Source organism: Triticum aestivum, chromosome 2D (assembly GCF_018294505.1).
Source record: "Triticum aestivum cultivar Chinese Spring chromosome 2D, IWGSC CS RefSeq v2.1, whole genome shotgun sequence".
NCBI lineage: Eukaryota > Viridiplantae > Streptophyta > Magnoliopsida > Poales > Poaceae > Triticum > Triticum aestivum.
Genome location: NC_057799.1, coordinates 332,944,155 through 333,016,243, shown reverse-complemented (window position 1 = coordinate 333,016,243; position 72,089 = coordinate 332,944,155). Strand labels below are relative to the sequence as shown.

At 47.6% G+C, this 72,089-nt stretch overlaps 2 protein-coding genes across 2 annotated transcripts; one reads left to right on the top strand and one right to left on the bottom strand.

Moving 5' to 3' along the window:
* Nucleotides 1-22,500: 22,500 nt before the first annotated feature.
* LOC123053016 (proline-rich receptor-like protein kinase PERK2) lies at nt 22,501-33,417 on the top strand. The gene is made up of 3 exons (XM_044476387.1): nt 22,501-23,029; nt 23,118-23,215; nt 32,955-33,417. The coding sequence occupies exons 1-3, from the start codon at nt 22,642-22,644 to the stop codon at nt 33,015-33,017; spliced, it is 549 nt and encodes a 182-aa protein (XP_044332322.1). The 5' UTR covers nt 22,501-22,641; the 3' UTR covers nt 33,018-33,417.
* A 14,680-nt stretch (nt 33,418-48,097) lies between these two features.
* Nucleotides 48,098-49,731, bottom strand: LOC123049297 (uncharacterized). The gene is made up of 2 exons (XM_044472236.1): nt 48,315-49,731; nt 48,098-48,232 (listed from the first exon to the last, which is right to left on the bottom strand). The coding sequence occupies exon 1, from the start codon at nt 49,171-49,173 to the stop codon at nt 48,403-48,405; it is 771 nt and encodes a 256-aa protein (XP_044328171.1). The 5' UTR covers nt 49,174-49,731; the 3' UTR covers nt 48,098-48,232; nt 48,315-48,402.
* Nucleotides 49,732-72,089: the final 22,358 nt, after the last annotated feature.

The following is a 72,089-nucleotide window of genomic DNA, read 5'->3' as shown; positions in this document are numbered from 1 at the left end:
GATGCGACGAAGCAGGAAGTCTGCTCCCACATGCCCGATAGTCAGCCCGGTAGCCTTTAGGCGGGTGATCCTGTTTATTGTCGGGCGGAGCCTATCGTCAGAGAGGCCGACTTCCATCCAATCGTTTCCGCACTCAGCGGACTCTGTCCGCGCTTGGCAGAAATCTGGGGCCTTCTCGTCTTGGATCCAGCACCAATCTGCTCTCCATTCCTCTCATCTGCTGCGCTGCTGACCTGGGAGGTAACCCCAGCTTTCCCTCGCCACCCGTGGCATCCAACTTATGTTCCCAGAACGGTGGGCTTTATTCTCCACCCTCGGGACAAAATAGTGCATGAACAAGTCGACATTGGGGGCGACTCAAACGAAGTTCTCGCACAAGTGGGCAAAAATGGCCATGCACACCATTGCATTTGGCGTGAAATCCAGAAGATGGAATCCATAGATCACCATCATTGCTTCAAAGAAATCCGAAAAAGGAGGGCAGAGGCTGCAAATGAAGTATGCGCAAAGGAATTGATACGAATCTAGTGGTTCTTGTTTCCCTTCTGCCAGAACCTTGGGAGCACCATGCCCTTTCGGAACTTCCCTCCCCCACAGGTATCCGTACCTTGCTTCCAGCACTTCACCGTCCAGATTAGATGGGAAGAAGACAACATCTCCCCTTCGCCTCCTGCCCAGCTCCGTTGCTCTCTTGCTCCCCTCAGCGGCCGCCTCCTTCGCGGTGGTCGTCCGCTTCCCCTTGGCGGCGGCTTTCTTCCCCATTTCTTCAAGCTGCGGCGGGGATGGGGGAAGAAAGTTGGGTCGGGGATCGACAACATGGGCGAGGAGGAAGAACGGTTGTTTGGCCTGCGGAAGAACATGGTGGAGGGGCGAAGCGGGCAACGAATGAGCAGCGCCCTTCCACATTTTCCTCTCTTAAGGAAATGACGTGGGGTGATGTCTACTACGCAACTTTATTCTCGTAGACTCGTGTTGGGCCTCTAAGCACATAGTTTTGTAGGACAGTAGCAATTTTTCCTCAAGTGGATGACCTAAGGTTTATCAATCCGTGGGAGCTGTAGGATGAAGATGGTCTCTCTCAAACAACCCTGCAACCAAATAATTAAAAGTCTCTTGTGTCCCCAACACACCCAATACAATGGCAAATTGTATAGGTGCACTAGTTCGGCGAAGAGATGGTGACCAAAGTGTAATATTGATGGCAGAAATATATTTTTATAATCTGAATAAATAAATAAAACAAGGTAACAAATAGTAAACGGGCACAAAAACGGCATTTCAAATGCTTAAAAATGAGGCCTAGGGTCCGTACTTTCGCTAGTGCAATATCTCAACAGTGCTAATGTAATTGGATCATATAACCACCCCTCAAAGTGCGACGAAGAAATCACTCCAAAGTTCCTATCTAGCGGAGAACATAAGACATAATTGTTTGTAGGGTACGAAACCACCTCAAAGCTATTCTTTCCGATCAATCTATCCTAGAGTTCGTACTAAAATAACACCAAGCTATTATTTCCGATCGATCTAACCAAGAGTTCATACTAAAATAACACCAAAGCAAATTAAGATTCATAATATTCAATCCAACACAAAGAACTTCAAAGAGTGCCCCAAGATTTCTACCGGAGAAACAAAGACAAGAACGTGCATCAACCCCTATGCATAGATTACCCCAATGTCACCTCGGGAATCCGTGAGTTGAGTGCCAAAACATATACCAAGTGAATCAATATGATACCCCATTTTCACCACGAGTATTCATTTGCAAGACACATATCAAGTGCTCTCAAATCTATAAAAGTATTTAATCCGATAAAACGAAATCTCAAAGGAAAAAACTCAATTCATCACAACAAGATAGAGAGGGGAAAACACCATATGATCTGACTATATTAACAAAGCCCGCGATAAGATCGTGACATCTCAAGAACACGAGAGAGAGAGAGAGAGAGAGAGAGAGAGAGAGTAAACACATAGCTACATATACAAACCCTCAACCCCGAGGGTGGACTACTCCCTCCTCATCATGGTGGCCACCGGGATGATGAAGATGGCCACCAGAGATGATTCCCCCCTCCGGAAGGGTGCCGGAATGGGGTCTAGATTGGTTTTCGGTGGCTACAGAGCCTTGCGGCGGCGGAACTTCTGATCTAGGAGGTTAACCCCGAAGGGTTTTGGAATATTTGTGAATTTATAGGGTAAAGAGGGGGTGCGGGAGGCCACCGAGGTGGGCACAACCCACCAGGGCGCGCCTGGGGCCCCCAGGCGCGCCCTAGTGGGTTGTGCCCCCTTGGGGCACCCCCCAGGTGCTGCTCTAGCCCATTGGTGGTCTTCTGGTCCATAAAAGATCCACAAAAAGTTTCACGGTGTTTGGACTCTGTTTGATATTGATTTCCTGCAATGTAAAAAACATGCAAAAAACAGCAACTGACACTTGGCACTATGTCAATAGGTTAGTCCCAAAAAAATGATATAAAATGACTATAAAATGATTATAAAACATCCAAGAATGATAATATAACAACATGGAACAATCAAAAATTATAGATACGTTGGAGATGTATCAACATCCCCAAGCTTAATTCCTGCTCATCCTCGGGTAGGTAAATGATAAAAACAGAATTTTTGATGTGGAATGTTGCCTAGCATGTCATCTGATATTATTTTCTTTGTAGCATGGACATTTGGACTTTTATATGGTTCAACGCAATAGTCTAGTTTTGACATGAGACTTAAATACTCAAGCTTATCAACAAGCAACCATGTCTTTCAAAATATCAACGCTAAAATAAGTTGTCTCTAGCCCATCATGCTCAATCATTGATCCATTCATGAAACACACTCGCATATTAGCTACACCCAATGCTCAAGTACGATCATAGTGCCTCCTAGTTGGTGCTTTATAAGAGAAGATTGAGACCCAAATTAAAAATAAAAATTGCATAAAGTAAAAGAAAGCCCCTTCGCAGAGGGAAGTTGGGATTTGTAGAGGTGCCAGAGCTCAAAGCGAAAATTCAGAGATAAAAACATTTTGAGAGGCATACCAACAAAAACGACTTAGAGCTCCCAACACTTTCCATGCTAGATATATCATAGGCGGTTCCCAAACAGAAAATAAAGTTTATTCCTTTTTCCACCATACTTTCACTTTCCATGGCTAGTCGTATCCACGGGTGCCCTCCATACCAACACTTTCCAAGGAATTTATTATTTGACAACATAAATTAAATCCATTTTTCATTTCGAGACTGGGCATCCCTAATACCTTTGCCTTACTCTCGTGCAATGACAAGTGAATAAACACTCATTGCGAGAATAACACATCTAGCATGGAAAATATTGGCCACCCCTCACCGCCTCACGAGCGGTATGAGCACACAAAAGAGAAATTTATTTTGAAAATTAGAGATGGCACATACAAACTTGCTTAGAACGGCAAAAGAATACCGCATATAGGTAGGTATAGTGGACTCATTTGGCAAAACTAGTTTAAAGGATTTTGGATGCACAAGTAGTGATCATACTTAGTGCAAAATGAAGGCTAGCAAAAGATTGAGAAGCAACCAACCAATAAACGAATAATCTCATAAGCGAGCATTGAGCATAATTAACACCGAATAATGCACCACAAGTAGGATGTAATTTCATTGCATAACTATTGACTTTCGTGCTTGCATAGGGAATCACAAACCTTAACACCAATATTCTTACTAAAGCATAATTACTGTAAACATGACTCACATATCACATCATCATATCTCAAAACTATTACAAGGAACCAAGTTTATTTTGTCCAATGATCTTCATGAAAGTTTATATTATATCCTTCTTGGATATATATCACTTTGGAACTAATTTTCATGTGTTGCTTTTGATAAGCTCAAACAAATATAAGTGAAGATCATGAGCATAACATTTCTTTCTCTCAAATTAATTTAGGTGAAGCAAGAGAGAATTTCTTCAAAAATAACTAAAGTACACCGTGCTCAAAAAGATATAAGTGAAGCACTAGGGCAATTCCATAGAAAAGAGCTTCGTTGACGGGATGTGTGTGCCGCTTACCTAGCCTCCCTGGCAACTATTTGAAGACTCTATTTTATTTAAAAACTTTCAGATCTAAGTATTTTATTAAAACAACAAGCAAAAAAAATAAAATGACATTCTAAGAATAGCACAACTCATGTGAAGAAGCAAAAACTTAGGCTCAACCGATACTAACCGATAGTTGTTGAAGAAGAAAGGTGGGATGCCTAGCGGGGCATCCCCAAGATTAGATGCTTGAGACTTCTTGAAATATTATCTTGGGATGCCTTGGGCATCCCCAAGCTTGAGCTTTTGTGTCTCCTTAATTCTTCTCATATCACGGTTTTCCTAAATCTCAAAAGTTTCATCCACACAAAACTCAACAACAACTCGTGAGATAAGTTAGTATAAACAAATGCAAAAACCTTATCGTTCTCTACTGTAGCAAATAACTAAAATTATTATTCAACATTGCATACTAAATGCCTCTGCATATTTAATACTCCTATCCTCAAATAGAATCATTAAACAAGCAAACATATGCAAACAATGCAAACATAACAGCAATCTGCCAAAACAGTACAGTCTATAAAGAATGCAAGAGTATCAATACTTCCCTAACTCCAAAAGTTATGAAAATTTACCACACTGTAGAAAATTTATCAGAGCTTATTTTGCAAAAACTTTCAACATCTTATCACATTCTGACTTTTCTAGGGAATTTTTGCAACAGTGGTAAACTTTCTGTTTTCAAACAGCAACATGTAGACTTGCAAAATAAGCATGGCAAAGGCTATCAATGCCACTTTTATTGAAATAAAAGATGCAAAACATTATTATAAATAACAACAAGCAAATCCTAACAAGATAAATTGACGCTCCAAGCAAAAACATATCATGTGTCGAATGAAAACATAGCTCCAAGTGAGGTTACCAATAATGTTGGAGACAAAAGAGGGGATGCCTTCCGGGGCATCCCCAAGCTTAGTTGCTTGGATATTCCTTGGATATTAACTTGGGGTGCCTTAGGCATCCCCAAGTTTAGGGTCCTGTCACTCCTTATTCTCCTCATATCGACATCTCACCCAAAACTTGAAAACTTCAATCACACAAAACTTAACGGAACTTTATGAGATATGTTAGTATGATATGGAGCAAACCATTTCACTTTTGGTACTGTCAAAGACAAGATTCATAATTGTTCTCACACAATGCCTACTGTATCATATAATTTCCACAATTTATATTGAGCAATATAAGCCATAGAAACTAGAAAGCAAGCAAACTATGAATTGAAAACAGAATCTGTCAAAAACAGAACAGTCTGTAATGATCTGGATAACTACCATACTTCTGCTACTCCAAAAATTAAGAAAACCTTAGGACCAGTGAGCAATTTGTATATTAAACTTCTGCAAAAATAATCAACTCAAAATCACTCTTCTGTTAAAAATGAGACTTATTTTCATGAGCGTAAAAGTTCCTGTTTTTCAGCAAGGTCAAATCAACTATCACCCAACATGATCCCAAAGGCTTTACTTGGCACTTGATTGAAACAAAAGCAATAAAACATGATTACTACAGTATCTTAATCATGTTAACACATAAAAACAGTAGGCAAAAGTGTTGGGTTGTCTCCCAACAAGCGCTTTTCTTTAATGCCTTTTTAGCTAGGCATGATGATTTCAATGACGCTCGCATAAAAGATAAGAATTGAAACATGAAGAGAGCATCATGAAGCATATGACTAGCACATTTAGGTCTAACCCACTTACTACGCATAGGGATTTTATGAGCAAACAACTTATGGAACAAGAATCAACTAGCATAGGAAGGCAAAACAAGTGGAACTTCAAAACAATCAACACATAGAGAAGAAACTTGATATCATTGAGACATGTAAGAGCATAAGTTCCTTCCTCATAGTAATTTTCAGAAACATCATGAATGGATTCAACAATATAACTATCACATACATCACTCTTTTCATGATGCACGAGCATATAAGATTTATCACTCTTTATGGCATAGATGTCATCATAATAATCATCATAGATAGCAACTTCATTGTCATAGTCAATTGAAACCTCTTCCAAAATAGTGGATGTATCACTAAATAAAGTCATGACCTCTCCAAATCCACTTTCATCAATATTGTAATAAGATTCAACACCCTCCAAAATAGTGGGATCACTACTACCTAGAGTTGACACTCTTCCAAACCCACTTTTATCAATGTAATCATCATAAAAAGGAGGCATGCTATCATCATAATAAATTTTCTCATCGAAAGTAGAAGGAATCAAAGGATCATATTCATTAAGCAAAGCATCCCCAAGCTTAGGACAAGCATTATTTCCAGCAAATAAATCTTCAAACATGTCATACTCATTAAACATAACATCCCCAAGCTTGTGGTTTTGCATATCATCACAACCATTCTTATCAATAGCATGAATGGCACCAATAGTATAGCAAACATTATTATCATATTCTTCCAAGCAAGTGCTAAAAAGATTTTCAAGATCATAATGGATATCGTTGTCTTCCCAATCATAATCATTACAATAAGTAGTAGGTGTCACAAAATCATACTCAATATCATCATCCTCCATCGACATATTTGATTCACTTTCATGAGACACAATGGTGATAGGAGCAACATTATTTGGGAGATATACCCTTTTACCTTTATTCTTTCTTCTTTTCTTCTTCTTCACCACATCATGTGTGGGTTTAATCAATTTTTTCAAGCTTCTTGTTGAAGAGATTGATTGGATAGGAAGCTCCTCCTTGTTACCTGATTCATCATAATAAACACTAGGAGGGTATTGGGAAACATTTTCCCTTTGATTAGTACTCTCTTCATATTCCATTTGTTTTCTTGTCTTTAGGTAGTTGGCAATATAAGGATTCTCAATGTAATTTATCGCACAAAACATATAAATTTCCTCTAGATCAAAACCAAGAAATCTCTCGGGATTTTGAAAACCCTTAGTTACACGTTTCATTTCTTCATACCCCAAAAGAAGACTAAGCTCTTTATGATGCTCAAGGGTAATCAAGTTATCACAATTTTTGGACACGATTTGATCATGAAAGAATTCGCATTGGAGATTTAAATGACCACGTTCATTGCAAAGTTCACAAGGATGGCAAAAAAAATTACATCTTTCAGCAAAATCATCTAGCCTCTCTTACAACTTTTCATTTCTAAATATTTATGCTTCTTACAAAATCTATCTTCCCTTTTTGATGTGCAATTGCACTCCCAATTCACTCCGCGAAAATTGACATGCTTATAAGAAACATTTTTGTCATGACTTGTGCAATCATCATTAGCATTTTGGAGATTCAAATAATTCATACTAACAACATTGCAATCATGCTCATCATTCAAATATCTTGTACCAAACATTTTATTAACTTCTTCTTCTAACAATTGAGCACAATTTTCTGATCCATCATTTTCAAGAAAGATATTATAAAGATGATCAATAATATGATGCAACCTCAATTCCATTTTTTATGTAGTTTTCTTTTATAAACCAAACTAGTGATAAAACAAGAAACTAAAAGATTCAATTGCAAGATATAAAGATATACCTTCATGCACTCACCTCCCCGGCAACGGCGCCAGAAAAGAGCTTGATGTCTACTATGCAACTTTATTCTCGTAGACTCGTGTTGGGCCTCCAAGCGCAGAGTTTTGTAGGACAGTAGCAATTTTCCCTCAAGTGGATGACCTAAGGTTTATCAATCCGTGGGAGCTGTAGGATGAAGATGGTCTCTCTCAAACAACCCTGCAACCAAATAATAAAAAGCCTCTTGTGTCCCCAACACACCCAATACAATGGCAAATTGTATAGGTGCACTAGTTCGGCGAAGAGATGGTGATAAAAGTGTAATATTGATGGTAGAAATATATTTTTATAATCTGAATAAATAAAAATAGCAAGGTAGCAAATAGTAAACAGGCACAAAAACGGTATTGGAATGCTTAAAAATGAGGCCTAGGGTCCATACTTTCGCTAGTGCAATCTCTCAACAGTGCTAATATAATTGGATCATATAACCACCCCTCAAAGTGCGACGAAGAAATCATTCCAAAGTCCCTATCTAGCGGAGAACATAAGATGGAATTGTTTGTAGGGTACGAAACCACCTCAAAGCTATTCTTTCCGATCAATCTATTCTAGAGTTCGTACTAAAATAACACCAAGCTATTCTTTCCGATCGATCTAACCAAGAGTTCGTACTAAAATAACACCAAAGCAAATTCAGATTCGTAATATTCAATCCAACACAAAGAACTTCAAAGAGTGCCCCAATATTTCTATCGGAGAAACAAAGACAAGAACATGCATCAAACCCTATGCATAGATTACCCCAATGTCACCTAGGGAATCCGCGAGTTGAGTGCCAAAACATATATCAAGTGAATCAATATGATACCCATTGTCACCACGAGTATTCATTTGCAAGACATATATAAGTGCTCTCAGATCCATAAAAGTATTCAATCCGACAAAATGAAATCTCAAAGGGAAAAACTCAATTCATCACAACAAGATAGAGAGGGGAAAACACCATATGATCCGACTATATTAACAAAGCCCGCGATACATCAAGATCGTGACATCTCAAGAACACGAGAGAGAGAGAGAGACTAACACATAGCTACTAGTACAAACCCTCAGCCCCGAGGGTGGACTACTCCCTCCTCATCGTGGTGGTCTCCGGGATGATGAAGATGGCCACTGGAGATGGTTCCCCCCTCCGGCAGGGTGCCGGAACGGGGTCTAGATTGGTTTTCGGTGGCTACAGAGCCTTGCGGTGCCGGAACTTCTGATCTAGGTTAACTCTGAAGGGTTTTGGAATATTTGTGAATTTATAGGGTAAAGAGGGGGTGCGGGAGGCCACCGAGATGGGCACAACCCACTTGGGCGTGCCTGGGCCCCCAGGCGTGCCCTGGTGGGTTGTGCCCCCCTCGGGGCACCCCCCAGGTGCTGCTCTGGCCCATTGGTGGTCTTCTGGTCCATAAAAAATCCACAAAAAATTCGTGGTATTTGGACTCCGTTTGATATTGATTTCCTGCGATGTAAAAAAAATGCAAAAAACAGCAACTGGCACTTGGCACTATGTCAATACGTTAGTCTCAAAAAATGATATAAAATGACTATAAAATGATTATAAAACATCCAAGAATGATAATATAACAACATGGAACAATAAAAAATTATAGATACGTCGGAGACGTATCATGGGGGAGGGGGCGACTCTTCAGAAAGTTACCATTTCACATTAACTCCTGCAGTCCCACTACCCCACGACCCTTGATGATTACGCTAAGTGGACGTTGGATTGACTGGTTATCATGACAAACCGCTGCACGCGCAGCATTTTCTCGCCACGTGTTCGTGCACTGTTTGGGGCCTAACTCAACATGCCCAGCGACACGTATGGCTCAGGCCCAGGGGCTTCTATCGGGGTACACAAACATGGGTGTATGTTTCCCCCTGACTCGTGCACGGACAGCAAACCACCGACCTGGCAAGGTTGCAAAATCCAAGACGAGATCAAGTTGAAGAGATAGCTCTTTGAGAAATCAGAGGGCGTATCAAGAAGACCAAGTCAAGCCAAGGGAAGCAAAAGACCACTAAGGGAAAGCCTCCCTTGCCGAGCAGGCGGCCCTGGAGAGGTCGAGGTTGCTTTGGAGATAAGTCACAAGACTGCCCCGACAAGCTTGCCGGGGACACCAAGGGCGAACCACCCCGCCAAGGCTCCACCGCTCCCTCATAGCTACGCAAGTCTTCGATCGGTGCGGTGTCAAGCCCCGAAGTGACTAAGTGGCTGTTTCTTGACACATGGCAGCCACTTCCTATGGAAATCGCCTCCAAATGACACCCGTCCAGAGACGTGTCACGCAGACAGGTGAGAAGGTGGCCTTGCCGGGCACGCCATGATGTGACACTAAGTGGCGCATTTAATGCGCTCTGCCCTGTCTGCAGAGTTAGGTATGATAGCACTATTTCCTATCTAATCAGTACACAATGACTGATTTGCCCTTGTGGTGACCCCTTGATCTATAAAAGGAGGGCCATGGCGACCGTAGAAAAGATTCGGATCCTTGTACACTCATACGCACGTAGCCGCCCTCGCCCTGAGGCAACCCTGCCGGACTAGAGCGTTGCGTCTCTTCCACGGTCCTCTTATTAATCCACCAAAGCAGTAGTAGGGTTTTACGCCTCGCGGCGGCCCGAACCTAGGTAAAACTACCCGTGTGATCTCTGTCTTGTTGTGCTATGTTCTCCGCTCTTTGTGCAATGTGCTCATCCCCCCCTGCCGAACCACAAGGGGCAGATGGCCCCATAGGTGGCGGTGGTTTCCCACGACACTCGTTTTTACCATCGCGCACACTTCTTTTAATTAGAATGTGTGCCCATCTAGCACACACACGTTGATCTGTCTAACTGTTTCTGTTTGTTGTGGTTAATCGCAAACAGTTCATCCGTGTGAAGTGTATGCCGTCAAGCGCAAACACCTTGATCTGGCTAACCGTTTCTTTTGTGTTGCCTAATCGCAAACAGTTTATCCGTCTGAAGTGTATGCCCTCAATCGCACACACCTTCATCTGGCTGCCCGTTTATGTTGTTCCGCCTCATCACAAACAGTTCATTGGGGTGAACTGTATGCCGCATATCGCACACACCTTGATCTGGCTGCCCATTTTTGTTGTTCTGTCTCGTCGCAAACAATTCGTATGGATCAACCGTATGCCCCGCATCGCACACGCCACTAAACTCTGAACCGTGTCTGATGTATCCTTCATCGCAAATGTTTTGCATCCTTTTTGACGTTTTTTACATCACCGTTTTGCGATTAATCCATCACACACAGTTTTCCTCAAAGGGTCTCTGATCGTAGTGTCACGTTAGCAGCATCCTACAGTAGTGGAAGTTTCATCGCGTTTCATGATACAGAGCCACCGCCATTTCCTGATCTTCATCGGGAGGCCAGATCTGGAGCCCGTTCGGGACTCCGGAGAGGGGAATCTTCGGTCTTCATCATCACCGACCCCCTTCCATCACCAATTCCATGATGCTCCCCACCGGGAGTGAGTAATTCCTTCGTAGGCTCGCTGGTCGGTGAGGAGTTGGATGAGATTCATCATGTAATCGAGTTAATTTTGTTAGAGCTTGATCCCTAGTATCCACTATGTTCTGAGATTGATGTTGCTATGACTTTGCCATGCTTAATGCTTGTCACTAGGGCCCGAGTGCCATGATTTCAAATCTAAACCGTTTATGTTTTCACCATTATATCTATGTTCTAGATCCGATCTTGCAAGTCATATGCACCTATTACGTGTTATGATCCGTAAACCCTAGGGTGACAGTAATTGGGATACTTTCCGGTGACGACCGTGGTTTGAGGAGTTCATGTATTCACTATGTGTTAATGCTTTGTCCAGGTTCACTATTAAAAGGAGGCCTTAATATACCTTAGTTTCCTTATGGACCCCGCTGCCACGGGAGGGTAGGACAAAAGATGTTATGCAAGTTCTTTTCCATAAGCACGTATGACTATTTATGGACATGCCTACATTATATTTATGAACTGGAGCTAGTTCTGTGTCGACCTAGGTTATGACTGTTATATGATGAATATCATCGAACGAATTCACCGATCCAATGCCTAGGAGTTTTTCCACATATTGTTCTTGCTAAATTACTATTGCTACTGCTACTGTTACAACTGCTACAGAATTATTGCTATCACTGTTATTGTTACTATTGCTGTTACCACTGCCATCAAAACTATCATACTACTGTGCTACTGGTCACTTTGCTGTAGATATTTAATCTCCAGGTGTGGTTGAATTGACAACTCAGCTGCTAATACTTACAAATATTCTTTGGCTCCAATTGTGTCGAATCTATAAATTTGGGTTGAATACTCTACCCTCGAAAATTGTTGCGACCCACTATACTTGTGGGTTATCAGTCACTATCACCACAACCACTAGGATTCATGAGATCAGCATCAACAAAGCAACCCACCCACTTTTGTCATTCGCTATTAATGGTGCCCCAACATTGACGAATAGAATCCCTTGATTGAAAGTGCCCACTAGTGTTGCGCCCGTCGAAGAATTCTTGATGCGGTCCCAGTAGGTGGCGGTGGCTTGGTCAGTCCCCATGGATGCATTAAGAGAGATTCGCTTCCACACGCTGCAATCAACACATCATCAGCGTTGGTATAATTTGCGGTTCTTCCGTTGGCAATAAACCCCTTGTCGTCCATGTCGAGATTACCATCATCAAATTGAGTATCATATTCTTGTGATGCATACTCTTGAGAGATAATCTTCGTTTGCGACATATGTCGCGCACATGAATGCTTCATCATCAAGACTACAAATGGAAGTACACACAATCTCACATTCTATTCGTACCAGAAATGAAAAGAACAAGCAAAAAGAAAAGAAAGTTTTTTACCTTCTCGACATTTCGTCGAGCACATTTGAAGTGGCGGCCGTGGGCGTGGCCAGGGTCTCCTCCATGGTCGATGGCGTGGCTTGCGGTGGCGGAGGAGGAGGCGACCCATGTCCGACAGTAGTTGCTGCGGCCACCGGTGGCATCGAATCGGCCGAAGTAGCCCGAGATGGAGCAACGGTGGGGTTGCGCGCCGCCACCACGGGTTTTGGCCGCCGTCTGCTTCTTTGTCGGGGATGCACTGGTTCCCACGTCGGCGACCTGCCGGGGTGGGGCAAAACCGACGCGATGGGATGGGGCGGCATGGCGGCGGTGGGGGAGGGGATCGGGGAAGTGTTGGGAATCGTAGCATAATTTTAAAATTTTCCTACGCTCACCAAGATCCATCTATGGAGTATACTAGCAACGAGGGTAAAGGAGTGCATCTACATACCCTTGTAGATCGCGAGCGGAAGCGTTCCAATGAACATGGATGACGGAGTCGTACTCGCCGTGATTCAAATCACCGATGACCGAGTGCCGAACGGACGGCACCTCCGCGTTCAACACACGTACGGTGCAGCGACGTCTCCTCCTTCTTGATCCAGCAAGGGGGAAGGAGAGGTTGATGGAGATCCAGCAGCACGACGGCGTGGTGGTGGATGTAGCGGGTCTCGGCAGGGCTTCGCCGAGCTTCTACGAGAGGGAGAGGTGTAGCAGGGGAGGAGGGAGGCGCCCAAGGCTGTAATGTTGCTGCCCTCCCTCCCCCCTTTATATAGGCCCCCTGGGAGGGGGGCGTCGGCCAAAATCCCATCAAGGGAGGGGGCGGCGGCCAAGGGGGGAGACTTGCCCCCCAAGGCAAGTGGAGCGCCCCCCCACCCTAGGGTTTCCAACCCTAGGCGCAGGGGGGAGGCCCATGGGGGGCGCCCCAGCCCACTAAGGGCTGGTTGCCCTCCCACTTCAGCCCATGGGGCCCTCCGGGATAGGTGGCTCCACCCGGTGGACCCCCGGGACCCTTCCGGTGGTCCCGGTACAATACCGATAACCCCCGAAACTTTCCCGATGGCCGAAACTTGACTTCCTATATATAATTCTTCACCTCTAGACCATTCCGGAACTCCTCGTGACGTCCGGGATCTCATCCGGGACTCCGAACAACTTTCGGGTTTCCGCATACTCATATCTCTACAACCCTAGCGTCACCGAACCTTAAGTGTGTAGACCCTACGGGTTCGGGAGACATGCAGACATGACCGAGACGCCTCTCCGGTCAATAACCAACAGCGGGATCTGGATACCCATGTTGGCTCCCACATGTTCCACGATGATCTCATCGGATGAACCACGATGTCGAGGATTCAATCAATCCCGTATACAATTCCCTTTGTCAATCGGTATGTTACTTGCCCGAGATTTGATCGTCGGTATCCCAATACCTTGTTCAATCTCGTTACCGGCAAGTCTCTTTACTCGTACCGCAATGCATGATCCCGTGACTAACGCCTTAGTCACATTGAGCTCATTATGATGATGCATTACCGAGTGGGCCCAGAGATACCTCTCCGTCACACGGAGTGACAAATCCTAGTCTCGATCCGTGCCAACCCAACAGACACTTTCAGAGATACCTGTAGTGTACCTTTATAGTCACCCAGTTACGTTGTGACGTTTGGTGCACCCAAAGCACTCTTACGGCATCCGGGAGTTGCACGATCTCATGGTCTAAGGAAAAGATACTTGACATTGGAAAAGCTCTAGCAAACGAAACTACACGATCTTTTATGCTATGCTTAGGATTGGGTCTTGTCCATCACATCATTCTCCTAATGATGTGATCCCGTTATCAACGACATCCAATGTCCATAGTCAGGAAACCATGACTATCTGTTGATCAACGAGCTAGTCAACTAGAGGCTTACCAGGGACATGTTGTGGTCTATGTATTCACACATGTATTACAATTTCCGGATAATACAATTATAGCATGAACAATAGACAATTACCATGAACAAAGAAATATAATAACAGCCATTTATTATTGCCTCTAGGGCATATTTCCAACAGTCTCCCACTTGCACTAGAGTCAATAATCTAGTTACATTGTGATGAATCGAACACCCATTGCGTCCTGGTGTTGATCATGTTTTGCTCTAGGGAGAGGTTTAGTCAACGGATCTGCTACATTCAGGTCCGTATGTACTTTACAAATATCTATGTCTCCATTTTGAACACTTTCACGAATGGAGTTGAAGCGACGCTTGATATGCCTGGTCTTCCTGTGAAATCTGGGCTCCTTCGCAAGGGCAATAGCTCCAGTGTTGTCACAGAAGAGAGTCATCGGGCCCGACGCATTGGGAATCACCCCTAGGTCGGTAATGAACTCCTTCATCCAGACTGCTTCCTGTGCTGCCTCCGAGGCTGCCATGTACTCCGCTTCACATGTAGATCCCGCCACGACGCTTTGCTTGCAACTGCACCAGCTTACTGCTCCTCCATTCAAAATATACACGTATCCGGTTTGTGACTTCGAGTCATCCAGATCTGTGTCGAAGCTAGCGTCGACGTAACCCTTTACGACGAGCTCTTCGTCACCTCCATAAACGAGAAACATATCCTTAGTCCTCTTCAGGTACTTCAGGATATTCTTGACCGCTGTCCAGTGTTCCATGCCGGGATTACTTTGGTACCTTCCTACCAAACTTACGGCAAGGTTTACATCAGGTCTGGTACACAGCATGGCATACATAATAGACCCTATGGCCGAGGCATAGGGGATGACACTCATCTTTTCTCTATCTTCTGCCGTGGTCGGGCATTGAGCCGTGCTCAATTGCACACCTTGCAATACAGGCAAGAACCCCTTCTTGGACTGATCCATATTGAACTTCTTCAATATCTTGTCAAGGTATGTACTCTGTGAAAGACCAATGAGGCGTCTTGATCTATCTCTATAGATCTTGATGCCTAATATATAAGCAGCTTCTCCAAGGTCCTTCATTGAAAAACACTTATTCAAATAGGCCTTTATACTTTCCAAGAATTCTATATCATTTCCCATCAATAATATGTCATCCACATATAATAAGAGAAATGCTACAGAGCTCCCACTCACTTTCTTGTAAACACAGGCTTCTCCATAAGTCTGTGTAAACCCAAACGCTTTGATCATCTCATCAAAGCGAATGTTCCAACTCCGAGATGCTTGCACCAGCCCATAGATTGAGCGCTGGAGCTTGCATACTTTGTTAGCATTCTTAGGATCGACAAAACCTTCCGGCTGCATCATATACAACTCTTCCTTAAGGAAGCCGTTAAGGAATGCCGTTTTGACGTCCATCTGCCATATCTCATAATCATAGTATGCGGCAATTGCTAACATGATTCGGACGGACTTCAGCTTCGCTACGGGTGAGAAAGTCTCATCGTAGTCAACCCCTTGAACTTGTCGATAACCCTTAGCGACGAGTCGAGCCTTATAGATGGTCACATTACCATCCGCGTCCGTCTTCTTCTTAAAGATCCATTTGTTTTCTATGGCTCGCCGATCATCGGGCAAGTCAGTCAAAGTCCATACTTCGTTTTCATACATGGGTCCTATCTCAGATTTCATGGCTTCTAGCCATTTGTCGGAATCCGGGCCCGCCATCGCTTCTTCATAGTTCGAAGGTTCACCATTGTCTAACAACATGATTTCCAGGACAGGGTTGCCGTACCACTCTGGTGCGGAACGTGTCCTTGTGGACCTATGAAGTTCAGTAGTAACTTGATCCGAAGCTTCATGATCATCATCATTAACTTCCTCCCCAGTCGGTGTAGGCACCACAGGAACATCTTCCCGCGCTGCGCTACTTTCCGGTTCGGAAGGGGTGACTATCACCTCATCAAGTTCCACTTTCCTCCCACTCAATTCTTTCGAGAGAAACTCCTTCTCCAGAAAGGACCCGTTCTTGGCAACGAAGATCTTGCCTTCGGATCTGAGGTAGAAGGTATACCCAATGGTTTCCTTAGGGTATCCTATGAAGACGCATTTTTCCGACTTGGGTTCGAGCTTTTCAGGTTGAAGTTTCTTGACATAAGCATCGCATCCCCAAACTTTTAGAAACGACAGCTTAGGTTTCTTCCCAAACCATAATTCATACGGTGTCGTCTCAACGGATTTCGACGGAGCCCTATTTAAAGTGAATGCGGCAGTCTCTAAAGCATAGCCCCAAAATGAGAGCGGTAAATCGGTAAGAGACATCATAGATCGCACCATATCCAATAGAGTGCGATTACGATGTTCAGACACACCGTTTCTCTGAGGTGTTCCAGGCGGCGTGAGTTGTGAAACTATTCCACATTTCCTTAAGTGTGTACCAAACTCATGACTTAAATATTCTCCACCACGATCTGATCGTAAGAATTTTATTTTCCTGTCACGTTGATTCTCAACCTCACTCTGAAATTCCTTGAACTTTTCAAAGGTTTCAGACTTGTGTTTCATTAGGTAGACATACCCATATCTACTTAAGTCATCAGTGAGAGTGAGAACATAACGATATCCTCCGCGAGCCTCAACACTCATTGGACCGCACACATCGGTATGTATGATTTCCAATAAGTTGGTTGCTCGCTCCATTGTTCCGGAGAACGGAGTCTTGGTCATCTTACCCATGAGGCATGGTTCGCACGTGTCAAATGATTCGTAATCAAGAGACTCCAAAAGTCCATCTGCATGGAGCTTCTTCATGCGCTTGACACCAATGTGACCAAGGCGGCAGTGCCACAAGTATGTGGGACTATCGTTATCAACTTTACATCTTTTGGTATTCACACTATGAATATGTGTAACATCACGTTCGAGATTCATCAAGAATAAACCATTAACCAGCGGGGCATGACCATAAAACATATCTCTCATATAAATAGAACAACCATTATTCTCGGATTTAAATGAGTAGCCATCTCGAATTAAACGAGATCCAGATACAATGTTCATGCTCAAAGTTGGCACTAAATAACAATTATTGAGGTTTAAAACTAATCCTGTAGGTAGATGCAGAGGTAGCGTGCCGACGGCGATCACATCGACCTTGGAACCATTCCCGACGCGCATCGTCACCTCGTCCTTCGCCAGTCTCCGTTTATTCCGCAGTTCCTGTTTTGAGTTACAAATATGAGCAACCGCACCGGTATCAAATACCCAGGAGCTACTACGAGTACTGGTAAGGTACACATCAATTACATGTATATCACATATACCTTTGGTGTTGCCGGCCTTCTTGTCCGCTAAGTATTTGGGGCAGTTCCGCTTCCAGTGACCACTTCCCTTGCAATAAAAGCACTCAGTTTCAGGCTTGGGTCCATTCTTTGACTTCTTCCCGGCAACTGGCTTACCGGGCGCGGCAACTCCCTTGCCGTCCTTCTTGAAGTTCTTCTTACCCTTGCCCTTCTTGAACTTAGTGGTTTTATTCACCATCAACACTTGATGTTCTTTTCTGATCTCCACCTCCGCTGATTTCAGCATTGAATATACCTCAGGAATGGTCTTTTCCATCCCCTGCATATTGAAGTTCATCACAAAGCTCTTGTAGCTTGGTGGAAGCGACTGGAGGATTCTGTCAATGACCGCGTCATCCGGGAGATTAACTCCCAGCTGGGATAAGCGGTTGTGTAACCCAGACATTCTGAGTATGTGCTCACTAACAGAACTATTCTCCTCTATTTTACAGCTGAAGAACTTGTCGGAGACTTCATATCTCTCGACCCGGGCATGAGCTTGGAAAACCATTTTCAGCTCCTCGAACATCTCATATGCTCCATGTTTCTCAAAACGCTTTTGGAGACCCGGTTCTAAGCTGTAAAGCATGCCGCACTGAACGAGGGAGTAATCATCAGCACGCTGCTGCCAAGCGTTCATAACGTCTTGGTTCTCTGGGATTGGTGCTTCACCTAGCGGTGCTTCTAAGACATAACCTTTCTTGGCTGCTATGAGGATGATCCTCAGGTTCCGGACCCAGTCCGTATAGTTGCTGCCATCATCTTTCAGCTTGGTTTTCTCTAGGAACGCGTTGAAATTGAGGACAACGTGGGCCATTTGATCTACAAGACATAGTGTAAAGATTTTAGACTAAGTTCATGATAATTAAGTTCATCTAATCAAATTACTCAATGAACTCCCACTCAGATAGACATCCCTCTAGTCATCTAAGTGAAACATGATCCGAGTTTAACTAGGCCGTATCCGATCATCACGTGAGACGGACTAGTCAAGATCGGTGAACATCTCCATGTTGATCGTATCTTCTATACGACTCATGCTCGACCTTTCGGTCCTCCATGTTCCGAGGCCATGTCTGTACATGCTAGGCTCATCAAGTCAACCTAAGTGTATTGCGTGTGTTCCGAGGCCATGTCTGTACATGCTAGGCTCGTCAACACCCGTTGTATTCGAACGTTAGAATCTATCACACCCGATCATCACGTGGTGCTTCGAAACAACGAACCTTCGCAACGGTGCACAGTTAGGGGGAACACTTTTCTTGAAATTATCATAAGGGATCATCTTACTACCGTCGTTCTAAGCAAATAAGATGCAAAAACATGATAAACATCACATGCAATCAAATAGTGACATGATATGGCCAATATCATCATGTTCCTTTGATCTCCATCTTCGGGGCACCATGATCATCTTCGTCATCGGCATGACACCATGATCTCTATCATCATGATCTCCATCATTGTGTCTTCATGAAGTCGTCACGCCAATGATTACTTCTACTTCTATGGCTAACGCGTTTAGAAACAAAGTAAAGTAATTTACATGGCGTTATTCAATGACACGCAGGTCATACAAAATAATAAAGACAACTCCTATGGCTCCTGCCGGTTGTCATACTCATCGACATGCAAGTCGTGATTCCTATTACAAGAATATGATCAATCTCATACATCACATATATCATTCATCACATCTTCTGGCCATATCACATCACATAGCACTTGCTGCAAAAACAAGTTAGACGTCCTCTAATTGTTGTTGCAAGTTTTTACGTGGCTTGTATAGGTTTCTAGCAAGAACGTTTCTTACCTACGTAAAATCACAACGTGATTTGCCAATTTCTATTTACCCTTCATAAGGACCCTTTTCATCGAATCCGTTCCGACTAAAGTAGGAGAGACAGACACCCGCTAGCCACCTTATGCAACTAGTGCATGTCAGTCGGTGGAACCTGTCTCACGTAAGCGTACATGTAAGGTCGGTCTGGGCCGCTTCATCCTATAATACCGCCGAAACAAGATACGACTAGTAGCGGCAAGAAGAATTGGCAACATCAACGCCCACAACTGCTTTGTGTTCTACTCGTGCATATTAACTACGCATAGGCCTGGCTCATGATGCCACTGTTGGGAATCGTAGCATAATTTTAAAATTTTCCTACGCTCACCAAGATCCATCTATGGAGTATACTAGCAACGAGGGGAAAGGAGTGCATCTACATACCCTTGTAGATCGCGAGCGGAAGCGTTCCAATGAACGTGGATGACGGAGTCGTACTCGCCGTGATTCAAATCACCGATGACCGAGTGCCGAACGGACGGCACCTCCGCGTTCAACACACGTACGGTGCAGCGATGTCTCCTCCTTCTTGATCCAGCAAGGGGGAAGGAGAGGTTGATGGAGATCCAGCAGCACGACGGCGTGGTGGTGGATGTAGCGGGTCTCGGTAGGGCTTCGCCGAGCTTCTGCGAGAGGGAGAGGTGTAGCAGGGGAGGAGGGAGGCGCCCAAGGCTGTAATGTTGCTGCCCTCCCTCCCCCCTTTATATAGGCCCCTTGGGAGGGGGGGCGCCGGCCAAGATCCCATCAAGGGAGGGGGCGACGGCCAAGGGGGGAGACTTGCCCCCCAAGGCAAGTGGAGCGCCCCCCACCCTAGGGTTTCCAACCCTAGGCGCAGGGGGGAGGCCCCGAAACTTTCCCGGTGGCCGAAACTTGACTTCCTATATATAATTCTTCACCTCCGGAACTCCTCATGACGTCCGGGATCTCATCCGGGACTCCGAACAACTTTCGGGTTTCCGCATACTCATATCTCTACAACCCTAGCGTCACCGAACCTTAAGTGTGTAGACCCTACGGGTTCGGGAGACATGCAGACATGACCGAGACGCCTCTCCGGTCAATAACCAACAGCGGGATCTGGATACCCATGTTGGCTCCCACATGTTCCACGATGATCTCGCCGGATGAACCACGATGTCGAGGATTCAATCAATCCCGTATACAATTCCCTTTGTCAATCGGTATGTTACTTGCCCGAGATTCGATCGTCGGTATCCCAATACCTTGTTCAATCTCGTTACCGGCAAGTCTCTTTACTCGTACCGCAATGCATGATCCCGTGACTAACGCCTTAGTCACATTGAGCTCATTATGATGATGCATTACCGAGTGGGCCCAGAGATACCTCTCCGTCACACGGAGTGACAAATCCCAGTCTCGATCCGTGCCAACCCAACAGACACTTTCAGAGATACCCGTAGTGCACCTTTATAGTCACCCAGTTACGTTGTGACGTTTGGTGCACCCAAAGCACTCTTACGGCATCCGGGAGTTGCACGATCTCATGGTCTAAGGAAAAGATACTTGACATTGGAAAAGCTCTAGCAAACGAAACTACACGATCTTTTATGCTATGCTTAGGATTGGGTCTTGTCCATCACATCATTCTTCTAATGATGTGATCCCGTTATCAACGACATCCAATGTCCATAGTCAGGAAACCATGACTATCTGTTGATCAACGAGCTAGTCAACTAGAGGCTTACTAGGGACACGTTGTGGTCTATGTATTCACACATGTATTACGATTTCCGGATAATACAATTATAGCATGAACAATAGACAATTACCATGAACGAAGAAATATAATATAACCATTTATTATTGCCTCTAGGGCATATTTCCAACAGGAAGGTCGTAGCGTCGGTGGCAGCCGCGACGAGGTGGGTCAAACCGGCAAAGGCAGCGACGGGGTCGTCGGAGTCGGCCATGGGGCCTCGCGGCGGCCAGTGGGCGGCACGTGGGAGGCGGGTGGGAGTTGGCGGGCGGATGGAAGTTTCAGATTCAGATTTTGTCGGTTGGGGTTTGGCACGCGGCTGGGCGTTTTACATCACCAGGCAGCTGGTGATGCAAATTTGGATCTCCAAGTGTTGTATTTTACATCACTTGGAGGAGGTTTCGCCCAAAGTTCCCGGGCGGCTTCGTCAGCACCTTGAAGAAGCCGGTCTTGTTCTCAAAGACCTTCTTTGGCGTCATGGCGGCGGCGCAGGTGCGGCTTCTAGACGACCGACGAAGTCGAGGCGCACAACGGCCAAAAATCGAGCAGGTGCGACTTTCAGGGCGGAGAAGCTCCAAACCTTGTTGCGGTGGTGGAACTCCAAACGTGGCGGCTCCGGAGACGGCAGGGGTGAGGAGGCCGGAGGCTGTGAGGACGACGACGAAGAAGCTTGAATCCCGTGGCGGCGGCGGAGCGGTGGAAATGCGGTGGATACGACAGCGGCAGGGGTGGGGAGGTCGGATATGGCGGCGACGGAGTGCAGCAGGGTCCGATGGGCGGGCGACATGATGCGACGGGAGACAAGGCAGCGGTTACGCGGTGGGCGGGGGAAGCGAGACAGTGTCAGTTTGGTGTTCTGGGCTGCTGGCCGTTTTACAGCTGGGATTCTGTATCAACTTGCAGTAGCAGTTGGTGTTGTTCTGTCTTTTTCTGGACCAGTTTGAAGCATGCAAAATTTCTACAAAACACTAACAAAAGTGAAGGTATATTTGTATCACTTGTGATGCATTTTACATCAGATGTATAATCCGAGTAAAAAAAATTGCATCTACATCAGGGAGAGACTAAAGTTAGTACAAAATTGAGACATCTATTTTAAAACGGAGGGAGTATTATATTTTGATTATTTTTACACGAGAACATGGTGTAGTCAGAAAGCATTTCCCTTTTTTACACGAAGAAAAGGATAAATGTCGAAAAAGGCGTAACAAAAGCTTCGCCCCCCTTTCCCCAATGGCGCAGTCGGCTCACTCTCACACGAGCACTCGCTTACCCTAGCTTCAACGCCAGCGCGCACCTCCCCTTCCCTTTGTTCGACGATGGCGTCCACACCGCCGCCGGTAATCGGCAAGGCGGGAAACCTCACTGTCTTCATCACGCCCCCGGCCACGCCGCCTCCAGTGGATACCCCGACCTCTCGTTCGGCCGAGTCGCCAGGATCTGAGTTTTCCACCCCCAATTCCACTCCCCGTTCGGTGGCGTCTCCTGCGTCCCCGCCGCCAGAGCATATAGCCACATCGCCTCCGCCGGCCAAGATGGTCTCGCCGCCTCCGCCGGTCAAGACGGTCTCCCCGCCACTGCCGCCAGCCAAGCTGTTCCAGGCCTCGCCAGTGCAAGTGCCTCCGCCGCAGTTCGAGAAGGCAGAGGCTAGGACGGATGGATCGGCGTTCGGGTTCTTCTGGGACGCGGTTTTGCGCGTGCAAGAAGGTGACCCGGGAGAGTGTTTGGTGCGTTAAATTTGTATATTCTTTTGATATGTGGTTTTGATCTGTGTGTTTTTCCACTCCATGTACAGCGCACGCAAGCTTGGATGAGTACATTTCGAATTGGTTCGGGCTGGATCAATCCAAGTACCAGTGGGCGCTCAACGACTATTACGAGAGCACCGGAAAGGTTCTTGCCTTCACTTTCAACTCTAAAATTTGTGCTTCTCTTGTATTGTTATGCTCACCCGATTGTCTGATCTGTATCCGGGACTTCGATTAGATGCAAATTTACGGTGATTTGGGGTTAACTCAGCGAAGATCCATATCTCCTGCGCGTCCAACTGGACTGCACTCTTCCTTGGTTCTGTACGGAACTGGAATGCTGTAGCTTATTCTTGTGAGGCTAATTCTTGGTCGTAGACAATTAGCTGTCACCGGTTGTGATCATGTGTGTGATTTAGTGCCATTTAAGGTTTGCAAAATGTTGATAGAGACGTGCTGTCTGTTCGGTGGTGTGCTGCCAAAAGCTGTTTTGGGGAATATTTGCAAGTTGCAACGCATTTGAATGGTGGTTGTGCTTTAGGGCGTCCCCTTTTTTTTAGGTCAGATCACTTAGTAGTCAGCTGTGTCTTCACTTTTGTTAGTGTTTTGTAGAATTTTTGTGTCAGAGTGTTTTTATTGAACTTTTCTGTCATAGTGTTTTTAATCCATGTTGTATTCTACGGCATCTCTTTCTTTGTGGATGTAGTTACGGCTTTCTTTTGGTGGTCCACCACGTTTGGGCTTGATTAAGTATTCATGGTAAGAGTTGTAAGCGTGTGTTGGTTTACATTGGATTCTGCAGCTGTGACTTGTGCTTTGATGGTTATGACTTGTATAGCTTTATTGATGCCTCAAATGGGCCTTTGTCATATATGGTTGTACTTGAAAATGAATTTGAGATGCCATCCATCATGCTGGAGGATGCGCAAATGACGTATTATAAAATCCAAGTGAGGCACAGAAAGCTTCCTCTCCTAGAGAAGCGGCTGATTGATCTTAAAATTAGATAACTGCAATTTCCACACTATGTGTACTTGTTCTTTTGAGACTCACCCGCACTCCATACTTTGAAACTTGACATTGCTACTAATATGTTAATTTTTTTTTAATAATTTCTATTTTTTACCACCCTGTAGACGGGGATTAGGTCATAAAATTGAATTGCTATTTAAGGCCGTCCGCGCCAATTAGTAAAATAGTAAGAAGTTGTTATCATGTGATTATATGCCCATTTTTATAGTACAGAGTTAGTATGCATCAAGATGTGACAGGCTTGCTCTTTCTTGTTATTGGCTTCTTTATTGTGGTATAAGCACATTGCTGATTTTCAACAAAAAAGTACCTTTTGATTATTTAGAATGATGCTACGCACAAATTCGTGGGTGAATATTGGATGTTGTGAATTGGGAGTACCTTTGTACTATTAGACCAAGTGCGACCTTCCGTTTGAAGTCAGTGAAAAATGTCAGGAACGGTTTATGCCCATGCATGTTATCTACCCATTAAAGCTGTTACAGTTATAGCGGCATGCTATTTTTGTTCAAAACTCGTGGAGTGTGTATGTAAAAATCATTTATCGACATCATCTGTATTTGATTCTGTATCAACTTGCAGTAGCAGTTGGTGTTGTTCTGTCTTTTTTTGGACCAGTTTGAAGCATGCAAAACCTTTCATCACAATGTTCCACAAACTCTTTATAAATCGGATTTTCTCACATGGTAATTGTTAGAGTTATATATATATATAGCCATGTAACCTTTTGTATTTACCCTATTGTATAAGGGGTTTCCTGCATATATTCCACACCTGTGCATGTATATATACTGGCCTATGGTCACCTGGAAATACAAGTTGCATATTCCTATCATGGTATTAGAGCTAGGTCAATTTTATAGCACGCGCAACTCGTGCTGTTGATCCACCTCTGTCGCGACGCCTCCATCCTTGGCTGCGCTGACTCTCCATGGTGGCCAAATCCTCAGGCTGCTACTGGTTTTTCTCCCTCCCACCCCCGATCGAGACTTCTGCTGTCGCCCAAATCGATCTGCTCGACCCGCCCTCGTCCGCCTCTGTCTCGTGAGGCCGCCGCCGCCTGATAGCCGCGATCGAAGACTCCCGCCGTCGTCCCTGATCGCTCGGCCTGATCGATTTCCCTGCCCAGATCGAGCAGAGAAGGTCCCGATCAAGACTCCCGCCTCAGTCGCCACCTGTTTTGGTCTTCGCTGCATCGTTGGTGCTGGACGTGGTCTTCGCCCGCCTGGATTTGGTCTCCGCTGCTTGCGCGCGTGGACTTGGTCTCCGTTGCTCGCCCGCGTGGACTTGGTCTCCGCTTCTGCTAGCCGCGCGTGTGCGCTCACTGTTCAGTTTTCCGTCTGCTTCCGTTAAAAAAAAGGTACTATGTCTACATCTATGGGCTATGTCGCAGTTCCTCGTTGTCCGGTGGTTTTTGATGGCACTAACTACATCGAGTTCGTTGGCTTCATGCGCATTCACATGCGTGGCCTTCGTCTTTGGGGCGTTCTTTCTGGCGAGGTCCCCAGTCCGCCGTGTCCAGTTCCTCCTGTGGCTCCTACTTCGCCGACGCCATTGGTTCTTGCTGCCGACACTGATCAGGCTGCAAAGGATGCAGCTAAGTTGGCTGATGACACTGCCGTTCTTGCTTATGATGAGCAGGTTCAGACCTATGAGGACGCACTTCAGACTTATCATGCAGCTCTATCTGCTTACACTCAGTGGCTTGATGATGATGCTCGTGCCGCAGCTGTTTTGGCTGCTAGTGTTCTGCCTCAGTTTGCCTCTGAGTTTCTCGGCCTCTCTACTGTATTTGAGATGTGGACTCGGCTTCGTCAGCGCTATCAGCCCTCTGGTGATGCCTTATACCTGTCTGTGGTTCGTCAGGAGCATGCTCTTCAGCAGGGTGACTCCACTGTTGATGAGTTCTATGCACAGAGTTCTGCTATCTGGCGTCAGCTTGATTCTCTCCGCACTGCTGGTTGTCGTACTTGTCAGTGTTGTCAGGCTGTGCGGGCTGATTTGGAGTTTCATCGTGTCTACGAGTTCTTGTCTCGACTCCGTAAGGAGTTTGAGCCCTGACGCGCTCAGTTGTTTGCTCGTGGTCGTATCCCCCTCATGGAGGCGCTTTCTGAGATCCGTGCTGAGGAGACTCGCCTCCGTGGCGCTGGTTTACTTGAGGTTCCCTCTGTGCTCGCTACTCGAGTTCCTACTATGCCTGCTGCACCGACTCCTTCCCACTCGAGCGCTTCGCTGCTCTTGCCTACTCCTACGTGCGGCCAGAGTCGGTCTCGTCCTCACTGCGGCTACTGCAAGATGGATGGTCATGTTGAGTCTTAGTGCTTCCAGAAGAAGAAACACCTGCGTAAGGCGCGATCATCAGCGTCAGGGACTTCTTCTACTTCGACATCTTCAACCACCGCCTTGACTGAGCAGGATATTCTGCGACTTAAGCGTCTGCTTGCCGCTTCAGGTTCTCCTTCGACGGGTACTGCAGGTTCTGTGACTGATGCTTCCCGCACTGAGCAACCACCCTCTACACAGTCAGGTACATCCTCGTGGGTTCTGGACTCCGGAGCTTCTTTTCATATGTCTTCTCATTCTTCAAATTTGTCCTCTTAAATCGCTTGATTTTCCTGTTCATGTACTCACTGCTGATGGTACTCCTCTTTCTTTGCTAGTCGAGGCAATCTTGCCACACCTTCTTACTCTGTTCCTGATGTTGCTCATGTTCCTCGACTTACCATGAATCTTTTTTCTGTCGGTCAACTTACTGATTCTGGTTGTCGCGTCATCCTTGACGTTGACTCTTGTTCTATTCAGGATCGTCGAACGCACACTTTGGTTGGGGCCGTGACTCTCAGGGTCTTTGGGAGCTAGACTGGCTTCATGTTCCTTCCGCTGCCACCACTATCGCCAGTCCATCCGCTTCTGTCGCTTCAGCTACCGGCTCCTTCCAGCAGTGGCATCATCGACTTGGTCATCTTTGTGGGTCTCGCTTGTCGTCATTAGTTCGTCGAGGTCTTCTGGGGTCTGTCTTAGGAGATGTCTCTTTAGAGTGTCAGGGCTGTAGACTAGGAAAACAGATTCAGTTACCTTACCCTACTAGTGAGTCGGTGTCTCAGCGTCCTTTTGATTTGGTCCATTCTGATGTATGGGGTCCGGCTCCCTTCGCTTCGAAAGGGGGCCATCGATACTATATTATTTTCATAGATGATTTCTCTTGTTACACTTGGCTTTATTTTATGACTTCTTGCAGTGAGGTTCTTTCCATCTATAAGCGTTTTGCTGCCATGGTTCACACTCAGTTCTCTTCGCCTGTTCGTGTGTTCCGTGCTGACTCCGCTGGCGAGTATATTTCCAAGATGTTGCGTGGTGTTCTTGCTGAGCAGGGCACTCTTCCTCAGTTCTCTTGTCCTGGTGCTCATGCTCAGAATGGCGTGGCTGAGCGAAAGCATCGCCACCTTCTTGAGACGGCTCGTGCGTTGATGATCGCCGCTTCTCTTCCACCTCATTTTTGCGCCGAGGCTATATTCACCTCCACCTATCTCATCAACCTTCAGCCGTCCGCTGCTCTCCAGGGTGGTGTTCCTTTCGAGCGTCTTTTTGATCGTTCTCCTGATTATTCGACGCTTCGCTTGTTTGGTTGTGTTTGCTATGTTCTTCTTGCCCCTCGGGAACGCACCAAACTGACCGCTCAGTCTGTTGAGTGTGTTTTCTTAGACTATAGTGATGAGCATAAGGGCCTCTCGTTGTTGGGATCCTATCGGTCGTCGGATGCGTATTTCTCGGGATGTGACTTTTGATGAGTCTCGTCCCTTCTACCCGCGTCCATCTTCCTCGACCTTTTCTGTGGAGGATATCTCTTTCCTCACTTTTCCCGACACACCTATCACTCCAGTTGAGCCCTTGTCTCTCCGTCCTGCTCACTCTACTTCTCCACCTCTTGCCGATTTGCCGCCACCATCTCCCACGGTTTCCTCACCTCGCATGTCACCAGATTCTGCACCTTCATCCCCGGTGATTTCTTTGTCTCCACCTCCTGATTCTACTTCGGCTATTCATCCTCGTATTCTTCCATCTTTGCCTCAGTATTACACTCGTCGTTCACGTAATGTGGATGTTTTTGCTGACGTGCCGTCCTCGTCTCAACCTACCTATGGCTTGCGTCCTCGTCCGCTTCCGCCTGTTGATCGCCTTGGTTTTTCCACCGTTGGTGCTGTTGTTCTTGAGCCAACTTCTTATCGTGAGGCCGTTGTTCATCCTGAATGGCAGTTTGCGATGGCAGAGGAGATTGCTGCTCTTGAACGCACTGGTACATGGGATCTTGTTTCTCTTCCTCCAGGTATCCGTCCATCACTTGTAAGTGGGTCTACAAGGTTAAGACTCGCTCCGATGGTTCTCTTGAGCGTTACAAAGCTCGTCTCGTGGCTCGTGGTTTTCAGCAGGAGCATGGTCGTGATTATGATGAGACATTTGCTCCTGTGGCCCATATGACCACTATCCGCACACTTCTTGCCGTGGCCTCTATACGCCACTGGTCTGTATCTCAACTTGATGTTAAGAATGTCTTTCTTAACGGTGAGCTGCGTGAGGAGGTATACATGCAGCCACCACCTAGGCATTCTGTTCCTGATGGCATGGTATGTCGTCTTCGTCGCTCTCTCTATGGCCTTAAGCAAGCCCCCCGCGCCTGGTTTGAGCGTTTTGCCTCTGTGGTGACCGCCGCTGGTTTTTCAGCAAGTGCTCATGATCTAGCATTGTTTGTCCACCTTTCTCCTTGTGGTCGGACTCTTCTTCTTCTCTATGTTGATGACATGATCATCATTGGCGACGACCCCGAGTATATTGCCTTTGTAAAGGCCCGTCTTAGTGAGCAGTTTCTTATGTTCGATCTTGGACCTCTTCGCTACTTTCTTGGGATTGAAGTCTCTTCTACCTCTGATGGCTTTTTTATATCCCAGGAAAAGTATATACAGGATCTTCTTGTTCGTGCTGCTCTTACCGATGAGCGCATTGTTGAGACTCCAATGGAGCTCAATGTTCACCTCTGTGATACTGATGGTGACCCCTTGCCTGACCCGACGCGTTATCATCATCTTGTTGGGAGTCTTGTTTATCTAGCTGTCACTCGTCCGGATATCTCTTATCCGGTTCATATTCTGAGTCAGTTTGTCTCCGCTCCCACTTCGGTTCACTATAGTCACCTCCTTCGTGTTCTCCGATATCTTCGGGGCACGATCTCTCACCGTCTATTCTTTCCTCGCTCCAGTTCTCTACAGCTTCAGGCCTATTCGGATGCTACGTGGGCTAGTGATCCCTCTGATCGCCGTTCACTTTCTGCTTACCGTGTTTTTCTTGGTGGTTCTCTCATTGCCTGGAAGACGAAGAAATAGACTGCAGTTTCCTGTTCGAGTGCAGAGGCTGAGTTACGAGCTATGGCTCTTTTGACGGCAGAGGTGACTTGGTTACGGTGGTTACTTCAAGATTTTGGTGTTTCTGTTACTACACCTACTCCGCTCTTGTCTGACAGTACAGGTGCTATTAGCATTGCGCGCGATCCTGTGAAGCATGAGCTCACCAAGCATATTGGTGTTGATGCTTTCTATGTGCGCGCTGGTGTGTAGGATCAGGTTATTGCTCTTCAGTATGTGCCTTCCGAGTTACAGTTGGCGGATTTTCTGACGAAGGCCCAGACTAGAGCGCAACATGGCTTCTATCTCTCCAAACTCAGTGTTGTTCATCCACCATGAGTTTAAGGGGGGGTGTTAGAGTTATATATATATAGCCATGTAACTTTTCGTATTTACCCTATTGTATAAGGGGTTTCCTGCATATATTCCACACCTGTACATGTATATATACTGGCCTATGGCCACCTGGAAATACAAGTTGTATATTCCTATCAGTAATTTCATAGGAGAGTTGTAGGCCATCAACTATAAATTGGATTTTCTCCACTAGGGCTTCTTTCCACCCTATGATCTCTCCACTAAACCCAATATGAAAAGTTCTGGAAAAAATTGAAAACCGTTGTGGATGTTCATGAAGACATGAAAAGTACACTAACAAATTGCTATTCGGAGACGCAAAACTTGTTTATTTTGTGTATGGCGCATCGGTGTGGGCCTAGATCCACAATGGGATAACTACGGTGCTGAAGATAGCCAGACATTGTGGCTGCAAGGGATTGGGTAGAGATTCGTTGAGTTGGGAAACCGGGAGAGAGTAGGTTGATTGTTCTTGCGTGTCTCAAACATAGATTCATGGCATCCTTATATAGTGGATGCTAAGTCCTTTTCCTTTCCTAACGCAATGTAGACTCCTAATAGACTAGACTTCCATCTTAAAACTTCCTAATACATTACTATTTCTAAAGGACTCTCTCGCCCTTTGGTTCGCTTGCTGTTGCATATCCTTGATCAACACGGGGCGTCCTGTTACTCCAATACACCCATAGCATTGGCTTCTTGCTGGCAGGCCGTCTGCAACTAAGTACCGAACCACCATATGCTGATGTCCATAACACTACACCCCACCTGGACAAGCAGCTTATCCTCAAGCTGCAGGTGGCGGCCATGGTTGCAGCCCACTGTAACCCCATGTACATGGAAGGTTGTGGCACAGGTGCCTTGTATTGGTTTGCTTACTTTTACTTCCTGCCAGCCTTTTAGAAACCAAACGTATGGCTCCTCCGATGCTTGTTTAGTACATGACCCATGAAAATTTGTTTTGCGGAAATACCTCTTATTGGCAAGAAATATGGAGCCTCCTTTCCTTTGATGCCGGAAATCCACATCGTCTGGCATATATCCTTGCAAATCTCCAGGATCAAATGCATACATGCAGCTTCCTCTTTTCTTTTTCTAGTATGGTAAACAAGTCCAAGCAGGGACGTTGGTTTCTTGTTCCTCATGATCCTCAAGCCGAATAAAAGTCCATGGCCATGGGCATGATTCATCCAAATTGCTGGCAGGTGCCGACCCAGAGATGTCTTGCCTCTGGTTGCCTTTGCAAGAACCGTCGATTTTAAGTTCGCCAAGGCGGTTGCTGTCGCTGCTATTATGTCTACCACAGCTGCTGCATCTAGCTTTCCTGCTGTTAGTTTGGCTGCACCTGGCTCTGCCGCGCTCCACGCAACTGTTTTAGTGCTTAAATGTGTTTGCTTGTGGCGGTTGATCTGTTGCTGCCTGTGCCTTTGAAGCCTCCGCTGCTTCTTGCTGATGGGCCGCCAACACCACTGCATTATGTCGTGTCACCACTGTCAACTTGGCTCTGTCAATGTAGCACTGCTCAATATAGGGATTAACTTAGTATCAAGCTCACAACAGCCGTCGTAGGTGTTGCGACCTTGTCAACTCCTGAAAGCTTGTGCTGCATCATGGTCTAAACCATATTTGATGGAGATCATGATCTTTGACTTTACTGGAAAAATTCAATGTCTCCCCTGCTCCATAAGGATGAAAGACTTAATGAAGCACATTCTCTGTGATAGGGTAGATACCATGCCGTATCATGACGCGAGTGATCCTTCATGACATCATCTTGGCAGCAAAAGCCATTGTGGTCTGCTCTGATACGAAATTTTGTGGTCCTAGATCCACAACCGGATAACTACCATGCTGAAGCGTGGGATTGTGTGGACATAGGGTTTATTCTGAGAGAGTAACTGGGAGAGGTTAGATTGATTGTTCTTGCTTGTCTCAAGCATAGATACATGACATCCTTATATAGTGGATGCTTAGGTCCCATTTCCTTTAGTAACACAATACAGACCCCTAATAAACTAGAATCATTCAATTTTAAACATCCTAAAAGACTCTCCCTTCAGTTTGCTTGCTGTTGCATGTGCTTGATCAACACGTGGCCTCCTGTTACTGCAATACGTCCATAGCATTGACCTTCCTGCCATCCGGGCCAGTTGCAACTGAACTACCATAAACTAACATCCACAACACACTTGCAGCCATATATCTGCACCAAAATTTGCAAATATCTGTGTACTAACGTGATAAACATCTCTGAACATAACTGCAAGGATAATTGGAGTGGAGGTGCAGCAGCTGATGCATTTGCTGTACAGGGCATTGCCAATATTACAATGTTGCAAAATTAATTTGTTTTAGTTGTTGGATGTCACACTAGTCCAAGTGTATTATTATAGTGATAAAAGGGGAAATATTATGGTTTTACCAGAATTCTCTGATTGAAAGATGTGTCTACAATATGAATTGGTTTTTGAACTAGGGTGTTTTTGCTGGAGCCTTAATTTATGTGAATTGAGCTGTTAAATTTAGGTAGAAAGATATCTCTGAAAGATGTAATTTTCTATTATAGGATGATGATAGTGTATGTTTGGACTTGCAGAAACTATTTCTATAATTGTTTAGACACAGGAAATAAAATGCCATACTCTGCGTCTCGTACTTTAACTACCTTAAGCGCCAAGTGCAATTCAGCACTTCAGATTGGTCATAACATGATAAAATTTGTAGCTGCCTCTCTAGATTCTATCTTCACTGGTTTCTTACAACCACGTTTGTGTAATTGCCAAATTGGTTCTGCATTTGTGCTGTCACTATTATACAGAAAACCATTGTTTATGCATCCCCGTATGGTGTACCCATGATGAGTAAAGGTGTCATCAAATGAGGAAATAGAACTAGAATTTTACCGGTTATTTGTTCCGTAGGTTTGTATCCAAGATGCATTGTTTCATGTTCATGATATTCACCACTGGATATAATACCGAATCGAGTTTAGTTTATTGATTTTAAAAGCAACATTATTTAATTTTGTTTTCCAGTTAATTAACATTTCCCTTGTAATTATGTTCACCAGTTAATTAACATTTCCTCACTAATTATTGGCAGGAGATGGATCCGGGCAAGGCTACCAAGACAATGGAGCTTAGTGGTAAGATGCAGAAAGTGTAGTGATATATATTTACGCACTTGTCGGTAGCCAAGCTGCTATGTGTAAAGTTGGATTTGGAAGTGCATGGAAGCATGAAGGTCGTTGCCTCTTTTGCTACAACTAGCAGGATCAATCTGCCCGTGTCAAGGTATCAAGTGAGTTGAATTAACGAGTGTAAGCAATTTATTTGCTTCCTAAATTGTAGTCCTATAATCCTTTTCTGTTTGTATCGTGGAACACATTATATTTGCAATGGCAAGCATTGATCTATTAGAATGTTTGCTTGTGCAGTTCATAGGGTGACAATTTTAATCTGCATTATCCATGTCACATTTGACCGAAATGAAGGTACATTTGTGTTGTATCCGTGCAAAAAAAAGGTTATCTATCTGCTTTCACGTCTTATTCAACTATTAACAATCTTATACAAAATGGATTAACCTTTCCTGTCTGTTCAGCCATTTGCATATGTACCTGAATTCATCTTATTTTTGGGCCTAACGTAACTAATGGACATCTGATCTGTGCTGCAACTACACAGCTATGGTGATACTAGATGCAAAGTGAAATTAACATAAAATTAGTAAATAAAATAACCATGTGGTGTATGTGTGCAAAGAGTAATTAAATCTCACATTACGAAATTAATACTCTCTGAATATTGGGATTGGGTGATATCTATATTCATATATGATACTCCTATGTTCTGAAATACTCGAGACACATATGAATAGAACCCCAAGATGTAAATCTGTTATCACCAGGTTAGATGGTTTGATGCATACTTGTTTCAGTAATCAATTTGATTTCCTTCTTATTTCTTATGATTTTCTTCACTTCTTCAGAAGGCAGAGGTGAGGGGAGGTCTAGCGTGTAAATATTTCCTCATCACAAATTGAAAATTTCATTTGGTAAAATAACATTTTCCCTGTTGGTAAAACGCCACGCATGTCGGGTGGTAGGTGCGACATATGGCAACGGATGGCTTATCATAGTGGGAGCCAGTAAAACGTCGCCGGTGCCTGCAAACGGGATGAGACGAAGACATGCACGCCGACGAATCTTACCCAGGTTCGGGGCTCTCCGTGGAGATAACACCCCTAGTCCTGCTTTGCGGGGTCTTCGCATGATCACTAGACCAATACAAGTAGTTACAAGCGCTTCTTGAGCTGTTTGGCTAGAGGAAGAAGAAGGGCAAGGCTAGCTCTCCTTTTTCCTCTATGTGGTGTGTGGAATTCTCTTCGATCCCCCTTTGCATGGGTGCCCCGGGGGGGTTTATATAGGCCTACCCCCAGGGGTACGATGGTAATTCGGCTGGGCGCGGGTCCCAGCCGTCAGTGTCTATACTCGCCGGCTTCTTCGCCGGTCATTGGGGCCCGTCGACTGGTGGGTCCCGCCGGCTGCCGGCCTCTTGGCCGGCAGGCCGGCCCCACCGCTTGGGGGCTTTGTCGGCGGCTGGTTACTGTCGCCTCGCCTTTAATGACGAGGGCTTTGTCGAGATAAGCGTGGCTACAGTGTCACCGCCTTGCGAGCTTTCACTGTAGCCTTACCTTGTCTTGTCTCCTTAATGGGGCGCATGTTTCGAGGGCGGGAGGTAGCCGGCCACATCCCTGGCCGACTAGAGGAGGCCAGGCCGCCTTCAGATGTCTCTTTGGTAAAGGGGCTCGCCGCCCACGGGCCGTACTGGCACCTGTCGTGGGTGACATCGAGGCCAACATGGCTACAGTGCCGCGCCGGACGGGGGATGGCTGGCCCGTACGACGCCCTGTGGCCATGCCTGTTCCGGGATTCGGGGGTAGTGGGCTGTACTGTGGCCACACCCCATCCTATCGCCGCTATGTGGGTACAGTCTTGGCCGGCTTCTGGGAGCCGGCTTTCTTCGTGGCCGGCTTCTGGGAGTCGGTCCTCTTGGGGCCGACTTCCTGGAGTCGGCTATCTCGTATCTTTCTTGGAGGAGGTTTTTGAGGCTGGGTCGCCTTCTGGGAGTCGGCCGGAGGAAGGCGGCCCTATGCTTTATATGCTTGAAGGTTTGAATTGCCTGGTAATTTTTTTTAAGGAGCCAGGGAGAGTCGGTTAGGCTACCCGTGGCTATTTACTCCGACAGTAGTCCCCGAAGCTGGTTGGGCTTCGAGGCTGAGAGGAGGTTGAGAAGCTCGGTCAGCTTCTTATCTTGACGAGCCCGCAGCTGGGTGCCGGCTTCGGTTGGGCGCGCCGTCTTGGCGAAATTTTTGAAGTCGGAAGGCGGGAGTTTGTTGGCGCGCGTGCCGGGCTGCGGGCAGCCCGCTCGCCGCCTGCGAACCACGTGGCGTACCTTGGCTGAAAAGAGCCTGCCAACCCACGCGCGCGACAAGACGTCGCCGCAGGCCGAGGGCCACCACTCCTACGCATAGGCCCAGGCGCGGATTCTTTGCGGCCCAAAACTGTCCGCTCGTCTTCCGGCGGCGGTTTCCGCACGCCTTTAGGGCGTAATAATTGCGGGACGTGGGGGAGTGGGCGCAGTTAATCCCACGTTCCTCCCCACGCCTCGCCTCCTCGGCTTCGCCGCACGACGCTATAAGTAGGGGGAGGAGGGGAAGCGGCAGATGCTCGCACGCTCCTCTCCTTTCCGCCATCTTCTTCTTCCTGCTTTCCCTCACAGCAACGACTCGCCGCCGCGTCGTCCCACCAATCTTCACTCCGTCCCGCAGCTTTGCCGCCGCGAGGCCGTGCTTTCTCCGCCGCCGCACTCTTTCTTGCCAGCCTCTTGCCACCATGCAGTACGGCGGGGACTGGGACGGCTCCAACGTCCATATGGACCACATCGAGTTCCTCCGCAAGACGCGGCGGTTGCCGGCGCGGACCAGGTGCGGGTCCGTCTCGCGCCTGCGAAGGAGATCACGCCGGAGCGGAGGAAGGCGAGCGGGTAGTCTTCCGCTCGCATTTCCTGCGCGGCGGCGGCTTGCCGGCGAGCGCTTTCTTCCGCTCCTTTCTTTACTTCTATCAACTCCAGCCGCACCACCTCACCCCGAACACGGTGGTGCTGCTGTCCGCCTTCGTCACCTTGTGCGAAGGCTACCTTGGCGTTCTCCCTACCCTCGAGCTCTGGGGGAGTTCTTCCAATCTAAGCTGGGCACCCGCATGCAGGGCGTGCCGGTCCAGAGCGGCGCCTTCATCGCGATGCGGAGGCCGGCGGCCGACAACCCCTTCCCCGTCATCACGTTAATCCAGTCGGTGAAGCGTTGACAGAAGTCATATTTCTACGTGAAGAACGTCGCCCCACAAGGCGACTATGTCAACTTGCCGGCTTACGTAGCCGGCCCACCGGCTGGGAGGCGGCCCCAATGGTCCTATCGGGCCGTGACGCTGACGTCGGCTGGAGCCGCGGCCGTCGCCTGACTGCGGGTGATGATCCAGTCGGAGGGCCTGACTGGGTCCGACTTGCTGGCCGCCTTCGTCGCGCGCCGGGTGCTTCGGCTTCAGAGCCGCCCTCACCTGATCTGTCAGATGAGCGGCCAGCTCGACCCGAGTCGGATGTGCACCAAGGACATGCCGCACGACGAGGTGACCCATATGGTGAATTACCTTGCGAACTGCAAGCTCTCCGCAGAGTGGCGGTTTGGTAAGGAGCCATATTCCCGTGCACATCCTCCGCCCACGGTATGTTCTCTTTTTCCTTTTCTTTTCTTAGTTTTGTCGCCGAGTTCCTTCTGGCCGTCTCTGACCAGTCGGCACGCCTTGGCAGAGCCCTCTCCTTCGACCTGTAGCCGGGTCGGAGGCGGAGCGCCGATTCCTCCCCGACCGGGCGGAGCATCACCTGGAGGACCACGACTTGGGGGCGGCCGCCATGGATGACAACACCGAGGCGGGTGGCGGCGAAGCCGGTGGTGAAGCAGGCGGCTCCGGGCTTGGAGCCAGTTTTGACGACTGGCCGGACGACGACGAGGCGGAAATCGTCCCACACCGCCAGCCGGCGTCTGGCCACGGCGCGGGTTCCTCCGCCGCGCCGCCTGCTCGGGGCGGCGGGCGGAAGCGTCGTGCCGTGTCGGGCTTGTTCGGGAGCCGGCCGAAGAAGCCCAAGGGCGGGGCAGCGGCGACTAGGCGGGATGAGGCGGTCGCGAAGGCGGCCCGCTTCCGCAAGGTGGTAAAGCAGCCGCAGATGGTGTCGGCGTAAGTGTATATTCCTTTGTACATTCTTTCTTTTTTTCTTGGTGATTTCTGAATCCTTACCCTTTCTCAAAAAATCAGGGCTCCGCTTTCGCTCGAGCAGGTTGCTGCCGCCTCCGTCGTTGGATCGCCGGGAGGATCCGGGAGCACCCGCCGCGTGGACCCCTGACGGAGCGAAACGCGCGGGAGGCGCGGGAGGAGCCGAAGGCGGAGGAGTTGAGGGCGGCTGCCGCCAAGGCGGCACAGGAGGAGGAGGAGGCGGCGAAGGCGCGCGCCGACGAAGCGGCCAAGGCCCAAGCGAAGGCTGCGGCTGTGGCAACAGCGGAAGGGGCCTTGCTCGTCACACCTCTGCGTGTCGCGGCGCCCGAGGTCCCGGAGCCCCTGCCAGAGGAAGCCGGCGGCGACCAGCCAGGATTGGAGAGGGAAGACGACGTCGTCGTCCCGGAGAGGGAGGCGGCACCGGCCCCGCCGACTGGGGCGGCTCAAGGCGGCCGGCCAAACGTGCCGCCTGCGCATCGGCCGGGGGCGAGCCGGCCGCGAGGACGGACCTGGTGGTCCAGTCGCCATCGTGCCAGCGCACGGGGAAGGCCGCATCGGACCCGCAGAAGGCGCGGGCTCCAGCTCGTCGGCCCAGGACGTGGAGGCGGCCAGCGCCAGCTCGGGGTGGACGCCGGGTGGAGGGACGGCTGTGGTGAACGTGGCAGCGCAGGACGTCCGGAACCGGCTTCAGTCCCAGGCTGCGGCGCTGAGGAAATATAATGATGAGTTCCTTACAACGTGGGCGGCCATTCGGGTCAGCGCACCCACTGGGTGTAGTCCCTGAGTTCCGAGTCGGCTGCTGAGCAGGCGGCTTGAAACTTCTTAGCAGGCTCTGTTTTGCTATCTTGTTCTCATTCGCTCCTTTGCCCGACTTGCAGGACTAGCACAACCTCCGCGCGGCTGCCTTCAACTCCCAGGCTCGGGAGCTGACCCAGAAGAATGCTGATCTATCTGAGAGCTGGGGTAAGTGCTTCGTCTTTTATCTCACGTGGGGGTGCGTCAGCGCACCCACTGGGTGTAGTCCCCGAGATTCGAGCCGACTGCTGAACAGTCGGGTCGGATCTTCCTTGACGACTTCTATTTTATTGCTTCTTTCTTTTCTGCCATCCCTGCAGCGGCCAACGCCAGTCTGAGGGAGCAGCTAGGCGGTGCTCAGGCCGCCCTCCGTGCTAAGGAGGCCGAGTTTGACGCCTTGGCACAGGAGCGTGACCGCCTGGCCAAGAGGTTGGCCGACCAGGAGAAGAGCCACAAGGCGGCCCTGAAGGCGGTGCAGGACAGCGAGGCCGCCCTCCAAGCCGAATATGAGACAGAGGCGGCCAGCTGGGCCGAAGCGAAGCAGACGCTGATCAACGGCTATGGCCAGATCGAAGACTTGGTTGACGGTAGGCCGCCTTCTTCTTCATCCTTGCTTGCCGTTTGCCGTTTGGCTCATTTTCTGATTTGGTGTTTTTCTCTTCTTTCTCTTTCTTTCTTGCGCAGAGTAGTTCCCTGGCTACTCTACCACCGCCAACCAGGTCGTCGAGGCCCACCGCGAGGCACGAAGGCAGGCTGGCGCCGAGATCGCGCCGAACGCTGGAGGAGCAGCTCTTGGCGATTCAGGCCCGCCTCCGGCCGGCTCATCGCATACTCCGCTGGCTTCAGCGTGTTGGGGCGCAGGTGTTGGCCGCTCTCTGGCCTGGTGAGGTGATTCCCCGCATCCCCAGTCGGACTGCCGACTGGCTGGAGGTGGCGGTCGGTCGCTTCGAGGCCTGGAAGGCTTCTGCGGCTCGGTCCGGCGCCAGGCGGGCGTTGGAGTTTGCCAAGGCCTGGTATCCCGAGCTGAGTCTGGACCAGCTGGCCACCTGGCGGCAGGAGGCCGACACGGAGCTGGAGCCGGCGCGGCCGGCTATCATCCAGCAGGCTTCGGCGATTGCCGACTACACCGACACCAGCGCCTTCGCTCCTGAGGTGGACGACAACGGCGTTGCCCAGCCGGAGGAGTGGTTCGGGCTGAACCCGGTAGACGACGAGGACTCGGCGGAGGAGATCGACTCCAGCGACGAGGGCGAGGAGGAGGAGGAGGGTGAAGACGCCGCGCCAGATGGTGGAGCGGCCGGTCAGCCTCAGCTTGACCGTGCCTCCAGCAGCAAGGCACACGCGGGTGCACCGCCTGCAGCCGGCGATGATCAAACCGAGACCCGCCAGCCGGCCACTCCTCCAGCCGATGGCGCCGTCTCCACCGACCAGCCCGGCTCCCCTGCTGCGCCCTTAGTCCAGTCTGCCGCCTCTACTTTCCTGTTTCACCATTTTTGGAATAGTATTTTGTTAAGTTTGCACAATTCCATCCACTGGGGGTGTATTCGAACTATATTGACTACCGGCCTATTGGGGGCCTTATGTGTAAATATAATTATGCATGCGTTTGGCTTTCCCTTGTTCTTTGCTTTTCATCTTTTGGCTGTTTCCTTTGCCGCCCTCCCTTGGTTGCCGCCTTCCCAGCCGGACAACTGCTCTGCAATCTGTGGCTGGGGAAGTGCTTGGGAGGGCAAGTACTCTAGCTTTGTTGGATTATAGCGAAGTTCTTGGGAGGCCGGCCAGCCGGCTGTTTTGACAGCCGGTAGGCGTGGTTGGAGGCCGTCTTAGCGTTATATAAGTTTGTTGGTCCTTAGCCTTTTTCGTGTGGGCATCCTTTCTGCCTTTGGCTCTTGTCAGTCGGACAGTCGGTTCTCCGAGCTGCGACTTTCGACAAGAGAGGGCTCGGGTGCCGGCACACTACTTGTCTGACTTCAGGTAGAACTTTTAATATAACTTAAGGCGGCCAGTCCCCGGGCCGACTAGTCGAACTCGGTGCCAGACAAAAAATCAAATGTAATAATACATGTATGAGTATGACACTCGTCATTTATAGATAAAGGAGGGCAGTTCCCGAGTGTGCCTCGGGGGGCCCGTTTGTCTCATATTTAATAAAAACGGTAGCATGATACATACTGCTTTCAACTGTAAAGTCTTCTCAGAAGGTTTGCGTTCCATGGTCGCTCCGACTCCTTGCCGGAATCATCTCTCTTGCGTGCTTTTGGTTTTTGTGCGTCGATTAAGTAGTAGGAGTCGTTGCCTAGTGCCTTGCTGATGACGAAAGGGCCTTCCCAAGGGGCCGAGAGCTTGTGCTGGCCGGCTGTTCGCTGGATCAGCCGAAGCACAAGGTCGCCCTCTTGGAAGGATCTTGGCTTGACCTTCCGGTTGTGGTAACGGCGCAAACCCTGCTGGTAGATGGCGGACCGGCTGAGTGCTAACAGCCGGCCTTTTTCCAGCAGGTCGACGCCGTCCTCTCGCGCTTCCTTGGCCTCCGCTTCCGTGTACATGGTGACCCGAGGCGAGTCGAACTCGATGTCAGTTGGGATGACGGCCTCGGCACCATATACAAGGAAGAACGGAGTGAAGCCGGTTGACTTGTTTGGGGTAGTACGCAGACTCCAGAGGACAGCCGGCAGCTCGTCGAGCCAGCAGCCGGCCGAGCGCTCCAGTGGTACGACCAAGCGGGGCTTGATGCCGGAGAGGATGAGGCCGTTTGCCCGCTCGACCTGGCCGTTTGACTGCGGGTGGGCAAGGGACGCTAAGTCCAGTCGGATGCCTTGTGTCGCGCATAAACGTGCCAGTGCTCCTTTGGCAAAGTTTGTGCCGTTGTCGGTGATGATGCTGTGAGGCACGCCATATCGAGTAGTGATGTCGGCAATAAATGTCACGGCAGTCGGCTCGTTCAGCTTCTTGATCGGCTTCGCTTCGATCCACTTGGTAAATTTGTCCACGGCGACAAGCAGATGTGTCAAGCCGCCGCGGGCTGTCTTGAATGGGCCCACCATGTCCAGCCCCCAGACGGCAAAGGGCCAGGTGAGGGGGATGGTCTTGAGTGCGGAAGCCGGCAGGTGTTGTTTGGAACTGAAGACTTGGCATCCTTTGCAGCATTTGACTATTTCTTTGGCATCTTCCAAAGCAGTCGGCCAGAAGAAACCGTGGCGGAAGGCTTTGGCCACAATTGATCTTGAGGCTGCGTGGTGGCCGCATTCGCCTTGGTGGATATCCTTGAGGATTGCTACACCCTTTTCTGGCTCGACGCAACGCTGGAAGACCCCAGTGACGCTACGCTTGACAAGTTCTCTGTTTATTATTGAATATGCTCCGGCTTGGCGTTGCACTAGTCTTATCGAGATCTCATCAGTCAGCAGCTCTCTGTTGACTAGGAAGTTGAGGATGGGCTGGGCCCATGATGGAGCTGTGACTTCTTCTACTGTCAGTACGACCACTGTGACCCGGGCGGGTGGGTTGGGTGGTGGAGAGTTGGAGTCGGCCATCGCTTCTTGTGTCGTTGCAATCCCCGGGCCGATTGCTGCAGTCTCCGGGCCGGGTTCTGAAGTCCCCGAGCCGGGTGCGACTACGGCAGTCCCCGGGCCGCTTGTCGAAGTCCCCGAGCCGCCTGCTGGGTTCCTCCAGTCGGATCCGGCTGCATCGGGGGTGGATGGTACGAAGATAGAGTCCGACTCTGGAGACGGCTTGATGGATGGTGTGAGGAGGCGCTGGAGAGAGACACCGGTTGGTATAGCCTGTCGGGTGGAGCCGACCCGTGCCAGGGCGTCTGCTTGGTCGTTGTCGGCCCGTGGCACGTGATGGAACTCGCACCCTTCAAAGTACCCATTGATCTGCTGGACGAGGAATCGATAGCTCGCCATGTTTGCATCCTTGGCGTCCCAGTCGCCAGATGACTGCTGGACCACCAAGTCTGAGTCGTCATAACACAGGATCCGGCGTATGCCGAGCTCTTTGGCTAGCCGGAGCCCGTGTATGAGCGCCTCGTATTCAGCCACGTTGTTGGAGGCGGCAAAATGGATTTGCAGCGTGTATCTGAGCTTGTCGCCTTTGGGAGAGGTGAGGACGATGCCGGCTCCCAAGCCGGTGCGCATCTTGGACCCATCGAAGTGCATCCGCCAATGAGTAGAGTCGGGAGCCGGCGGTAGTTACTGGGTCTCGGCCCAGTCGACGAGGAAGTCGGCCAATGCTTGGGACTTGATGGCGGTGCGGGGCTGGTAGAAGATTGTGTAAGGTGCAAGCGCAATGGCCCATTTAGCCACCCGGCCGGATGCATCCCGGCTGCCTATGATCTCGGCAAGCGGGGTGGTGCATACGACCGTGATGGGATGCTCTTGAAAGTAGGGCTTCAGCTTCTTGGCGGCGAAGTACACTCCATAACACATCTTTTGGTAGTGTGGGTAGTTTTGCTTTGAGCTGGATAGTACTTCGCTTAGATAATATACCGGCCTCTGGACTAGCTGGGCTCGGCCTTCTTCTGGGCGCTGGACCACGACGACTGTACTGACCACTCGGCTAGTTGCGGCAATGTAGAGGAGCATGGGCTCCTTCTCCGTCGGTGCCGCCAGGACAGGTGGAGTGGTCAGCATCTTCTTCAACTCATGGAAGGCTTGGTTTGCTTTGTCATTCCACTCGAAATGAGTGGATTTCTTCATGAGTCGGTACAGGGGGAGAGCCTTCTCTCCTAGCTGGCTGATAAAGCGGTTTAGGGAGGCCAGGCACCTAGTGAACTTCTGTACGTCTCGCAACTTGGTGGGAATCTCCATTCTCTCAATGGCCTTGATCTTCACAGGGTTGCACTCAATGCCGCGTTCGGAGACCAGTAAGCCTAGAAGCTGGCCGGCTGGTACTCCGAACACGCATTTCTCGGGGTTGAGCTTGATCTGGAATCGGCGCAAGTTGGCAAATGTTTCTTTGAGGTCTTCCAGCAGGGTCCCGCGCTTTTCTGTCTTCACCACAATATCGTCTACGTAGACGTGGGCATTTCTGCCGAGTTGCTTGAGGAGGCATTTCTGCATGCAACGCTGAAAAGTGGCACCGGCATTCCTCAAGCCGAATGTCGTAGTCAGGTAATAGAAAGCTCCGAATGGTGTGATGAAGGCGGTCTTCAGGCGGTCTGCTGGGTCCAACTTAATCTGGTGATATTCTGAGTAGGCATCCAAGAAATTCTACAGCTGCATCCGGCTGTGGAGTCTATTACTTGATCAATCCGTGGCAGAGCAAACGGATCTTTGGGGCAGGCCTTGTTGAGGCTAGTGTAGTCTATACACATACGCCATTTGATGTTCTTCTTCAACACCAAGACTGGGTTGGCAAGCCACTTTGGGAAAAACACTTCCATAATAAAGCCGGCGGCAAGGAGCCTGGCTATCTCTTCTCCTACGATTCTTCTTTTCTCTTCGGACAGTCGGCGGAGAGGCTGCTTGACCGGCTTTGCGTCCGCTCGGACGTGTAACTTGTGCTCGGCGAAATCCTTCGGAACACCCGGCATGTCCTTTGAGGACCATGCAAAGATGTCTCGATTCTCACGGAGGAAGTCGACGAGCTCGCCTTCCTATTTACTGTCCAGGTTTGCACCAATGACTGCAAACCTCTCTGGGTTCTCCGGGTCCAGAGGTATTTTCTTCGTCTCCTTGACCGACTGGAAGGAGCCCTGCACATCATATTCCTTGGGGTTGGGGGACAAAGCCGGCTGCTTGCCGGCCATGGCCACAACTCGCTCCAGCATCTTCTTCTCTTCTGCCACTACGAGGGATTCGGCCAGCCGGCTGCTGGCTGCAGCGCACTCGATGTACTTTTTGTAGTCGCCGGCTACAGTGATGATCCCCTTTGAGCTCGGCATCTTCATCTTCAGGTAGGCGTAGTGGGGCACAAACATGAACTTGGCCAGAGCAGGTCGGCCAAGCAAGGCGTGGTAAGGGCTTTTCAGATCCACTACCTCGAACCAGATTGCTTCTCGGCGAAAGTGATCCTTGTCTCCGAAGAGAACATCCATCTTGATCTTGCCGATCGGGGAACAGGACAGGCCGGGTACGATGCCATGGAAAACGGTCCGGCTTGGCATGAGCTGCTTCGCCTTGAGGTTCAACTTCTCCATGGTGTCGCGGTACAGTATGTTGATACTGCTTCCGCCATCAATCAGAACGCGGGAGAATCGGGCAGCCCGCCTCTCTGTTGCGAGGGTGACATCCAACACCAATGCGTAGGAGCCAGGGGACGGCATCACCCCTGGGTGATCGGCCCGGCTCCAATTGATAGGCCTTTCGGACCAATGCATGAACTCGGGGCTGCTGGAGGCGACTGCGTTGACCTCTTGGTGCTGTCGGCGCCGGCTGCGCTTGTCTTCAACCTGGCTCGTGAAGACGACGTAGGCGGCGTGCTCATCAGGGAACTCATCTTGAATGGCTGCGACTGCTGGTCGAGCAGCCGGCTGCTGGGGGGCTGGAGGCGGCGGGCCGGGAGGCGGAGGCGGCACCAGCCCCTCGCCCTTGGAGATCCGGGTGAGCCAGTGGCACTTTCGGGTCGTGTGGTTGGATGGCTTCGCGCCGCTGTGGAACTTGCAGGGGGCATCGAGAGTCTGCTCGTAGGAGAAGGCCGGCTGCCAAGCCGGCCTGCCGCCCTTCTTCTTGGGAGCGCGCCGCTCTTCGGGCTACTCGTCTTCGACTGTGGCCATCTGCCGACTGGTGGAAGGCGACATAGGGGCCTTGTGCTTGTGGTCGTTCTGGTAGGGGCGCCGGTTGGAGTCGCCAGCCGGCGTCTTAGGAGCCGGAGCGAGCACCTTCCTAGAGGCGTCCACTCGGAGCTCGGTCTTTATCGAGGAGTCGGCTGTGGCGTACTTGTCCGCAATGACCAGCAGTTCGTCGAGGGTAGCCGGCTCATCGCAGAGGAGTCGGTGCTTGAGGACGGTGCCCTCTCGGCACCCGACGGTGAAGTACTCGATAGCTTGAACCTCGTGCACCCCCTCGCAGGAGTTGCGGAGCTCGGCCCACCGCATGAGGTAGTCGCGGGTCGACTCGCTGGGCCCTTGGACGCATAGGGAGAGCTGGCGGGGCTTGGGAGGCCGCTTGTACGTGCTGGTGAAGTTGCGGACGAAGACTTCCGTGAAGTCCAGCCAGTTGTTGACGCTGTAGGGCTTGAGGCTGTTGAGCCAGGTGCGTGCCGTGCCTTGCAGCATGAGAGGGACGTACTTCACGGCTACGCGCCTGTTGCCGTTCGTTATACTGACGACGGTAGAGTAGTCGATGAGCCAATCTTCCGGCTTCACAGAGCCGTTGTACTTGGACGTGTCTCTGGGGAGCGAGAACCCTTTGGGGAAGGGCTCGTCGCGGATGCGGGGGCCAAAGCATGGCGGGCCGACATCGTCTTCTTCTAGCTCCAGGGATCGAGCTAGGCGGTCGATCCGGTGGCGGGCGTCGTTCTCGTCGACTCCCTCGCGGCGGCCTAGTCGGCCACCGAGAGTCGGATGCGTGACAGGCGGCTGGGTGGGACATCTCTTTCCACGAGGCGGGGGAGGAGGCGGATTGCCCTGGCGCTCCACCGCCCGAGAGCGGCCTTCCGCGCCGCGCTCGATGGTGATTCGACTCCGGCTGCGGCTAGCAGCCGACTCCTTGTCCTTCCTTGCGCGGGCGCCGCTCGCAGTCGGCGACCGGGATGTCGCGGCGTGCTCTCGGCGCGGGGGAGGACTCTCAGCGCGGGCGCCGGCTTCATGCCGTTCTGCGGCCGCATCGATCAGCTGCTGGATACGTCTTGTCATGTAGGGGAGCTCATCAGCCCCCAGCCCGTTCAGCTCTTCTGCTGCCGCCTGAGCGGCTCGCAGATTCTCGAGCGGTGTGGCGTAGACCGGGCGGTCCGCCCCCAGCATGCTGGCGATGGCCGCGTCGTGCTTCTTGACGAGGCTGACTCGGCTCGGCCCGCCGTGAGGCGGCGTACCAAAAGCGGAGCGGTCGACTTCGCGCTGGTGGGCCTCAGTGAGGCGTCTCATGGAGGCTATCTTCTGGCTCTCGGCGATGAGGGCGAGACGACGTGCCTCCAGGGTCTCGGCGTCGGCATCGGCCGGGATGGGGACGGATAGGTCATGCATCGCCGCTTGTAGTGCGTCGTGGGCGCTCTCGCCCGAGTCGGCGACGTGGCTGATGACCAGCACCTCAGTGACAGCGCTGCTGCCGCTGTCAGCTCGAGGGAGAGGGTCGTCGAAGACTACCACGTCGGAGGGGTAGGCGTCGAACGATGCCGTGTCGGAGTCGACAAGCATCAGGTCGGTGGAGCCGACCGACTCCAAGTCTACAGCAAGCTCGCTGAAGACGTGAAGCTGGTCGAGGAGGCTGATGAGGCGGCTCTCGGGGTAGTCCGTGCCCGCGTCGGACGCGGGCTCGTCGGAGATGCGAGTCTCGCCAAGAAGATCGGTGAGGCAGCTTGCCGCGCACGCGTCGTCGACGCCTTGCAGCGCGTCGGGGCAAGCGCCGTCGGGCATAGCAGGCAGGCTGCGCTCGCGGGGGAAAAAAGGGTTCCCGTCCAGAACAGGTCTCCGGACGACGGTGCACCTGGCCCCACGGTGGGCGCCAAATGTCGGGTGGTAGGTACGACATATGCCAACGGATGGCTTATCATAGTGGGAGCCAGTAAAACGTCGTCGGTGCCTGGAAACGGGATGAGGCGAAGACATGCACGCCGGCGAATCTTACCCAGGTTCGGGGCTCTCCGTGAAGATAACACCCCTAGTCCTGCTCTGCGGGGTCTCCGCATGATCACTAGACCAATACAAGTAGCTACAAGCGCTCCTTGAGCTGTTTGGCTAGAGGAAGAAGAAGGGCAAGGCTAGCTCTCCTTTTCCCTCTATGTGGTGTGTGGAATTCTCTTCGATCCCCCTTTGCATGGGTGCCCCGGGGGGTTTACGTAGGCCTACCCCCCAGGGGTACGATGGTAATCCGGCTGGGCGCGGGTCCCAGCCGTCAGTGTCTATACTCGCCGGCTTCTTCGCCGGTCATTGGGGCCCGCCGACTGGCAGGCCGGCCCCACCGCTTGTGGGCTTTATCGGCGGCTGGTTACTGTCGCCTCGCCTCTGATGACGAGGGCTTTGTCGAGGTAAGCGTGGCTACAGTGTCACCGCCTTGCGAGCTTTCACTGTAGCCTTACCTCGTCTTGTCTTCTTAATGGGGCGCATGTTTCGAGAGCGGGAGGTAGCCGGCTATTGGGAGCCGGCCACATCCCTGGCCGACTAGAGGAGGCCAGGCCGCCTTCAGATGTCTCTCTAGCAAAGGGGCCCGCCGCCCACGGGCCGTACTGGCACCTGTCGTGGGTGACATCGAGGCCAACATGGCTACAGTGCCTCGCCGGACGGGGGATGGCTGGCCCGTACGGCGCCCTGTGGCCATGCCTGTTCCGGGATTCGGGGGTAGTGGGCTGTACTGTGGCCACACCCCATCCTATCGCCGCTATGTGGGTACAGTCTTGGTGGGTGCAGTCTTAGCCGGCTTCTGGGAGCCGGCTTTCTTCGTGGTCGGCTTCTGGGAGTCGGTCCTTTTGGGGCCGGCTTCCTGAAGTCGGCTATCTTGTATCTTTCTTGGAGGAGGTTTTTGAGGCTGGGTCGCCTTCTGGGAGTCGGCCCTCGGCCGGAGGAAGGCGGACCTATGCTTTGTATGTTTAAAGGCTTGAATGGCCTGATAATTTTTTTTAGGAGCCAGGAAGAGTCGGTTAGGCTACCCGTGGCTATTTACTCCGACAACGCACTTGACTTTAATTCACAGATATGAAAGGTAATAGAAGAAGAGGAGAAAGGAAAGATTGAGAGAGAGATTAACTAAGTACTCACTCCGTTTTAAAATAAGTGTCGTGAATAGTATATTTTAGTTTGAGAGTACTTGTACTATTTTTATTCAAGACATTGAAATGTTTTATTATCCTGACCTCTGCATGTTAGATACATATAAACAAATTTATCACATTGTTTATTAAAAAGAGATCAAACTTTTTTACAAAGGGAAAGTGAAAGATCAAACTTTGACATTGCCCAAAGGAGGAAAATTTAAACACATGGACCAAATAGGATGGTCATGCCAGCTAAACGTTCTTATACTCCAAACTCTATCACTTGCGGCATCCAAATCCAAAACACTAATAATAATAAACTTGAGATTGAGTTCTTCACGCCAAAGCTTGGTTGGCTCCTTGTACTGCGGCTTTAGTAATACTGTCCATATCATAGCTAATTGGTAGACACCTGCATATAAGAATACACTTTCTTTTATCAAAAGACGATAACGTTTGTACTCTCTATACGATGATTAATCGGTGAGATTTACCTGATCTGATTGAGGCGGTGAACAGCACAATCACGCACGACGAACACCTGGTACACTGGGATCACCGGCTGGTACACTATGACCGGTGCTACTGGCACCAGGAACACCGGAGCAGGGCGCGCCAGACTCCTCTGCATTGCCGCGTTGGGGGCGACATCTTGGGTCGCACAGGTGCTTCCGGCAGTCTTCGACGAAGACGTTGTGTCGTCCCCCGTCGACGGCGGCGACAGGGTGCTCTGGCAGTTGTCGTCGTAGTCGAAGACGTTGTGTCGTGCCCCGTCGACGGCGGCGACAGGGAAGGCGCTGATACGCTCCGATGGATGAGGGCCGGAGAGAGGAGCTCCGACGTGCCGTCCGGCAACTTTGCGGACAGCGAAGGCGCCGACGCACTTCGCCGTTTGAGCGAGGACAGAGACACCGGCGCCTCGGTGGGCGCCGCGACCAGCGTGCTTGGAGCGGGAGTGAAGAGCGCCTCGGGGAGCGGCGGCCGCCCATCCACGCGGACCACGAAGACCCGGACTTGGGGGACGTCCGCTGGGTTTGCGCGGAGCAGTTTGATATGCATGTCCCGGTATAGCACCCAGTCTAGCAGGTCCCGGACGTCGCCAGCGGTCACCACATCGTGGAGCGCGTCCAGGGGCTTGCCGGGGCGGACGTACTGGATAGCGATGTTGAAGCAGCCCACGGCCGTGGCTAGCCGGTCGCGGAGCTCCTGCAGCGAGATGGACTGGCTGACACTCACGACCTGGTGCTCGCCGCCGATGTACTGCGGTCCGCCGCCTTCGGAGAAGCGCTGGAGCTTCCCGCCGTAGCTTACCATCAACTTCCTGTGGCCGTATCGGGATTGTTCGGTCGCCATGGCGCAGATGTTGCCGAGCGAGTTTCGAACTTCCAATCCAGGTAGTGCGAGGGAGAGGGACCGAGCTGTATCCCTTCCACGTTTTCATCGTTATACCAGACAGCCGGTCTGTTGAACGGGCTTGCATTGAACTCGGGCCACTTATCCGAAGCGGACACATGCAGGGTGGTACTTCGTCGTAGAAGAATACAACGTGTGGCAAGAGGCTACGGCGGATACGTGCAGGGTGGTACTCAGTCGTGGAAGAATACAACTTGTGGCAAGAGGCTACGGCGGATACGTGCAGGGTGGTACTCAGCCATGGAAGGATAGTACAACGTGTGGTAAGAGGCTATGTACGCGTGTGAGCTGGCCGATTTTTAAAGGACGCTCGTAACTGGCGAACGATCGTCAGGCAGGGTGGCACACGCGAACGTTTTAGGTGACAATTTTAGTTCTGAGGGGGTGGCAATTTCTTCACAGCGACATGGCAATTTCTTCAGAGAAGACATTTTTGTTTAAACTGCCGCCGTTTGATTTTTCTTCACAACTAAAACTGCCATCAAATGACATTCGCTTGCCACTCCTTTCTCGGCAAACGTCAGCCAGGTAACATTACCGTCTCTAAAATCTTGTGTACGAGTGGTGTTTTGGATGTTAATTAACTGCAGTCAAGGAATTCTTGATAATACCCTAGTTACTTTTGAGTGTATTCATCATGGAAATGACCTTTCAGTGAGCTACTGTGCTTATAAACTGGATTTATCAAAAGCTTATGAAGGGTAGACTGGAACTTCTTGAGGCAAATTATGGAAAAGCTTATGAAGGGGCATGATGATTACTGATAATTGTTGGTTCTAATGCATCACTAGGATGCAAACAACATGATAAAATTGCATCTAGATCACCCAAGATAACATGAACAGGGATGGGTTTAGGGATCCTTTACGTGTCACAGAGGTCGACATGATCGCTTGCTCGTTGCAGGCGAGATTGATGGACGATGTAGAGGTTGTGGCCTGGACGTCCTGATCCCCTCAGGACGCCACCGGCACTGGCCTGGGACGGCGGCGGCGGCTGGAGTAGGTCCTCCCGTTGCTGCAGCACCCCCAAGATCGGATAGGGTTTTTGAGATATAGGGAGGAGAGTGAACCTGACGTGAATGTATGAATCGCGTAGGGGGCAGCTCTCTCCCGTATCCCTCTATACAGCGTTGTGCAACAGGTGACCTAAACCATAAGTTGGTTTGGATGCCCCTGATCAGGGCGCATCAGTTGGAGATGAGGGGCACGTACGTTGGTGCGTGTCCTATCTCTTAACGTTATTCTTTGTCCCTTTTTTTCCTGTTAGGCTAATAGATCTAACTGCAGGTTTAGCCGTCAGATCAATACCAACATTCTCCCCCTTGATCGTTAGGCTTAACTACAATCGCCCATTCTCCATAGGAATGATGTACCAAAATGAGGTGTTTCAACAACTCAAACGCTGTAGAACCTCAACACTTATGGCACACCCGCCTATTTCGAAATGGATAAAATTTTATTTATTGGGAGTGGTTTATTTTAATGGTCCTCTTATTCCAGAAGCATAAGGCTTCCGGCAATCCCATGCCGGCAACATGCTCACGAAAAATACTGGGTGGCAAGCCTTTAGTTAGCGGATCCGCAAGCATATGCTTCGTTCTTATATGTTTAACATTAATTGTTTGATCCTGGATTCTATCTTTCACAACACGATACTTGATGTCCATGTGTTTGGCAGCATCACTTGACCTTTTGTTACTCGTATAGAAAACCGCGAGTTCATTATCGCAGTATAATAAAATTGGTTTAGATATGCTGTCAACCAATTTAAGCCCGGGAATAAAATTCTTTAGCCATACAGCCTGCCCGGTGGCCTCAAAACATGCTAAAAATTCTGCTTGCATCGTAGATCCAGTAGTTAACATTTGTTTGGAGCTTTTCCACGATATGGCTCCTCCCGCGAGTGTGAATATATAACCTGACGTGGATCTTGTACTATCCACACACCCGGCAAAATCAGAGTCTGAATAACCAACAATTTCTAGGTTATTAGTTCTTTTGTACGTAAGCATGAAATCCTTAGTTCCTTGCATATAACGCAAGAATTTCTTTGCGGCCTTCCAGTGGTCCTGTCCTGGATTTGATTGGTATCTGCCAAGCATCCCAGTTACAAAACATAAATCTGGGCGTGTACAGACTTGAGAATACGTGATGCTTCCGACAGCTGAAGCATAAGGAACCGACTTCATCTGATCAATTTCATACTGGTTCCTCAGACATTGAAATGTCCCAAACTTATCACCCTTAACTACAGGAGCAGGTGAGGGTGAGCACTTATGCATATTGAATTTCTTCAGCACTCTCTCAAAGTATGCCTTTTGAGATAGTCCTAACGTTTCTCTAGACCTATCTCGATGAATCTCGATGCCGAGGACATATGAGGCTTCACCAAGATTTTTCACATCAAAACTGGATGATAGAAAATTCTGGGTCTCATGCAGCGTATCCTTATCGCTACATGCCAACAATATGTCATCAACATATATGACTAAAATTGTAAACCTACTGCCTTTAAACTTAACATATATGTAGTTGTCCCCAATATTTTCGGTGAAACCAAAAGTTTTGATAATTTTATCAAACTTGAGGTACCACTCTCTTGAAGCTTGCTTTAAGCCATAAATTGATTTCTTTAGACGACATGCTAAATGTTCCTTCCCTTGCACAACAAAGTCTTCCGGCTGAGCCATGTAAAAGTTTTCTTTCAGGTCACCATTTAGAAATGCCGTTTTAACATCCATTTGGTGTAGTTCTAGGTCGTAATGAGCTACTAATGCCATTATGATTCCGAAAGAATCCTTAGTTGACACAGGAGAGAAGGTTTGCTTATAGTCAATTCCTTCTCTCTGTGTATACCCTTTTGCCACTAGCCTTGCTTTGAACCGTTCGACATTCCCTTTGGAGTCATACTTGGTTTTGTAGACCCACTTGCAGCCTACTTTCTTAGCTCCATCGGGAACTTCTACTAAGTCCCAAATGTCGTTTGAGGCCATAGATTTCAACTCGTCTTTCATGGCAACCAACCACTTGGACGAATTTTCACTTTTAATGGCTTCCTTATAAGAGGTTGGATCCTCCACCTTTCCCATATCATTCATATCTTCAATCATGAAAGTGACATAATCATCTGATATGGCTTTCTTCCTCTCACGCCGCGGTCTACCCATGGGAGGAGGTGGTGGTGGTACAACATCATTTTGAGGATCATTATTTTCCTGGGGGTCCTCATTTGTGTCTGGATTTTCATTATTACTTTCCGGATCACCATTTGACAGAGAAACTGAACTGTGAGTTTCAGGATCTTTAGATGTCACATTTCTTCGTATTGGAGAAACAATCTCTTGGATAATCAGGGATGGTGCACAAACCCGCTTCTCCTCAAGATCGATCTCCCTTAAATTTGTGACCTTATTATCCTAAAAAAATACTGCTTGTCTAGTCTCCACAAACTTGGTGGTGTGACTTGGACAATAAAAACGATACCCCTTTACCCTATGAGGGTATCCAACGAAAAAATAACTAACTGTTTTTGGATCCAATTTCTTAAGTTGTGGATTGAAAACTTTAGCTTCAGCAGGGCAACCCCACACCCGTAAGTAATTCAAGCTCGGTTTCTTTCCCTCCCACATCTCGTAAGGTGTTGCTACTTCTTGAGCTTGCGTTGGTTTTTCCCTTGAAGAGGAAAGGGTGATGCAACAAAGTAGAGATAAGTATTTCCCTCAGTTAAGTACCAATGTATCAATCCAGTAGGAGGAACACACAAGTCTCCAATGATAGCACCTACACAAACAAACAAATACTTGCACCCAACACGATAAAGGGCTTGTCAATCCCTTCACGGTCACTTGCAAGGATGAGATCTGGTAGAGATAGGTATAAAAGATAAATAAAAGTGCAAACTAAAGTAAAGGTAATAAATTACAGCAAAGTATTTTTTGTTTTATAGATCTAAAAATAATATGATAAAAGATAGACCCGTGGGCCATAGTTTTCACTAGAGGTTTCTCTCTTGAAAGAACGCATACGGTGGGTAATTTTTTTTACTATTGAGCAATTGATAGAAAAGCGCAAAGTTATGACGATATCTAAGGCAATGATCATGACTATAGGCATCACGTCCGTGACAAGTAGACCGACTCTTGCCTGCATCTACTACTATTACTCCACACATCGACCGCTATCCAGCATGCATCTAGTGTATTAAGTTAACAAGAATGGAGTAACGCCTTAAGCAAGATGACATGATGTAGAGGGATGGATCCAATCAATATGAAATAAACCCCATCTTTTTATCCTTAATGGCAACAATACAAATACGTGCCTCGCTACCCCTTCTGTCACTAGGTGAGCACACCGCAAGATTGAACCCATTACAAAGCACCTCTTCCATTGCAAGAAAAATCAATCTAGTTGGCCAAACCAAATCAATAGATCGAAGAGAAATACAAAGCTATCTTAATCATGCATAAAAGAGTTCAGAGAAGACTCAAATAATATTCATAGATAATCTGATAATAAATTCACAATTCATCGGATCTCAACAAACGCACTGCAAAAGAAGATTACATCGAATAGATCTTCAAGAACATCGAGGAGAACATTGTATTGAAGATCAAAGAGAGAGAAGGAGCCATCTAGCTACTAGCTATGGACCCGTAGGTCTATGGTAAGCATCTCACACATCATTGGAAGGGCAACAAGGTTGATGTAGAGGCCCTCCGTGATCGAATCCCCCTTCGCCAAAGTACCGGAAAAGGCCCCAAGATGGGATCACGAGGACAAAAAATTGTAGAGGCAATTTTTTTTGGTGTGCCCTCTGGTATACGGGGAATATTTGAGTATTTATAGAGCGGAGATTAGGGTTGGACGACCCACGGGGGGCCCACAAGCCCTGGAGGCGCACCCCCAAGGGCGCGACCTCCAGGCTTGTGGCCAATCTGTGGCCCTTCTGGCCTCCTCCCGAAGCTTCCTAGGTGTCTTCTTGTCCAAGAAAAAATGTCAAAAAGTTTCATTCCGTTTGGACTCCGTTTGATATTGATTTTCTGTAAAAGACAAAAACATGAAAAAATAGCAACTAGCACCGGGCACTAGGTTAATAGGTTAGTCCCAAAAGATGATATAAAATAGCATAATAATGCATATAAAACATCCAAGATGGATAATATAATAGCATGGAACAATAAAAAATTATAGATACATTGGAGACGTATCAAGCATACCCAAGCTTAATTCCTGCTCGAGTAGGTAAATAATAAAAACAGAATTTTTGATGTGGAATGCTACCTAACATGTTTATCAATGTAATCTTTCTTTATGTGGCATGGATATTCATATCCATAAGATTAAAACAAAAGTTAATATTGACATAAAAATAATAATACTTCAAGTATACTAATAAAGCAATCATGTCTTCTCAAAATATCATGGGTAAAGAAAGTTATCTCTACAAAATCATATGATCTTGTCATGCTCCATCTTCATCACACAAAGTATTTATCATGCACAACCTCGATGACAAGCCAAGCAATTGTTTCATACTTTTGACGTTCTTAGGCCTTTTCAACTTTCATGCAATACATGAGTGTGAGTCATGGATATAACACTATAGGTGGAATAGAATATGATGATGTAGGTTGTGTGGAGAGGATAAAAAAGGAGAAAGTCTCACATTGATTAGGCTAATCAATGGGCTATGGAGATGCCATGCAATGGATGCACTAGAGCTATAAGTATATGAAAGCTCAAAAAAAAACTAAGTGGGTGTGCATCCAACTTGCTTGCTCATGAAGACCTAGGGCAATTTGAGGAAGCCCATCATTAGAATATACAAGCCAAGTTCTATAATGAAAAATTCTCACTAGTAATATATGAAAGTGACAAAATAGGAGACTCTCTATCATGAAAAACATGGTGCTACTTTGAAGCAAAAGCGTGGAAAAGGATAGTAACATTGTCCCTTCTCTCTTTTTCTCTCATATTTTTTTTCTTTTTCTCTCTCTTTTTTCCTTTTTTATTTTCTTATTCTTTGGGGCTCTTCGGCCTTTTTTTTTATTTTGGGCTCTTTGGCCACTTTTTTATTTAAGTCCGGAGTCTCATCCCAACTTATGAGGGAATCATAGTCTCCACCATCCTTTCCTCACATGGGACAATGTTCTAATAATGATGATCATCACACTTTTATTTACTCACAACTCAAGAATTACAACTCGATACTAGAACAAAGATGACTCTATATGAACGCCTCATGCAATGATCTAGTCTGACAAGTATAAAAAATATGAACGGTGGCCAAGCCACAAATACTTTGCCAACTATATGATCATACAAAGCAATATGACAATGATGGTATGTGTCATAATAAACCGGAACTGTGAAAGTTGCATGGCAATATATCTCGGAATGGCTATGGAAATGCCATAATATGTAGGTATGGTGGATGTTTTGAGGAAGATATAAGGTGGCTTATGTGTGAAAGAGCGTATCATATCACGAGATTTGGATGCACTGGCGAAGTTTGCACCAACTCTCAAGGTGAGAAAGGGCAGTGCACGGTACCGAAGAGGGTAGCAATGGTGGAAGGTTGAGAGTGCGTATAACCCATGGACTCAACATTAGTCATAAAGAACTCACATAATTATTGCAAAAGTTTATTAGCCCTCGAAACAAAGTACTAATACGCATGCTCCTAGGGGGATAGATTGGTAGGAAAAGACCATTGCTCGTCCCCGACCACCACTCATAAGGAAGACAATAAAAAATAAATCATGCTCCAACTTAATCGCATAACAAAAGACCATATGTGCATGCTTCGGGAATCACAAACCTTAACACAAATATTCTTACTAACGCCATACTCATTAAAACAAAAAGACAGTTTTTATACATCCAACGTACTCCGGCATTCCGAAGTACTAAAATCGATACAATGTGTCTTTTGGACACGTGGCCTTGGTCGCCTGGGCACCTTCCTCCACCTCGGCGAAGAACTGCTCTGCGGTGCGCGGCTTCCCTTGGGGGGGGGGGGCAGCAACGATCACCGTATCAACCTTCCGGAAGTGCATCTTCATGCAGGAGTACGCCCTCCGCGCTCCCTCGAAGCAGGCAGACCGTCTCTAGCAATCCACTTGCGGGGCAACATCTCGCAGCTGAGCCAGTAGGCCGAAGAAGCTGGTCGGCAGGTCTTCGTCAGGCCACAACTTGATGTAGAGGTCCTGGGGTGCCGGCCTTGCCATGTGGAATAGCTTCTCCAGCTGCTTCATTCGATGATTCAGTAGCTGGGACGACGATGACTTCGGGAATTGCGGCCAGAATGCCTTCTCTGCCTCATGACCCTCCAACTAGTCGAAGTGCTGGATGGCGTCCATGACACTCTTTGGAAGATCCGTGGAGACCTCTGTAGAACGTCATAGCTGGGTGAGCCCGACACACCCTTTGCTGCCAAACACACACTGCAATAAATACAGCTTACTCGTGGCTATTTGCTCCACTTGTTGGAGCACTTCGCGGTCAGCCCTGGCCGCGATCTGGAGCTCGGAGTGCGCAAGCTGGAGCTTCTCGATCTCTTCTTTCGCTTGCTTCTCTCCTGCCTAAAGTTTGTCCCGTGCTTCACACACACCCTTCAGGGTCTCCTCGATCTCTAGGACCCGCGCCTGGTCCGTCTCCCTAGTCACCTTTTTGGCAGCCCGGGCCTTCTCCGCCTTCGCGGCCACAACCTTTTGCTGCTCTGCCTCATGCCTAGCCCTCTTGAGCTCGGCCTTGAGCATCTCAAGCTCGGCCACGACCGCTGTCATTCAAACAGTTCGACATTTAAATTCCAAAAAATAGTAAGCTTTTTGAAGTAACATTCAAGGGCAAGAAGCATTAGTCTCTTACCTTGAGACTGCTTGAAACGTTGGTTCATCAGGTTGAGGTCCTTCTCGAACCTCTTGAGCTTCCGGTTTACCTACACAATCTCCTCGGAGATGGAGCTCAGAGCAGAGGTAGAAACCTGCAAGCAAAGATTTTTACATAAGCCCCACGATCAAGTCATTGGAACTTTAGACAAATCGCCTCATAACATTGGGCAGCGTCCTGGTGGCTACCCACTAGGCTCCTACTCTCACATGATTCCAACACCGGTTTCTTGAAACCAGCTTTGGGCCCGGGGGCTACTCACTGACCAGGCTGTTTAGAAGGCCACGAGAATATGCCCTTAGACAAACACATGGATTTGCAAAGTAAACACAAACAAAGAAATAATTATTGTACAAGGATAACAGAGTACCTCAAAGCTCATGACAAGGCCCTTGAATACCTCGTGCAGTACGGCCCCTACAGACCGGAAGCCCTGTAGCGCTGCGCCTATTAAGGCACGGTGCTCTTATTTGAGGGAGGAACCCTTCAAGGTCTCCTCCATCTCTATGGTCCACCCAACGCTGGCCCGTCCTTGGCAGGAGGCGGGGGTGTCAAGACAACCTCTGACCCGAGAACCTGGGTGCTAGGTAGAGGGGTCTCTGGCTATGGCGTTGGAGCCGGAGCAGACTTCGGGTGGGCCGACGACTGGCCTGAACCTTCCTTAATGACCTCGGGGGCCCTGTCCCCTTGGCCCCGTGGGACCGAGGTCTCAACCTCGGTTATGCCAATCGACTCTCCAGCCCCCGTCATGTCGACTTGGGGGACCGGAGTGGATGTTGCCTCCTCCAGCCTGTCATGAGCTGGCAAAGTAGCGGGATCCGGGGTCCCGCTGGCAGACGACAACCCGCTTGAGGAGTTGCTGGGGCGCACCTTCGGCGGACTGCATACAAGACTCCCGTATGAGCTTGCTACTGATAAAAGAGCTTATTAAAGCATGAAGTATAAAAGCGATGATGTACCCTCGGGGTGCCGGTTTCTTCCTTCCCAGGGCAAGGGGGTCATCCTCTAATTCGTCGGACAGCTCGATCTTCTCCGACGACTTGCCGGTGGCCTCAGCTGAGGTCCTCCTTGGCCTCTTCGAGCCCTTGGGACGCATTCCGGCTTCGGTGTCCTCCGATGCTGCCCTCTTCCCTTTGAGGGAGGGGGGGGGGTTCTCCTTCTCCTCGTCCTCCCCCACGCCGTCTTCGTGGACGGAGGAGGCGTGGGTCTCCTAGGACTGGGTGACCGATGTCTCCCGAGTCCGAGCACTCGCCCTGCCCTTCTGGGACCTTGTCCCCTTGGGAACCACCACGTGCGGCTCCTCTACTAGGAGCGTCGTGAGCAGAGGGTTCTTGGCTCCTCCGGTAGTGGGGCCGGGCACTACATTTTCTGCATCCTGGTCGACCATTTCTGCAGACAGAAAATGAGACGATTCGTCAAAATCTATCTCACCGTACAGAAAGAAAAAATATAAACGTGTACTTACCGTTGGAGCTTCATAGCCAACCTTGAAGCCAAGGTCCTGCCCTTCCTTGGGGATCTTGTTCCTGGCCAGCTTGAGGTGCCACGTCCACGTACCGGCCAAGGTGGCGTGGAAGAAGTGGAGGACGAGCCCCGCATCCTCAGGCTTGTTCTCCCACGTCGGCTTGCCCCAAAGTTGGCGCGGGAGAATGCGGCGATTGAGCATGACGTTGACCACGTCAGGGAGTTGGAGGTCCTTGTCGGTAGACCACCACTTGATCTTCTTTATCAAAATCTCCACCTCATCTGGGTTCCCCCAGGCAACGCCCTTCTCCCTCCAGGTCTTGAGCTCTTTTGGGGGTCCGTCCAAAAAGGCCGGGAGTTCGATCTAGCCAGGGGCAAGCGGCTCAGTGATATAGAACCACTCGCGCTGCCATTCCTTGACCGTATCGATGAAGGTACATTTGAACCAGTCAACATTTTGGTTTTTGCTGACCATGGCCCCTCCACACTCCGCCAGGTCAGAGCTGCTGGACTTTGGCTTGACCCTGAAGATCTTTAGCCACATGCCGAAGTGTGGCTCGGAGCGGAGGAAGGCCTCGCAGATTGTGATGAAGGAGGAGAGGTGGAGGATGGAATTCGAGGCCATGTGGTGGAAGTCGAGCCCGTAGTAGAACATCATCCCGCGCATGAATGGGCCAGGCTTCGGATGAGGTGGGGACGAAGACTACCCGCTCCCTTGTGTTGGGAGCGAGCACTTGCTAGTCGACGCCTGGGGCGCGAGCGGCGATGTTGGCGGAGATATATCCTGCGCCGCGCAGCTCCAGGATGGTGCCTTCCGTAACGGCGGAACCACCCTAATGCTCTTTGAGGTTATCGGCCATGGCTAGATGTTGGAACTTGGATATTCTAAGGAGGAGAAGTGTGAGATTGGATCTGGGCGCTGGAGCTAGATGAAGCAGTAGGCGGGGGAAATGAGAGCATGGTTACATGCGCCGTCCTCTTTTTGCTCTTATAGGCTGTTGAAAGGCCAAGATTCCCCCTTGCCGCGCCAATAAAAGTTCCACTCCCCCGCAAAAGATGTCGTTATGCATATGGGGGGAAACAAAATCTTGATGATATCCCAGAGAAAACGGGCATGATCTCCACCTCGATGGGACGTGCTAGTAAAAATGCTGCCTCGAGCCACGATTTTGGGGAGGCAGTAAGTGCCCGACCTATCGTGGGGTGCGCCGCTTCGATAAAGTTGTCAGACTAGGTGGAACTGTTCACACCTAGGTGGTCGGCCTTCAAGGCTAAGTTACCCCGTATCTTCGGCTAGGCTATGAGCTCAGTTGTGTCTTGTTTGACACCGCTCCTTTGAAAGAATGGTCTGGGAATATTAAAATCACAAAGGGGAACTTGTCTGTCAAGCCAAGGACTTCAGATCCGAGGTTTTCCTCGTCAAGGGAATCATCCTCGGCATAGAAGACTAGTTCGGGGGCTACTAACGGTGTCCTGGACTAGGGGGTACTAACCTAGCCGGCCCATGCTCCTCGGATTGGGCTAGTGGGACCTTGTTCTTATCAAGATGGACTCCGGAGGCTGCACGATGGGGCATGATCAAGACTACGTCTGCCGAATACTTGTCGTATACTCCAAGACTTCTCCTACCGCCTCATCGCCAAGATACCGACCTTGTAACCCTAGACACCCTACTTGGCATGTATATAAGCCAAGGGGTTTAGCCCATAGAGGGGACATCAACGCAATCTCATTCACCTCGCCCTAGAGTTAGACCACATCTTATGATCTCAAGGTAGACCAACTCCATACTCGATACATCTATATCAATATAAACAAGAGCAGGACGTAGGGTTTTACCTCCATCAAGAGGGCCCGAACCTGGGTAAAACATCGTCTCCCTGTTCCTGTTACCATCTGTCCGAGATCCACAGCTCGGAACTCCCTACCCCAAGGTTTGCCGGTTTTCACACCGACACCTCCGGACAGAATAGAAGAAGATAAGGCGATAAAGGATTGCCCTGCTGCCCCCGTGGGTTTTAAACTCTTAGTTTCCTTCGCATTAAACCGAACCTAATATTCAACAGTGGAGACACATTCCATAATAAAATTAACCAATTTTCCAGGAAGCCTAATTTCAATATAATCTCCCTTAATAATGGCCACTCAACTTGGTCGCAGGCTTTATGCACGTCTAGTTTAATGGAACAGAGACCTTCTTTGCCCTCTGTTTTACTTTTTTATTTTATGGAAACGCTCATACGCTACTAAAACATTGTTTGTAATCATTCTCCCAGGCATGATAGCACTCTGGGTCGGACTGATAATTCCAGGCAGAAAAACCTTCAAACGAGAAGCCACCATTTTTGCAATAATCTTGTATAACACATTACACGAACTGATGGGCCTATATTTGGTTACCTTTTTCGGGTATTTAACCTTTGCAATCATCACAATCGCCGTATCATTCCAGCCAGCCAGAATAATACAAGTACTAACAACTTGAAGAACCTCCTCGAGCAGATCATCAACTAACATGGGCCAGAATCTTCTATAAAAAATAGCATGAAGTCCATCTGGTCCCGGGGCTTTTAGGTCACCTATGGAAAATAGCGGCTTACACACATCATCAATAGTATAGGAAGCAAGGAGAGCATTATTCATCTCCGCGGACACCTTCTTTCGGACAAGGCATAACACTTCATGATTTGGTTGCAAAACTTAAGAGGTGAATAAATTTGCGAAATAACTAATTATATGATCCTTCAATTCTGTACCCTCAAAACCCTAGTGTCCAGTGGCGGAGCTAGAGAAGAAATGCTGGAGGGGCAGAAGGCAAATACAACAATCTTGAGGGGGCCAAAGACTATACTTTTTCTAATTTAGCACTTCCAAAAAAAAATCTTCAGACATTTTGTCAATGTTGGGGGGGCCATGGCACCTCCAGGAATACATGTAGCTCCGCCGGTGCTCGTGTCATCTAGATGTTTCAAATACTTGTACTCTTCTAGCCGTAGCAGCATTGTGAAAGAAAGAAGTGTTACGGTCCTATAGCGCTAAATACACGAGCTTCCCACGGGCATGTAAAGGCACGTTTAGTAATTGGTGGCATAACATCCTATCTAGTTTGTCAAAACTATTGCTTATGCGCACAAGGATGATAAATACTTACTTCTAATCCCATAAACTTATATGTTAACTTTATTGGGGGGGGGGGGGGGGGGTGGTGGTGGTGGTGGTGGTAGTGTATATTGTTTAGTCAAACTGTTTATTGAGTGGTTGCTTATCTTTTTATATCATGTGCATTTTAAGGTTTGGAGAGATATTGTACACATTAAGCTGCGCAAATTGCCTTACTCTCCATGGAAACACGGGGGGTTGCTCGTGTCTTCATTTTCCGGGACTGCATAGGCATCAACGACGTCAATCCTGTTATTCCATTGACTCAGACAAACGGCTAGGTATGATCAGCCTAGCGTGATATTATTCTCTGGCCATGGATTCTTCAGGGCAATGTCGCCGGCACTTCCTGCAGAGATCGGTGACTTATCGACTGCATGCATGGATACTATTCTTTTGTTTCGGCCACGACAGGAAACTCCAAAGGTAACAACATTGGCACCACATAGGCTTGTTGGGGCCGGAGAATTCTCCTAGGATTGGATTATATTTCCTTTTTATTTTGTTAGCACATATGCCCGTGCGTTGCAACATCAGATATAATTGATGTATTCACTGAAATATCCATCAGCATGGCCCAACAACATCCGAATTGTGCCTGGCCATGGCAGAGAGGCGCACACTGAGGCCTAGCAGAAATTCATACCAGTAGTACTTTAAGAAGCATGCTACACATATAATACTTTTGGTATAGTTTTTGTACGACGATTCTGATATTAAAAAGCCTAATTCTCAATTTTTTTGTACCAATGCATTATTTGTAAGTTGAAGCAATGCTTGGAATTTGCACCAAGTCATGAGAAAAATGTCAATTAAAGGATTCTATTAAATTTTTCATATATATATATATATAGTAACGCTAAACTAAGCGTGAGTGTAGAATAGCTTATTCCACACCCAGTAGCGATACATACAAAATATAGTAACACACTATAAAATATAGTAATTTTCGTAAAAAAATGTACTAAATTACGAACTTGGCAAGTAAAAAAAAATATTTTCGGAATTACTACATTTTATACACTGTTTTACTAGATTTTGTATATAGCATTACTAGAGGGTGTAGAATAAGCTATTATACACTCACACTTAGAATAGCGTTACCCTATAATTCCAAAATAAGTTTATTCTGTGTTAGTATTTCCTAAAATATATAAAAGAGTTATATTCTGTGTTAGTATTTCCTAAAATACACCATAACAATTAATTAGGTTAATTAAGTTTATGCGTTGGACAAAATTTTAAAGTGGTTAACGGGGACAAATAATAGCACGGTTGGAAACTGCGCATTTTTCTGATCAATACATATACAAATTAGTTGAAACCAAGTTACCGTTGTAAAGTTATAGCATAATCATGTTTAACATATTCTTTGTAAATAATAAAAGCCAGTAACCTAACGGGTTGAAAATAGAGCGAACTGGGCATACTGCAGCTGAACTTGGAACACTAACCGGTGCTCAGGTGCGCGAGATAGCGGCTGCCGTAGTTGGGCTGAAGCCCAACAAAGAAAGGGCACTTATTGTTGGACCGCACGTTACTTAAAAAAACCAGGGGCTTTTTTCGTGAAACGTATGACGACGGATGGGTAAAAACGCTCCGTATTTTATTAATACTAGCACATATGCCCGTGCATTGCAACGGGTGGATATTATTATTTTCTAGTTGCGGATCGGTATTGTTGTGATGTTTAATTAAGCAAGATCAAGCATAGCTAAATATTAAGAGTGATATAACAAATAAATGAAAAACCGAAAAAATATAAACTTGGTTCATATACAGGATGTGTCACATAAATTAAAATAAAACATACTCCCTATGGTCCAAAAAAAGTGTCGTAGCTTTGAACTAAGATTAGTTCAATCTTAGTTCAAAGTTGCGACACTTGTCATGGATTGGAGGGAGTAACTTCTTTTATCAACTCTTGCCGACTCAAACATAAGTTTTAGTTACAAACAATATCTTTTTTTCACATTGCATAATGCAACAACTATATGAGCACATCTCTGTAAACAGGCACAATTAGGAAAGCAGACAATGCATGCATCAAGTAAGGCACAAGCCATTACTCTGAGAAGAGGGAGGTTGTGATGTCACATTGAATGCAGTAGAAGAAAGAGGGAGGCTATGATGTCACATTGGATGCACTAGAAGAAGGCCAGTGCCCAAACCTCTTCATCAGTGCTCAAACAGTCCAACGCTCTTCTGTTTGTCGTTTGTGCCATTCGTGTGCCTCATATTCTCCTTCTCTAGTTGTCATAAACAAAATAAATATCTCTTGCAAACAAAAAGAAACTACATATAAAAATTTAACACATGGGTAAGGCCTATAATTCCAGGTGCATACTTTTTCTGACACACAATGAAAATCCACGGTGGGAGCAACTCTATTGCCATTACTGGTCATAAGCCAGCTTGCATCCATAGTATCCTCCAAAAATAAAATGCATAAGCAACAAAACACAAAAGAACACTTCCTTACTTCTTTGTAAATTATAGATTAGCAACTTGACACCATTGGATGATAAAAAATAACTTTGTTTCTTTCCGACCATTAAAACTGAATAGGGCCACAATTTCCTACTGGAAAGAAGAAACTTGGCATCCAAAAAATAGCACTTTGTACAATGTTTTAGTAATATAGCTCAATGCAAGCCATGGTTCAGATTTCTTCTCAAAATTCAAATAGAAACTTTGAAGTTTAATTTACACTACATCGTAACAGCTTCCAATTCAAAGTGAGTCTAGTGACAACTGTTGTTAAAACTACCCCGAATCCTCAGCTCTTCAATACATCGTACTGCATAATCATGGCTATGTGTAGGCCTACATTTACCTCGTCATTCTGTGCGGCGGCTACAACCTTCCTGCCCTCCTTCTACTGCTTCTTCTCTTGTCCTTGTACCATTTGTTCTCTTCTACTTCCTCCTGGACTACGCCTTGCCTGACTCCAATGCAGCAGCATCGGAGGACAGAGAAAGCAGGTAGGTGCAGAAGAAGTTCCTTCAATCACAAAGTACATGAACCGCATACCCTGGTTGACTGAGCAAATAGGACGCTGAGGTATAGAAGAAGCAATTTCCTGCCATCATAAAGCAATCAACAACAGTACAACACTATCCCTCTCTGTATGAAATCAGAGAGCAATAAAACTCTCTGAGTATAACATGGAAGGAGGTATATATCCCTCTGTATAATGTCACGAAATAATCACCCCTCTCCCTCTCTACAAATCGAAGCATCATTTGAGTACTTATGAGTTAGGGTAGCAACAACAAAAATAGCAGCAACATTTGTGCATGTATCAAACAACTTGCCATGTCTATGAGCTAGCAGGAGCAATAACAAATTCAGCTAGCAGCAACAATAACAAAATTCCGCTATCATCCATCATCCATCCCATCCCAACATCGTCATACCACTCATCTCACTTTGCTCGCCCTCACACCTGAGTCTGATATGCCTACAAATCCAAGAGCCACTACTGCAGGATGGTCCAAACACGACAGTCCAATCAGAGACCCTTTGACGAAACTGTGTGCAATACGTTAATTGCAATGGTGGTGTAAGAAAACCTTTAAAAAAGAGATAAACTGTTTGCGATGGCGCATACATAAAAAATGATTAAAATCAGAGCTGCGTGTGCGATGCGTGGCATACGGTTAATCCATACAAACTGTTTGCGATGATCCAGAACAACAGAAACGGTCAGCCAGATGAGGGCGTGTGTGATGCGTGGCATACGGTTAATCCATACAAACTATTTGCGATGATCCATAACAACAGAAATGGTCAGCCAGACGAGGGCGTGTGCGATATACGGCATACTGTGTGCGATTAAGAAACACAATAGAAACGGTCAGCCGGATCAAGGTGTATGCGATGGAGGGCATACAGTTCACTCGGATGAACTATTTGCGATGTGCCAAGATAACAGAAACAACTCAACTGAACAAGATGTGTGTTATACGCGGCAAACAAGTCCGTAATCCAAAATGTGTGCGAAGACCAATAATAACACAGACGATTGCTGCTAATAAGCCGTGTGTTTTGCTCTATCTACAGCAGAACAACATATATATATGACTGAAATAAACATCCAATTACATAAGTGACTATACAAATCATTCGCACACACCTCAATAAACAATTGCATGCATTCTAAACTAGGAGAAATGATCATCTAGTCATCTACTTCTTGCGACGCTCCCGCCACTGCTCTGTGGCTTGATCCCTCGTCTGGGGCAGGACGAAGGCACTTCCTCATGTCAAGGATCCACATGTACATCTCGTAGCTTGTGAACGCGTCCTTTGCCGCATACTTGACGTGTTCTTCATCCAGTCGCTGATGCCAGGCACTGTGCCATGCGTTCTTGTCCTTCTTGATCTCATCCTTCATCTTCATGTAGTAGGGGTCGATGATGGCTGAGGCAAGGTCTACCAGGGAGTTCTGTTTGTTGTTGTCGCTGCCCCAAACCTTCTAGTGGTCATTGCTACTTCTTGAGCTTGCGTTGGTTTTTCCCTTGAAGAGGAAAGGGTGATGCAGCAAAGTAGAGATAAGTATTTCCCTCAGTTTGAGAACCAAGGTATCAATCCAGTAGGAGGTACACGCAAATCTCCAATCTATGCACCTGCACAAACAATCAAACACTTGCACCCAACGTGATAAAGGGATTGTTAATCCCTTCACGGCCACTTGCAAGGATGAGATATGATAGAGATACATATAAAAGATTACTAAAACATAAAACAAAGTAAAAACAAATAAATTGCAGCGAGGTATTTTTGGGTTTTTTGGTTTATAGAGCTGAAAATATATGATGGAAAATAGACACGGGGGCCATAGGTTTCAGTAGAGGCTTCTCTCTTGAAAAATAATAATATGGTGGGTGAACAAATTACTGTCGAGCAATTGATAGAAAAGCGCAAAGTTATGACGATATCCAAGGCAATGATTATGAATATAGGCATCTCGCCAGTGTCAAGTAGTCCGACTCCTGCCTGCATCTACTACTATTAATCCACACATCGACCGCTATCAATCATGCATCTAGAGTATTAAGTTCAAAAGAATGGAGTAACGCCTTAAGTAAGATGACATGATGTAGAGGGATAAACTCAAGCAATATGATGAAAACCCCATATTTTTACCCTTGATGGCAATAATACAATACGTGCCTCGCTACCCCTTCTATGTCACTGGGTGAGGACACCACAAGATTGAACCCAAAACTAAGCACCTCTTCCATTGCAAGAAGAACCAATCTAGTTGGCCAAACCAAACCGATAATTCGAAGAAAAATACAAAGATATCAAATCATGAATATAAGAATTCAGAGAAGATTCAAATAATATTCATAGATAAACTGATCATAAATCCACAATTCATCGGATCTCGACAAACACACCGCAAAAGAATATTACATCGGATAGATCTCCAAGAACACCGAGGAGAACATTGTAATGAAGATCAAAGTGAGAGAAGAAGCCATCTAGCTACTAGCTATGGATATGTAGGTCTGTGGTAAACTACTCACGCTTCATCGGAAGGGCAATAGAGTTGATGTAGAAGCCCCCCATGATCGAATCCCCCTCCGACAGGGTGCCAGAAAAGGCCCCAAGATGGGATCTCACGGGTATATAAGGTTGTGGCAGCGGAAAAGTATTTTGGTGGACGCTTCTGATCATTTATATTTCTGAATTTATAGGCCAAGAATTAGGGTTGGAGGAGCTCCGAGGGGCCCACATGCCCTCAGGGCGCGCCCCTGAGGCTTGTGGCCGCCTCGGGACTCCTCTGACTTCATCTCCAAGTGCTACGTGTGTCTTATAGTCCAAGAAAAATCATCGCGAAAGTTTTATTCCGTTTGTACTCTGTTTCGTATCCCTTTTCTGTAAAACTCAAAAAGAAGGAAAAAACAGAAACTGGCACCGGGCTCTAGGTTAATAAGTTAGTCCCAAAAAAATATAAAATAACATACTAGTGCACATAAAACATGCAAAACAGATAATATAATAGCATGGAACAATAAAAAATTATTGATACGTTGGAGACGTATCAAACATCCCCAAGCTTAATTCCTGCTCGTCCTCGAGTAGGTAAATGATAAAAACAAATTTTTTGATGTGGAATGCTACATAACATATTTATCCATGTAATTTTCTTTATGATGGCATGAATATTTAGATCCATAAGATTCAAAACAAAAGTTCAATATTGACATAAAAACAATAATACTTCAAGCATACTAATAAGGCAAACGTGTCTTCTCAAAATAACATGGCCAAAGAAAGATATCCCTACAAAATCATATAGTCTCGCTATGCTCCATCTTCATCACACAAAGTATTAAATCATGCACAGCCCCGATGACAAGCCAAGCAATTGTTTCTTACTTTTGATGTTCTCAAACCTTTTCAACTTTCACGCAATACATGAGCGTGAGCCATGGATATAACACTACAGGTGGAATAGAATATGGTGGTTGAGGAGAAGACAAAAAGAAGGAGAAAGTCTCACATCAACTAGGTGTATTAACAGGCTATGGAGATGCCCATCAATAGATATCAATGTGAGTGAGTAGGGATTGCCATGCAACGGATGCACTAGAGCTATAAGTGTATGAAAGCTCAAAGAGAAACTAAGTGGGTGTGCATCCAACTTGCTTGCTCACGAAGACCTAGGGCAATTTGAGGAAGCCCATCATTGAAATATACAAGACAAGTTCTATAATGAAAAATTCCCACTAGTATATGAAAGTGACAACATAGGAGACTCTCTATAATGAAGATCATGGTGCTACTTTGACCACAAGTGTGGTAAAAGGATAGTAGCATTGCCCCTTCTCTCTTATTTTTTTTGGGGCTTCTTTTGGCATCTTTTATTTTTTTCAAAGTCCGGAGATCCCAACTTGTGAGGGAATCAGAGCTTCCATCATCCTTTCCTCACATGGGACAATGCTCTAATAATGATGATCACTACACTTTTATTTACTTACAACTCAAAAATTGCAACTCGATTCTAGAACAAAATATGACTCTATATGAATGCCTCCAGCGGAGTACTAGGATGTGCAATGATCTAGTATAGCAATGACATAAAAAATGGCAAGCCATGAACATCATGCTAGCTATCTTACGATCATGCAAAGCAATGTGACAATGATGGAGCGTGTCATAATAAACAGAATGGTGGAAGTTGCATGGAATATATCTCGGAATGGCTATGGGAATGCCATAATAGGTAGGTATGGTGGCTGTTTTGAGGAAGGTATGTGGTGGGTTTAATCCACCGGCGAAAGTTGCGCGGTACTAGAGAGGCTAGCAATGGTGGAAGGGCGAGAGTGCGTATAATCCATGGACTCAACATTAGTCATAAAGAACTCACATACTTATTGCAAAAGTCTATCAGATGTCAAAACAAAGTACTACACGCATGCTGCTAGGGGGATAGATTGGTAGGACAAGACCATCGCTCGTCCCCGACCGCCACTCATAAGGAAGACGATCAATAAATAAATCATGCTCCGACTTCATCACATAATGGTTCACCATACGTGCATGCTACGGGAATCACAAACTTTAACATAAGTATTTCTACCAATCCACAATTACTCACTAGCATGACTCTATTATCACCATTTTTATATCTCAAAACAATCATAAGGAATCAAACTTCTCATAGTATTCAACGCTCTTTATATGAAAGTTTTTATTATATCCCTCTTGGATGCCCATCATATTAGGACTAAATTCGTAACCTAAGCAAATTACCATGCTGTTTAGAGACTCTCAAAATAATATAAGTGAAGCATGAGAGTTCAACAATTTCTATAAAATAAAGCCACCGCCGTGCTCTAAAAAGATATAAGTGAAGCACTAGAGCAAAATTGCCTAGCTCAAAAGATATAAGTGAAGCACATAGAGTATTCTAATAAATTCACGATTCGTGCGTGTCCCTACCAAAAGGTGTGTACAGAAAGGATGATTGTGGAAAACTAAAAAGTAAAGACTCATATCATACAAGATGCTCCAAGCAAAACACATATCATGTGGTGAATAAAAATATAGCCTCAAGTAAATTTACCGATGGATTGAAGACGAAAGAGGGGATGCCATCCGGGGCATCCCCAAGCTTAGATGCTTGGTTGTCCTTGAATATTACCTTGGGGTGCCTTGGGAATACCCAAGCTTAGGTTCTTGCCACTCCTTATTCCATAGTCCATCAAATCTTTACCCAAAACTTGAAAACTTCACAACACAAAACTCAACAGAAAACTCATGAGATCCGTTAGTATAAGAAAATAAATCACCACTTTTTGGTACTGTTTTGAACCCATTCTTTATTTATATTGGTGTAATATCTATTGTATCCCAACTTTTCCATGGTTCATACCCCCCGATACTACCCATAGAATCATCAAAATAAGCAAACAACACATAGAAAACATAATCTGCCAAAAACAGAACAGTGTGTAGCAATCTGTAAACTTCATGTACTTATGTAACTCCAAAAATTATGAACAATTAGGAAAACCTGTGCAATTTGTATATAAATATTGTGTAAAAAATTCAGATCAAAAGCACGCTTCTGTGATTTTCTAAAATTGTTTTACTGAGCGCAAAAGTTTCTGTTTTTCAGCAAGATCGAATCAACCATCACCGTAAGCCATCCCAAAGGTCTTACTTGGCTCAAACACTAATTAAAACACCAAAACACAATTACTAGAGAGGCAATAATGTGTATTTATTGAAAAACAGAACCAAAAGCAAAAAACATAAAAATAAAATTGGGTTGCCTCCCAACAAGCGCTATTGTTTAACGCCCCTAGCTAGGCATAAAACATAGATCTAGGTATTGTCATCTTTGGTGTGCAATTCATAAGTAGCCCTCATAGTAGATTCATATGGCAACTTAATTTTGTTTCTTGGAAAGTGTTCCATGCCTTTCCTTAACGGAAATTGGAATATAATGTTTCCCTCTTTCATATCAATAATTGCACCAATCATTCTAAGGAAAGGTCTACCAAGAATAATAGGACATGTAGGATTGCAATCTATATCAAGCATAATGAAATCTATGGGCACATAATTCCTATTTTCAACAATAAGAACATCATTAATTCTTCCCATAGGTTTCTTAATAGTTTGGATGGAGCTCTCCACCGAGACCGGCTCGTTCATGTACACTACCAAGAGGTCCTTCCCTCTCACATGGGTCTCCACTACGTGATGCGTGGTGAACCACCCCCCGTTGTCGTCGTCGTCCACTGGCAGCGCCATTGGAGCCACGGGGAGCGTCATTGGAACCCCTGGATGTCCTCTCTGTATGTGTCATCGTGGGTGTGCTTATTGTGTCATGTGGCACGAGAGATGAAAGGTAAATGGCCGCGGGAATAAATGGGGGCCGACCGGCCTGGATTCTCGGCACGTCCGCATGGCATTTTTTGTAGCGGGTAACTGCATCGTGGTGCCGCGCCCGGCGCAACCACATGCATAATCGAAGCACAAACATACATGATTGTGCGACGGCCCCAAACACTGGCAGCGCACGTGGAGGGACGCTGGCAGAGCGCCCGGAGGGACGCGAGCAGAGCGAGGCGTGGCGCGCCGCCTCAACCACGAGCAACCACACACATAGAGTAGTTGAACACGCAGGGAATGGTCATTTACAAGCCGGCCGACAGTCGCCTGCCGGCGGCATGATGTGAAACTATGTCACGTACCACATCACACGGTGGTCGAACAATCGTTCGCCACACTGGATAGAGAGCGGCCATGTGCCACTACCTCCGTCTTGGTCTATTAATCCCCTTTTATATTTTGTGCCATATTTTGACCTTAAATTTAACTAACAAAATGTTAGTGCATGTTATAAAAATAATATAATATGAAACTATGTTCAAATATGAATCCAACAATACAATCTTTGGTGGCATGCATCTGTATTTTATTGGTTAAATCTCTAGTCAAAATTTGGCACAAGAATACAAAGAGGACTTATAAAGCAGGACGGGTGTAGTAGGTAACTAAATCGCAAACATTTATTTGTTAATCGTGTCTGTACGTGTTGTTTCGTCCTCTCGCACGTCTTGTCACGCCGCTGCCGCAGACGGCTTCGAGCGTGAGCTTGAGCAGGGCGCTGATACATCCATTTTGCATCATGTTTCCCTACTGTTATTTATAATGTTTTTCTGCATAATAATGCTTTTGGGAGTAATTCTAATGCCTTTTCTCTCATAATATGCAAGGTTTACACAAAGAGGGAGAATGCCGGCAGCTGGAATTCTAGACCGGAAAAAGCTACGTCAGAGTTACCTATTCTGCACATCTCCAAATGAG

What these genes read in the sequence shown, in the direction of transcription:
- LOC123053016 (XM_044476387.1), top strand. Translation starts at nt 22,642, where the DNA reads ATGGCGTCCACACCGCCGCCGGTAATCGGCAAGGCGGGAAACCTCACT. An exon ending in GGTTTTGCGCGTGCAAGAAG is followed by an intron (nt 23,030 to 23,117) that starts GTGACCCGGGAG and finishes CTCCATGTACAG; the next exon opens with CGCACGCAAGCTTGGATGAG. An exon ending in ATTACGAGAGCACCGGAAAG is followed by an intron (nt 23,216 to 32,954) that starts GTTCTTGCCTTC and finishes AATTATTGGCAG; the next exon opens with GAGATGGATCCGGGCAAGGC.
- LOC123049297 (XM_044472236.1), bottom strand. Translation starts at nt 49,173, where the DNA reads ATGGCGACCGAACAATCCCGATACGGCCACAGGAAGTTGATGGTAAGC.